The sequence below is a fragment of the Argiope bruennichi genome, chromosome 2 (assembly GCF_947563725.1).
Source record: "Argiope bruennichi chromosome 2, qqArgBrue1.1, whole genome shotgun sequence".
Lineage (NCBI taxonomy): Eukaryota > Metazoa > Arthropoda > Arachnida > Araneae > Araneidae > Argiope > Argiope bruennichi.
In genome coordinates, this window is record NC_079152.1 from 90,046,195 (window position 1) to 90,118,283 (window position 72,089).

Sequence of the window (72,089 nt, forward strand, 5' to 3'; positions counted from 1 at the left end):
AATCCAATTAAAAGTTTGAAATTCTTTTTCTTAGTGAATACCTATTGCTCAAGAAGAAACTTCATGGTAAATTTGGCAGTTTTAAATCCGGCATTCCACCTTGTAGAATGTTTATTTCATCATGCATGTTGCATGTCACAATTTGCAGATAATATCCAGCTAAGAAACTGATAGCAAGTATTATCATGATGAAGCATCTTTAGTGACATGAGATGCATCATAATATAAGGAACTTTTCTTTAAAACCTTCTTAGCGTTTTAAAGCAGTAAATATACAGGAAGAATTATCGTCATCAAAAAAGATTTTATTTCGAGATTTTGGAGAATCTCAACATTTTATATCTGACTGAAACCAACAGAATAAAATAAACTGAATTATGCTTGTCCTAGTGGAATTTAACATTAGATAGTTAGATCAAAATTGCAGATTAACATGTTTTTCAACGAAGTTCATCACCGGAAAAAGGCATTTCTCCAAAATATGTGATCTATTTTCTTCTTGTATTATGAAGGTATGCCATATATATGTGTTATGAAATACGCCATACATTTTTCAACAATGAATTTGAAAAATTCTTTTCTAAATAAAATAAACATTTCAAAAGAAAATAATATATATACATCTTTTGATATTATGTTTCAATACACGCAAAATGCAGCTGCAAGATCAATTAGTTTAATAATTAATTAAATTATTTCCATAAGTTTTAAGATAATATAAAATTTTCTTATTTAGATGTTACGACTGAAGGTATTTTAATTACAAAATCGAAAAAATTGCATCTTCAAATAAAAAAGACAATTTTAAATACATTCAGAGCATTTTATTCATGTTAATCGAGAATGAATTTATTTATACATGACTATCCTGTGATACAATAATTTCTTCATTACACATTTTAAGATACTTTTATAAGGAAAAATTTTTTGTCAAAAGATTTAAATTACTTTCTTTGCTCTTGCAAAGAAACGAATTTATCAAGATTATAAAATAGCAAAGACGGAATCGACAGATTTGGTTGAGATGTTCGTGTGTTAGGCATCTAGGAGTACTCGGGTGTAATCAAATTTCCTTTTTTCGTTAGCAAATAATTCTTTCTTTAAATGTAAGATGTTGGTTGCTACAAACTTTTGAACAAAAAAAAATTTTTTTATTGGCTTCAAATTTAAAAGATATACAGCGGATGCCGGATTAATGTGATCGCGGTTAATATTATTATTCGCTTAATATTATCAAAATCCCCAGTCCTGAATTGATGCATTGAAATGTACATAAAAGTATTATTTTAGTATAATCGTTGAATTTTATTATTGAAGTAGAAAAATGACAGATCCTTCACTTTCAGTCTGTGATTGATATTCGTGGAATTTTTTTGCACAATTTGTAAGAAAGATAAGAGATCATTTTCCTCTAGAATTGTCTGAACAAGAATTGCCTGGCAGTTAACTGTTGAAAGGGAAGCTTCACTGTAAGCTAATGAAAATTTTGTTTTCGGAACAATTTCCTCCGAAGTTTTTATGGGAACAAAACACGAAATATGAATTAATTTCTCAAGCGGCTGCTGGCGGCATACATCTATTTCATTTGCTCGTAAGAGTCTTGCTTTTCTTGTCTCCGCTTCAGCGATTGACTTATGCCAGTTTTTAAGCATTGCTAAGTCACGACTTTGAAGAAAATAATACCTTGCAAAAAATATACATACTAATATGAAACAAAAATTTTTAATGCATAAGTAGTTAATTTTAATGGGCTTACATTTTTAAAAGTTAATAACAATCAGAAGAACTGCGCAAAAATGAAGCTGATATCATAGAACTGATGAGATTATGACTTCTAAGATGGTATTAAAATGTTTCTTGTAAAATTATTTACTCAGAAGTTACTTTAGAAAATCAGTGAATTTTCTGTCAATTTCTAATTAATTGAATATTTAATTAGTTTTTGCATTTTGAAAGATTGGAAACATTTTTTTCTTTTGACTTAAAGAATAGCTCAAACTTTGGTTGAAATCAGCCCACTTCTTAGGAGGAGATGTTTAGCTTACGTGTACGTACACATACAGACATAGCAACATTTTTTTTTTTTAATATGAAGATGAGTCAACGGAACGCTACAGCAATAATTAAAAATTTCATGGCTCCTTATTTGTGAAATTTTGAAAATTAGTGATCTTTTTATGAGCAAAGCCAGACAATAAACATTGATGACTTAGTCAGAGACGAATATGTTGAAAAAAATACTTGAACAAATCCTGAAATTTCTTAAGCATTTGATATTTTGAAAGGGAGCATGCATCATTGTTCAACAAATTTTAAAAAACGATACAAATATAAAAATATATAAGTAAAAAGTTAAGAAATAATTGTCGATAAGTAACAATTATTCAAATTTTTTATTATTATTTTCGTTTTGAAATGGTTATATTAAATCCGTTTTAAAGCAATACAAGGGCTATTTTGGGAAGGACCTCGTAATTTTGAAGCGTGGTCAGAGGACGAGGACCACGCCTGAGCTGGCATCCCATCTCCAAACTTCCACACTACACCAGCTGGAGACGTTTGGCCCCGACGTATTTAACGTGCATCAGACCCTCTTACACAACGGCTCTACGGTGGAATCGGGTCTCGAATCTGAAACCCTCCGATTCAGATCGTTGTAATAAAAATATAGCTGATTTTCACCAATTCGGTTATTATCGGTCGATTAATATTGCCAAAATTCATATAACCCGAAGTGATTGCATTAAATGAAAGCTACTGTAACTTGTTTGACATGAATTTTTTTAATGATTTTTTTTATTTGCTTTAGAGTGAATATTTGAACCAATTCTATTCTATATAATTTTCAAAATTTTCATAGCTGTGTTATCTGTTTAGACTATTAAGATTTTGGTAAACTTTGCTTTTTAGGGCAGCCAAAAAATCCACCTGGAGTAGTCTCGCTCAAACTTTCTCGCATACTCTATAATAAACTTATCATGCCAGAGAACATCTTACATGGCATTGAAGTACAATAGTTACGAAATATTAAGTTTCGGCATAAATTTAGCATTTTTACTGAATATGCGTTACCCTTGGCAAGTTATTTGACGATTAAGACCATAAATAATTTTTTCGAAGATATAAGGAAAAGAACAGTTCTCTCTGCCCTTTCCTACTTTTATCTGCCATTTCTATCTTTAATTTGAAAGGGTTTACAACCATAAGGATGGAAATAGATAGAAAAATAATGTTACTGAAGATAGCTTTCCCAAGAAATCAGATAAGTTTAAGCTAAAAAGCAGTCGGAATTAAGAAAATATAACTTATACGCAATTGTAGCTGTAAAAAAAAAATAGTGAAATGAATGATTCACCTTATATGAATTACCATCCTACCTCTAATGAAAAGAGATTTTAAGGAATTGAAATTTAACTTCCGCTATTTCTATCCCATTCAGCTGAAGATTCCATCTACAAATTTTAACAATTTATACTACATATCCATCATCTATCGAATTCCAGTGAAGTTTACTCTAGTCAAAAGTATGAAGCATTACATTCAAGCATAATATTTATAGAGCATTACATTCACACATTGATAATGCATTTTTCCTTATAACATCTTTTAAAATCTAATTATCAAGTCAAAACAAAATTCATGAAAGTGTGAAACCGCGATTACGATGCGGAAATTAATCCACTATAAATAACAGAAGAAAGAAAATCCCTAAACATGCATTAGTAACTAAAATATATTATGAATATCATTCATTACGTTCATATTTACATAGAGTATTTAATCAGCACATCACGTGTTTACCATTTTTAACCAGATCTTCATATTTTTTTAAATTACTTTTTAAACTTTTTAGTACCTTTATCAAAGTTTTTGCGAAAGAACTCTTTATTGTTAAGTTACCACATTTTTCAAATCGGGAATAATTCAATTAACTACTATTTTTTCCGCAACTGCACAACTTTTGTACGATAATCATCGAAAGATTTTTTCAAAAAAAAGCCCAGTATTTGAAATCTCTAATTAATGCCATCCTAATGAGAGAAACAAATTGAACTCGATAGTTCGAGTTGAAGAAATGGAGATATAAAAAGCAAAAACCGTTGTATTCTTCAAGACCACCTTTAACAGTTCGCCATGCTTTTATCTATTCTTTGCACGCGATGCACATCGAAGACAAGAGAGAGCAAAACAGGAAACGCTACATCTAAATTTTTCTGAGAACATCGTCGTTTGACGGCCCACCCAAGTGTTTTATGTGTCGTATATTTTATATTTACAGATAAAAATCTTTCTCTTTCGAATGAAAATCATGTTCATGTTGTTTACTTCAGTTTCTCTCTGAACGGCACAAATTCTTATTTTTAAAGTTTTTTTTAAAAAAAAAAATCTTTGTAGTTTTTGTGTAAATTATAAAAAAACAAATAATACAAAAACATTGAAGTTTTATAATTAGTTTGGCTTCACATTTTTTAAAAGCTAAAAAATGATGAAAATGAAGAATAAATAAATTTTTAATAATAACTAATAAAAAATAAATCTTAAAAATAATAATAACATTATTTTATTAATAATTAATAAAATTCAGTTTAAAATGATTAAAAATTCAGTCATTTTCTATAAGTTTATAATATAATATATAAACAATTCAAAAACTCACCGATGAAAGTAAACATATAATGCCGCCGGCTTGTTATCTCATGAATTTCTCGTATACTTCTCGTTAATTTGGCCTGCGACGATGCAGAATCTTTTCAAAATATCCAGTTCTATTTAAGAAACAACAAGTTAGCAATTGGCGATAAATATACAGCCAGTATGTCTTACTTATAATATTTTTCATTGATTTTTATTCTTTTATCGATGAATTTCAAAGGCAAATTTTTATTATTTGCAACTGCAATCCAAACTATAACAGGATTATATTCTTAACGAGATTAATAATTAGGTTTAAAAATGAAATATAACCTTGAAGCTTGTTGAATCCATGACATCACTTTTGGCAATATTGCATAATTCAGAGCGAAATAGCTTCTCTTTGGAAAATATTATTCCGTCAACAATTTTGCTTCCATGTTCGTTCAGTAAGATTTTCGTATCTTTTTAACAAATGGTTAGAAATCAAACCTTGAATTTTACTTTTGAGATAGAGCTGAAAAAAACCGTCATTTTTGATGACTTGCATAATTCTATGGTTCACATTATTATTTGCTGCCACTTTATTACAGGTATTATTTATCAGCTCGGACGACTATATCTAGTTAGAGTTCTATAGCCATTAATATCCAATACTCTCTTTACTATTTTATTAATATAGTATTATTAAAACTAGGGCATTTTAGCTGCTTAAAGATTTTACTTGCAGAAAATCTGAGATCAAACCTTCTTTTATCATTATTCTTTTTACTTGCATCTTTAAAATGATTCTAAATATTTGTTTTCAACGAAAAAAGGTCGTCTGCACTTACAGAAAGTTGCCAATCGAAGAAATACAGAAAAAAAAATTAGTTGCACCAAAAAATTAAAATTACCTCTATTTTTTTTTTTTTGAAATGTTATAGCTTTGAGTGTCCAGTTTTTAAATAATTCTTTATGCGTTGAGTTTTTTCATAAAATGATATGAATTTAATATAAATGCTGGATTAATATCTCTTGCTTTTCAAGATTTAAATCCAGAAATATATAGAGGAATATAATGATCATATAAAGATCGCATTGTAAAACTAATTTATCAAACTTGTTGAATTCCGATTTTTCATGGTTATATACACATTAATGGATATATGGAGACATAATTAAACGTGTGATGAATTTTATCCCAAATTTGCTAAGCAACTTCAATTTTTGGTGATACTTCCATGTATCAAATTTCACCTTTTTGAATGCGTGTTAGCGTTTTCATGTTAACATTTCAGTTGGAGGATGGATTAAAAGACTTACAGGGGAAAAATTTGATCTCAAAATTTAAGATAATTGATAATTTGGATGTAAAGGTAGAAGTATTAAATTTCATCTATATTTTTTTCTCCCTCTCTCTATTGTAGAATTTATCATGTACTGAAACAGATAGACATAATTTCAAAAGTAGATTTTCAAAATGTAAGAGATGTAAAGCATGAGTTATCGACAATTTGAGGTAAAATTTTTTGGCGATCTCCATATACTTCTCCATTTGGTAAAGACAAGAGTACTGAGAAAACAGTATGGGGTTTTTAAGAAAGTTTTAGGGAACTTATTTATTTAGTTAGTGACATTTTTTCATAAAAATATCTTCGATTGAAATTTCTCTATTTTCAATCTTTTAAAAGAATTTTGTAGCTAAATGAAATTATGATATAAAATACATAATTTCAAAAAAAATTAATCTTAAAAAAACAGTATCTATTTGAGATTGCTAAATTTTTTTTTTATCTAATGTTTTCTTTAAACATTACTGTTGTATTGGAAAATTGGCTTATTATCCATTAGGCCAACGCTCTGTTTTTGAAATTACACAAGAGCTATTTTAAATATGGATAGATGATGAATAAGATACATGAACTTATGAACATAAGATAAGAACACACTATCCAAATTACCACTTTATATCAATCCCAGAGCATTTGACATTCCACAGGTTTGAGAAGAATCGAGTTTTAAAAGAGAAATTGTTCCCACAAGAAGAGCGTGACCTGGAAACTTCCATTCCAAATGTCATCCAATTAAAAACAAAAACAAGTCTTTTTGATTAAACACAAAACATAATTTAGTCCTAACAGCTAGAAATTCTATGAATTAAAATAGAGGATTTTAGCCTATCGACTTTTTCGAAATGGAATATTTTGTATTTAGCTTAGTAGCATGTAAAAAAAATCAAGTAAACATTGTGTCTTGTTTCAAACTTTGATACAGAAATATCAATCAGGATCAATCTTAATACTAATTTGATAATAAAATCCATTAAATCGATATCAATAAAACATAATATGTGGTTCTGATACCGATTTAATATTATTGAATTGTTGTTTATATAGACACTTAATTCGTTGGTAGATCTGGTCCAAAATTTTATACGATTCTACGATTTTAATAATTAATTCATGAATAAAATTTAATCTGTCTCCTATTAGATAATTGCACCTTAAAATTCTTTATTTACATTTATGGCAAAAGGACAAGTTCCCTGTAAACTGATTTCATCCACAATTTGAGAAATATTTACAATTTTTATGCAATTCTCCCTCCCCCATATTAGCTTTCTACTTTTTTTTTTTTTTTTTTTTTTTTTTAAGTTACAGTGTTCAAAGACAGGTAGACATTCATAGTTTCCCAAAAGAATTTTTCGGACACATGAAGTTCGGAAATGAGGAAATTCATTAAAATCGAAGTAAATTTTTTTGAAGATTAAAGGTATTTTTTGGTGTGTGTGTGTGTGTGTGTGCACGAAAAAAATAAAATTTCATTTTTAGACATTTATTTGTAATGGTAATACTTAGCTATCATAATTGAGGCTCTACAATTTTAAGATAACATGCATTAATTCAAAACAATCGTGTTTCTCACAATTAATGGATAACGCTTAGAATCCAATGAGGCTTTAACATTGTATATGAGGCTAGTTTCCTAAGAAGTGGAATATGTACGAACTGCACAAATTATTTTTAATGTAAATACAAACTATATAAACAACTAGCCGCCTTTGGCAACTAGCTTGTTCCCACGAAATACTGGCTTTCCTATAAGTTAAATTATTAATATGATATGCATTTTATTTAAAACTTCATCTTGTTTGATAAGTTTGAAAATCATAAAGTTAACGGAATTAACTTATTACAAAATACAGCATGTGCAAAATAAAATTCAATTACACTAAACATTATTCCATCTATGCAAATATAAAGTCAAATTATATTTAAAAAAAGTGTTTAAAAGAATGGGAGACGGAGAGAGCAATTTTAATTCATTTAAATTAAATTGTTGTTTGCCAGTAGCTCATATAAACACATACTTGTAAAAATGCTTGTCTTTCAGATTAATATCAGATAACCTTTATTATGATTTCACTGTGCTTCAAGTCACTTGATATAATGTTATAGGATAATTGTTACAAATATTTAAAAGTCATCACTATTATCTCTAGTTACATTAGGTTTTATTTTCTCACATACAAAGTATATTGGAACTGTCAAAAAGAAAAAAAAATCGTAATTTTGACAAATATCCATGTTTCAGACCATCATGAGTCAGAAAAAATACAATTTTGGAATCATGTCTATTTGTTTTAAAGCACAATAATTCAAAAGGCTTTGAAATAGAAGAATAGAATTTAGACGTTGTCTTTGCACCGGATTTATAAATTTATATCAAATTTTAGATAAAATTTATATTTAGGAAGTTCGTATGTCTGTCTAAGTTCAAACGAACATGGTAACTACAAAAGGCAATGCCATACGGATAAAATGCTATATCCAGTACAAATGCTTATCAAATTCTGAATTAAACCTGTCCAAGGGTTGACTGTCTGTTGGTCTGTCCATTCGCATGCATGTAAACGCGGTAATTCAGCCAAAGGGAAGGATTTCTCTGAAACTTAACCAATATTCTTTAATAAAGACCTTATTCGCTTAGTTTTAGTTTAGTTGTATTAACGTCCCGTTGTAAAGCAACACTAGAGCTATTTTGGGACGGACCTCGTCATTTTGTACCGCGGTCAGATGACGAGGGCGACACCTGAGCTGGCACCCCCCTCTCCACACCAGTGGAAGGACGTTTGGCGTGACGGATTTAACATGCAACAGACCCCCTTACACGACAGTTCTTCGGTGGAATCGGGTCTCGAACCTGAAACGAACCTACGGCTCACAAGCCGAGACCTTACCGCCAGGCCACCGCGACCTTGTTCGTATACCTCCCTCCTAAAATTGCGGTTTTGGAATAAGATAGAGCATATTTTGCACAGTACTGACAAATAACAGTTACGAATTATAGATTTTGGCATGAATCCAACTTTTTTATTGCATTTGTCGTGCCAATATGTATTCTGAATATTTTTTTTTTTGTTGACTAATGGAAATCAAAATTTGATATGGAGCTACAATTGTAGTCACAAGGTCACGTTCCGAATTTCATTGATTAAGGCATTCCATTTATGAATTATTGGATTTTCACGTATGCGGAAGTACAGGCTGATAGACTAAATCAAAATTTGATAAGAGTCCATATTTTAAACATTATATCTGTATACCAACGTTTATCGAACTAACTCTTTGCGTTTTGTGATTATAGAGTTCACTCAAGATGTGTGAACAGCCAGACAGATGGGATGATTCCTCATAATGGGTTTCGTTCAAAATTTTACAGAAGTTTATAAGTTTAGTCGTAAATCTAAAAGCCAAGTTTCATCCATCTAGCTCAAAATATTTACAACGTGTTTACAAATATAGGCGAACATGATTCCAGAACTGTGTTTTTCGAACTCCAAGGTAGTTTGAAACGTGGAGATTCGTAAACAAATTCGAATCTCGAGTTCGAATTTTTTCATGATTACAATATTTTTCCTGTATATCGTATACGAGAAAATAAAAACGAAACTTAATAAATGAAATTTGGTAGGCGATCTTGTTAGTAAAATTATAGTTATGTGTCTAATTTTACTTTTAATCGGTCGCGAAATGGCGATCAAAATGTTCAATCGGCTTTCTTCACTGTACTATGTTGTTGTTGTTTCTTATGGCACTTGCCACGGACAAGCCCGCTGTTCAAAGACAGCCTATTTAAACCTAAGGGTGAGCGCCTCTTGTTTTTAGCGTAGAGCCAACTAGGGCCAAGAGTACGACTTGACTACTCACGCATCACTCATTCACTGTCACAACCCCTTTTTACAGGAGGGCACACTCACACATCTCACAGATAGAACACGGAAGAACAACCACGCCCAAACCGGGACTCGAACCCGGGACGCCCAGATCACGGGGAAGACGCGCTACCCCTATGCCAGGACGCCGGTGCTATGCTATGAAGTATAAAATACTCATATGCGAGACTGAATATAATAATTTGAGCATTCGCGTCGTTCTTTACCTTGTCCAAGATCATCAACTTTTACACGGGAGGAAGACGGAGGAATAACACTTTTATTAGGGGGATGCGAGAAAGTTTCATGGAGACCTCACACGCTGAATTAGTTTCTCAAATTATTGCCACATTTTTCAGAATTTTTCTCTTTTTGCCTAGACACATTTCTCAGCGATTTTTATTAGGTGGGACGATTTATTTTCGAATTACAAACCTAAATTCTTACAGAATGTTTCTATAAAAATTTTAAAATGATACTCATTTGGAGGTATATGTTATTTGAACAACAAATGTTGAGATAATTTCACTTCAAAAAGCCAAATATCTGCAAATTTAGCCACTTGCGGTGGCAAGAAATTCACAGGTGCACTTACTAAAATCATGCCTCTAACTCGCAGCGAGGCCGCAGAAAGTATTCGATATCTTTTAGAAATCAGAATAATATTTATATTTTCTAAATGAATTAATTTTCTACCTATGACTATGCTCCTGTAAACTGTTTTAGATAAACATTCTCAGTTGACAAGTCACGAACATGATTTCTACTTCTATGACACTTGCCTGCTGATTGGTGTGTGTAGCACGTCGTTGGCGATTTTGTAACAGCAGCATTTCGACGTGTTTGGCACGTATTTCCAACGCAAGTGGTTAAATATAATTATTATTCAGCTCCTGTGTTTAATTAAGAAAGAAAAAGAAAGAGATAAAGAGGGAGGGAATAAATAATATTTAAATATTTATTTATAATAAAGATGAATGTGCATCTGTGTTTCCTATGTGTTAGTGTTCTGCAGGATAGATCATTTAAGCTTGAGCTGTTCACACTTGGCACATACATACTTTGGAGATTGGAATGCGTCATTCGGAGTGATTTTTTGTTAAACTTTAATTAACTGAAAATTAAGCTACATTTTCGCGTGTTTCCACCTAACATCGGAAAATATTACAGTATAAAAGGGATTTTCGCCTCATCTTAAAGTTTTTAAAAAACTGTCTTTTCGATGAAACCAATGTTTTAAATTACATATATATATTACTTTCTTGTATGCGTAGTATAGCGAAAGCAGTGGTGAGGATGTCATGTCCGCGTTACCACGGAAAGGGGGTGCAGTAGCTTCTGAGGGTAAAGACCCCTGAGCATCCGGGGGCAGAAATCTGACTTCTAGCTTATATGAAGATGAGACACACACATTCGCTTGCACAACCCCTTTTTACAGGGGGGCACATTCACATAACACAAATGAAGAACAACTATGCCCGAACCGGGATTCGAACCCGGGACGCCCAGATCACGGGGAAGATGCGCTACCCTTATGCCAGGACGGCGGCCGCAAAAGTATTGTAAACTTCAAAAAAAAAAAAAAAAAAAAAAAAAAATGAATCTTGATTTTGACGAATCTCCATGTTTTAGGCTTCCCTTTTCAAAAAACATATTTTTTGAAAACTTCCGTCTGTTCCGTCTGAAACAAAGATAACGTACAAACTCTTTTAGCTAGATAATTGAAATTTGGTATACGGTATTTATAAAAAGTGTGTAGATTTCGATCAAATTTTGAACAAAACTTATTCAAAGAAAATCTGTCTGTCCGGCTGTTCGAATATGTATTAACACGATAACTACAAAATGAAAAGAGTGAGATTGATAAAATTCAGTACACAGATTTAACATCTATAGTTAGAAACCTATCAAATTTTGATTCAAATTTAACAAGAAGCTGATCGTCTATCGGTTTGCACCTTTATACGCATGTGAACACGATAACTCAAAAGCACAATGATTAAAGTATATCAAATTTGGTTTGGTATTTTTCCAATATAAGTGCAGTTTTCAATCAAATTTTTGCTTCAATCGGTGGGGGGAAAAGGCGCGTAATACGCAAATTCAATTTTCAGATATTATCAACAGCATGCCAGAGATTAATCATCCAAAACTCGGCAAAGATCATATAATTGTTTCAGTTAAACTGCTAAATTCACGCTATACGTTAATATTTTGTAAATATTGCACGCCAATGCTATGCAAGGCGTTCTCTAGGTTAACATCTTTATTTGAGAGTATGCAAGAAAGTTTTGGGCAAACCACTCCTATTGTTTTAAAAAAAATATTTTAAACGTATTTTCCAACAAATTAATTTTTACAAAATGCAAATAATATTTAACTTGTATGAGCATGTTATGCATCGATGGACAAAAATTAGCTCTTATCATAATATTGCCATTACATCGAGAAACGGTTAAAGAAAGATTGAGGTTCTAACTTCAAACTAAACATAGGAAAATGCAAATTTCATTTGTTGCATGCCTTATTTTACATTTCATTTGTTGCCAGTTGCATTCATTTCATGCCTATATGAAATGAATTAAATATGACATGTGATATTTTCTTTAAAAAAATGCAAAAAAAAATTATATAAACTTTTGAAATATCTCTATTATTAATTCAATAATTCAGTTTTATTCAAGGCAAGCATACTTTTTAGTATATACAGAACATCCTCACTAATCAGTGTGTTGCACCCAGTTTCTAAAATATTATAAATAGATATATACATCTAATAAAAATTATCTAAATGTACAAAAATTATAACTTATGTACTGATTATATAATAATTTACGTACTGATGAATTATGCATTTAAAATTTTCATACAGATCCTCTGAATAGGGAGTCATATTTAATAAAATATTCTTTGGATATAATATTCTAAGAAAGAATAATATTAATAGTTTCTAGAAAGATCAATGTGAGCAAAAAGTACCCTATTAGTCATACTTTGTAAAAAAATTTTGAGACACTAATATTTTAAATAAAAAGAAAAAATCTACTCTGTTGTGATTAAAATTGAGTGAGCTATGAAAATTTTAATATTACTGCTTTATGAAAATGCGCGATTTTGGATGACTGCATTAACCGTCTCAAAAATGATTAGACAATCAGAGTCCGGAGTTTCCCCAAAATTAATTAGTCAAAAAATTACGAAATGTTTGATTGTTCTAAAATAGTAATATCCAAAACTTCATAACTTGGTCAGATTTGGTCGCAGAAGATATATTTGCTTTTCTGATTTAAAAGTTGTAATATCAAGAATATTCCGCAGAATATGATTCCATAGGACCAAAGGACTGTATAAAATGTAAACTTCATAAATTTTTAATGTGCATCCATTGGCTGAAACAAAATAAAATATTATTTTCGTCATTTAAATCGTTTTGAAAATAAAATTAAAAACTTAATTTTATGATAAAGCAGAGAAACTTTTACTGATAATTCTTTGAGATATTATATAAATTATAAAAACATATTCTGTAGTTATTCATAAAACTTCAATGCTGAGCAATTTTATTTTTTGCATTCATAAATTAAAAAAATTTACATAATTAACATAACATTATAAATTGGTATAACAAACATAATTAATTATTGTTTGGTTTTAGCAAAAAAAGGTTTTTGAATTAATTGAATTTTTATGACTTCCGCTTCAATTTCAAGTAAAAATTTTACGGCAATTGACAGGAAATACGAGATACACAATACAATGAACAGAATATCATAAGGGTTCCATATCAGTAGGAATTATTTTGCTGAAGAAGCTATTAAGAAACCAAGTTGCATAAAATATTTAACTGAAAATTTTAGTGAGCATTAATCTTGGCAAACCAGCTGATTGCCACAGGTAACTATCAATTAAATAAGATGACATTTTTGTAAAATTAGTCATATGAAAGCGATATATGTTTACATAATAAATATCAAATGAAACGTATCAATTTAATTTTCGAATCTATTATGTATTTTGTAGTAAGAAAAGCACAAGACAGTTAATGTGTGTGCTATTAAATGGCACACACGTTTAAGTATATATAGTAAACGTGCGGACCATTATTAGGATGTTAAGTGGACTAAATAACCAATAATTTTCAAATACATAAAAAATGGTGGTATTTTTATTTTATATCATGTTGGTTTCATTAAATTCAAACTCCTGAAATCGATAAAAATAAAAAAATTGCATATGTTATTGAACTGTTATTAATAATGTATATATATGGTATTAAGAAAAAGAAAATGTTTCATTCTTCCACGAAAGCAAAATTCTTTTTTCTTCTCATTGTAAACATTCGTCGTCGTACATCCATCGTCGCCAGATACGCTCCGCATACATTAGTGATACTAATCTTCTCCTCTCCTAGCACTTTATAACGTGTTAACTAACTTTTTCACTTCAAGACTAGATAAGACATAAAAACAACTTTCACGAAATTTTCTTATCGGCACTACGGACAGCAAAATGTTTTTAATGAACCAATACCGCCTTATCACTCTACTTCCTCTTTAATCTATAGCGGCTGACCTCACTTCCTCAGGCAGGTTCATCAAAGCAATACGAAACTCCACAGCGGAAGAGTGTGCCTGATAAGGCAGCACCATCCAACTGAAAAACAATTAGGACGTGCTGATTGCACCCGGTTGACCCTGAGAGAGCAGAGACATGCGTTCTGTGGCTTGATTCCACTTGGGTGGCAAAGGGGACCACCCACGCCTTCGAGCTGCCAAGCGCCTAATTGCACATTGCAATGCCCCAAAGAGAATGGACTGGGGCACAGATGATGATTTCAGTTATTAGTCCCAAATGAGGGGTGGATGAAGCAAAAGTAGCAAAAAGGAGGATAGTAGGGGTTGGTTCTTTCTTTTTCTCTTTTTTTTTTCAAGTCATTTTAGCCTCGTGCCTTTCACACCCGTCAGCATGCCCACCCGGGTCGGAGGAAGACGTCGGAAACAATCACGGGTGGTGGCAGCATTGCTGCAGGAAACATGCCAGGAATTCATTAGAGAACACACGGTGTGATGATAGCTCAGCTAGAGAAATCATCTGTGGTTTATTATTTGACGATGGAGGTAAGAAGATGGGGAAATCATCTGCTAATGAGGTATGCTGAGATTTCATTGGATATATATCTGACGTGTCTGGCTTTTCATTTAATTGGAAAACATAATTGTTTGATGAACTCAGCAGCCATTCGTTGTAAATATGATTTTTTGTTGTACAATTACTATTTTTTTTTTACAACAACTAAAAATTAATAGAATCTGATTTTTGATAAATATTAAAAAACACTCTTAGTGCACGAAAATATATATAGTTATTTTATTAAAAATCAGGATGTGAAAAGAAAATTATCAAGAATGATTTCCCCGAAGCTTCTTCGCAAGCTCTCTAATGAAGAACTCCATTTCTTCACGTAAAACAATGGAACTTGAAAAGACCATAAATATCTTGAATGGTGGTGTTAGCGAACAATGGTGGCAAAATATAAATCCCTGATATGCATCAACCATTTTTATTGAATCTAGCGTGCAAGATATGATGATTAACATCTCGCAGCTAATACAAAGCTATGGAAGATCGATCTTTGGATGGATTTAGAATTTTTATTGAATATAGCGTGCATATTTAACGATTTCTTTTCCTTGGAGTTTAATCGCTGCCATATAGTTAATACACAAATATGGAAATTTGATTATGTACTTTGGTTGCTTTTTTCCCCGGTCGATTGAAGCCAAACTTTTACATAGAACTACAATCAGAGTCATTACATCACAAAATAAATTTCGTTTATTTAAATCACTGCATTTTTCAAATATGACTTTACATGTGTGAGTATTATAGAATATGATTAGGGCATTTTTAGCAACTTTGGTATATTTTATTCACCGGTAGGTCTATCGTAATGATATAAGTTCTGCTACATAGTCATACAGGAAACATCTTGCTTTGAAAAACTGGAGCGACATTTCCAAATAGGGAAATTTTACATTGAAAAATCGCAAAATATTTAATCAGAGCATTATACTGACAATTTCTATTGCTTCGAAAAACAGGAAAGAGAGCACTGTTCAGAATGCAAGAGTACAATTTGGTGTTTCATGGTTCCAAAAATACTCGCTATTAATCGAAGTTTTAGATTATGGTGTCGGTATAAAAATTAAAACACCTTCTAGAACTGAAGTGGGTATTTGCGTATCATAGTTAATAAGAATGTGCTTATATTTTTATTTCCCTTTATTAATAAAGAAATCATACCGAACTTTTTTTCCAGTTTCTTTGATCTATAACATCTCGTTCACACTCATTGCTTGCATAGATCATACGAATGAACTAATACTCCTCTTTCTTTTATCGTTTCATTTTGATATCCTCATTAGTTGCTATCAACTCTTATAATATAAATATAATTTTTAAAATCAATCGACTATTCGTCGAATAGTTGCTAATGAAATGACGAATTTCTGGAAGTTGAAACTCTCGGGATGTTGATTTGACATAAAATGTTTCAGAATAATAAATGTGGTATTTTTCACCTGAAATTGATTCGAAATTGCACTCATTCCCACCATTTGGTAGCTTCTCAGTTGGGTACTAATATTTTAGTGTTCACTCATGAATTAATCACAAATCAAAGGAAGACAAATAATAAATGCATTCTCAATGGGTCACTTATCTATCATAAAAGTAACAGATAGGTGTATTAATATAATATAAAAATAACAGATAGAACATGAATATAAATTATTTAATATTTAATTACATTATTAACTATTAATTAATTTTTATTCTTTCTTAATCATGAGTAATTTATCCTTGAAATTAATCATGAGTATCATATGGCTAAACAAATAAAAACCTCTAAATTTCTGAATAAAAAAATTTAATATAAGAAATTAAATACTTTTTATTTTATTTTGTCGAAAGGAATAAAAATTATCTCTTTGTTGTAATTCATTTCTGGAAAACTTTGTCAAAGATCGTTTGCGTTTGCAAATGTGAGCAGATATCATCAGTAAATATAAGGTGACCAGCAGAGCCAGGTTATCCAAAATAATCCTGAATTACTCTGGATTAAAATGTAAACTGGAATTGCCCAGAATTTCAGCTAAATATTCGAAATTTTTGTAAAACAATTTATGAATGGAAATCTCTAACCAAAAATAAATAGATCATATGTTATAAATAGATCTGATTTTATAAAAAAACTAATTAAAATAAAAGTGGCACTTTCTCTCCTATACCAAGATTCCTCAAACTACAATACTACCACAAATGGTAGGTTATGTTATTTTAGTAGTAAAGTTTAAATACAAAAGGACAATAAATGTTCTAAATGAATGTAAAATGGCGCATTTTTTTTAATCATTTGTTTCCATTTTTATTTCACAGAAATATATAGTATATAACATGTTTTAAATGGCACTCCTTTAAAATGATATGTTAAAATGTTATGTGTTAAAGTGTTATATTTTATATTTAAATTTATATTTAATATGATATGAGTCCGGTGATTTCTTTAGTTCTTATCAAAACGAATAATAGAATTTTCATAGAATGAAGGCCAATGAATCATAGTTTCACTGTGTTTCATCGTCTTCCTTGTCTTGCGCACTTCCTTATCTTGTAATGATTATATTTAAGCGCTTGAAATAATAATAAACCACTGCATATCGAGATTAATTACAATAAAACAGTCATATTCATCTCACTTTTTTTTCATCGGTAATAAATCTCACTATTTGCTATCATGTATTATTACCCATTATTTAATATATTAAACAGGATATCCTTTATAATCATAGTTTAATAACTAATTTTTACATCTTTAGAAATAGATGCATAATTCCAATTGGGAAAAAGCTTTAAATGACGGGAAGAAATATCTTTTATAGTGCTCAGTGGAACACCGTTTTATGACCCCCATGTGTATAACCATATAAATGTGTTGCTGAAAAAAATTTGAGAGTTTAAATCTGTATACAGTCCCACAGGCCTACAAATCAAATTCGGCAAAATATTCTTGACACCCTAACATTAATTTTTTTTAAAAAACTTCCGTTTCTTTACGATTATAGCTGCCCAAATTATTAAACTCTGAATACGAGATTAGATGATTTTAAATCATTTCAGCGGCTACCTCGAAAAAGATCCGTTGATCAATGATAGGGGCTCAAAGATTGCAGACTCTGATTGTTTAACATAATGAAATCTAAAATTTCATATTTCATTCAGTTTTAGTGACTGACTTATTATTTTGATTAAAATGTCAATAAATCCCAGTTTTTACTGTATTGAGCAATAACATTCAGTGTGCAGAATCTATTTGTCAGTTGAAAGGAAAATGAAATAAAAATCAACATCTTGGAGTTCTTCAATGGCATTATAGTAAGCAATTGCAAAGTTGCAAATACCGCTTTCAATACCCGCACCTAAAATCTGCATGGCATATGCCTGCGAACATATTTTCAAAAAAACTCTTCTTACTTTTTTTCTATCACAAACATATTTTCTGGATTTCCCTCATTTATAAACTGGGCTATCGGTAAAGTCATTTTAAGTCTATTAAATTCAAATCGAGATCTCGTATTATCGAGATATAATTGTAATCGAGAGTAGTAATGTGTACCTATAGTAAAATGATTATGCTGAATTCACTGACACAATTACAGCGAATAAATATTTAATTTTTAATAAAAATATGTAAATGTATAAAAAGGTTAAAGGACTGGGAAATTGTATGAAAAATTAGGCTTCAAAATTCCTTCAGATGTACATTTATGGCTTCAAATAAGATAAAATGACATTTAAATGTCTTCATATAATTTAAAGAATTTTTTTTTTTTTTTTTTTTTTTTTTTTTTTTTTTTGAAATCGTAAGCCTATTTCTAAGGATTTAAAACTTAGATGTAGCATCAATATTATTGCAGCCACTTTATGTAGTATACTTATATTTTGTAAAACTGTTAAGAGTTTTATATATAAATATCATTCACTGAACAACTCTTAGAAGCCATATAATAGGTCAATTTACCGGTCTAGTTATAGTTACCAATGGAGATAGGCAATGGAAATAGCAAATAGAATATATATATATATATATATATATATATATATATATATATATATATATATATATATATAAACATATAAAAGTAGTATATATGTATATAAAAGTAGTAGCAAAATATTTTATTTATGTTTTTTAATTCTTTTCATTTTTAAAAAAATTTTTATAACAAGCTCTTTTATTATCGCAGATTTTTTTAAAATTAATTTGTTATTTTTTAATTGAGACCATTTCTCTCTACTCAGTGTCTCAGATATTATACTGAGGATTTTAAAATTTTTTAAATCTATTCACTTTCAAAAACATCATTTCTTTATGAGAGTTTTTAAAATTTTATATATTTTTAACAGTATAAATTATATATATAAATATATTTTAATATTCATTATTATAAACTACATACATTTTTATTGTTATATAATACGAATATAAAACCTTGTCTAAGATTTGTATGAATTTTATAGGTATTATAATATAAAATTTTAATAAAGCAGTTCCCGATAGAATGTTGCGTGTTTCTGAACTTTTTCACCGCCATAAAAATTCTTAATGAATATCATTAAACTTTACTTCTTGATATTTTGCATGCGTTATTAATACAGGGAGTAACTGGAAGATGCTTGACAGAAAATTTGATAAGCGTTGAATATTACAACTGCAGCCGTAAGGCAAGATGTGGGACTTCAATCCGCTACTTACTTCCATATTAATTGTCATTAAAAACGAATCACAATCAGAACTATTCTCAGAAAGCGACGTATATAATAGTACATTGTATCCAAATCAAGCACATTTAGCATTATTGAACAGAGAAATCTTTCTTCATTGATAATCGTTATCTTATGCATTTCTTCCTCATCCATATATTAAAATGTATTTTATTCAAGAAAGATTGCAGAGAGGTGTCGTTGAATTGCTCCGGCTTTGAGCAATCACTCAAAAACGTATAAGGGGTTGTCACAGGTAATGATTAAGAAAAAGAGAGCCCAATTGGAATTAAATAACATTTGAGAATCAGTCTCTGAGACATGGAAATGTGTCTGATGTCTAGGACTCATGCCCTTGAGCTCCTGGGCTGTTATCTTCGGGACGAATATTAAATATCTTTCACAATTTTGACACTCAACAATCATATTTTCATCTTTTTATGGTTCATTCGAATGTTATCAGCGACGGCGAGTTTGTTTACGAGGATTCTGTTTTTCGAGTTATTTGGGACCACCGGGATATCTGCGCTGATGAAGTTATTAAGGCGTAATAGTTTGTTAACAGATGAGATTTTTAACCTCACTGTGGCACAAATAAAGAATGCCAAAGAAATTCTATTTTTTTAATTCTTCTTGTTTTGTTTAGGTTATAATAACCATGAGTCAATGCTCCCTCTTTTATATATATATATATATATATATATAGGAGTTTGTAGCTTTTTATTATAGAATCGGTGCTTTCATATTAAGCATGATTTCCGGATAATATAACTAATTATTCTAGGCAACTAAATCTAGGTTCATCAGAGGGATTTTGAAACTAAATAAATGAAATTGTATAAAATATATCTTATCTAATAATAATCTTATTTGCAATTAAGAATTTATTAATCCATAACCACTGATACTCGAATAAGAACCGAAAGAACAATTTCTCAAATAAGTAGAGAAAGTACAATAACTGCCAACAGATACTATTATGAAATTTTGATGTTTTCAGATTTCTTTGACTCTAAAAAAGCATTTTTAAACGATTTTTTTCTTTTATTTGACTATAAATACGTGAACGCTCTATAACTAAAAAATACAACGTTAGACAGATGAAAATTTGCATGCAGGTCAAACTTGTGTGTGTGTTTTTTCCCACGAAATTATGAACATCTTTAATAAAACAAATGAATTCATGTGCACCTAGCAATTTCGAAGAGGATATTTCAGAATCCAATAAAAAGTAAGAGGGAGAGGAATGCTGGAAAGTGCATATTGATTTAAACTTTTTCCTTTGAAATAAATACTAAATTTAACCAGACAATAATTATTATTACTAAGTATTTATATCTATACTTATATAAAGCTCAATGTGTGTGTGTGCGTGTGTGTGTTGGCGCTCTACAGGCCAGACCGTTCGACCTACAGCTACCAAATTTGGCACATGCATACCTTGGAGGTCAGGAATGTGAATCTGGGGTCCCTTTTCTTAATTTTTAATTAGAATTTTAATTATTAATTAAAAACTAATTTTCTCCGCAAAAAAATCTTCATTTCCCCACCGCCAAATGGGTAAGGCTTCAGTTTTTTTCCCCCACTCTAAAGAGGCTAGGCTTAAGAAATTTTTGGCAGATTATTTCAAAGGATTCTGTTTATTTTCTTAATGTTTGATGCCTTTAAAATTAAACATTGTTAATTAACGATCTTTCAGATTGATTCTGAAGTACTTTTGAATTAAAATAAAACAGAATAAAGGAAATTAAAAATTTCTGATCTGCGTAGCGTTACTCCAACTAGAGTAGAAAATTCACGCATTTGCGTTACCATAATTGGCGTTGAAAATTCACGCATGCACATTGTGTTCTAATTGTTGAGAACTATTTTCAACGGATACAGAGCTGGTTTTGAAGGCTTAATATGTTTTTGACCGATTATTTCAAACGATTCTGTTTATTTTTTTAGTGTTTGATGCATTTAAAACTAAACATTGTTAATAAATCGATCTGTTCATGATGAATCTGAGAAAATTTTGTTGAAAACTTCTTGAGATACTATATAAATTAAGAAAAATATTCTTTAGTGTCCATAAGGTTTAAATACTCAGCGACTCTGTTTTCAGTACTCATATTTAAAAAAAATGCTTCGTCGAAGCAAGAAAAATATTATTATATTTATTGCAGTTTAATGATTTCCACTTTAATTTAAAGCATAAATTCTACGAGAGCTAACAGAAAATTAGAGAGATATGTATTACGTTATGGCTGAAGGCCTTTATAATATTATGAGTGAATTATATGACTATTAAAATTTGAAGTTTTAAAATATATTGATGAAGAAACTATTAAAATGAAAATTCCATAAAATATTTAACTATTAAAATTTTAATGTGCATTAAGATTCGCGAACCGGCTGGTCGCCAAAGGTGGTTAGTATGTAATAAAAGAATACTCTGCTGTGTGAGACCGGCATGATGTTCTCTATGTAGAATAAAATATTTGAAAAAAAACAAAAACAGTGGCAGATCTTTTAACAATAATTTTTTTTAACTGATAAGCACCGAATATAACTGTCTGAGCGGTATGGCGATTTCCCTTTGAGTATATGTTGTGAAAAAACACTATACTCTGTATTGATACAAGTATACATAACTTACTTATATACTTACATTTTACTTCGATACAAAATATACCTGATCAATACGAAATGAATATATTTTGAATTTTAATTTATGCGTTAATAGTTAATGACCCTCCAAGATACTACATAGGACGTTGCATGAACAAACACAGGATATTCCTGAAGAATGCTGTTGAAATTTTGTCCTAGTACTAATCGCGGGCAGAATCAGTAAATTATCCATCCGATTTGGCGGCAATCTTTTTATTAGCTGATATCATTTGCTTTTGATTTGTCGCCTCTTCAAAGTCCAATGTCAAATTTTGAGCGAAACAGCTCTTTTCATATGGAACAGGAAGAAGTGATCCATGTTCACAGAATACTTGTCCCTGAACAATAAAACTTTTAAGCCTTGAACCAAAGTGACGCTGTTCAATCATAAAGTGTGTCACAGCCATGATACTGGTTAGTTGACAGATATGTTTCAAACAAGTCCTCAAATTAAAATTCAACGCCAAAGATCTTGTTAATTTCTCAAATTATAAATGGATTGGTCTAATTAATGAATATGTCAAATTAAAAATGGATTGGTAAATATGTCTAACATTTGACTACCAGCTGGCTGTTCAGGATTAATGGTCGTTAAAATTTTCTTTTAATACTTTTTGTAACTTTTTCTGAATGGTTTCTTCAACTAAATATTTTCAAATTTCAAATTTGGTAAATAATTCATGCTATTTCAGAAATCTTAAGTTGTTCTGTTCATTTTGCTATGCATTTCCCATATTTTCTCCGCCATCTTCCCAAAAATTTCCAAAAATAAAATGGATACTCTCTGCTTTTCTAGCCTTTTAACAATATAATCTAATTTTTAACTTGAAACATTGTTAAATTTAGAATTTTTTTGTGATGTTCATAGTATTCTAAAAGTAAATTTATATCTTTTACAGATTCTTATTAAAATTAATTATCACTTTCTTTCCTAAAATTTGATTTGTAAATAATAATTTGTTCTAAGAACAGAAGTTCAATTTCATAATTTTACATGTTTAATTGAATTTTATATTAATATCCACAACAATTCGGACTGTAAAACAAAAACAAAAAAATATTCTACATTTATTAGTAACTTTTATCAATAAGTATTCTTCCAGAATTCTTATGTTTTTTTATAATCACTCTTATCGTTTTTGTATTATTTTATAATATTCGCACAGAATGCTTACGTATCATCGTACCCTTGTTCGAAAATATGTTAAAAATAATTTTTTAATTAATTAAAAAATAGAAAAAAATATACGGTAAAAAATTGGTATTATTGAAAAGTTAACTTTTATTTTTTTTGTATTTTAAGATAATGTAAAAATTATTTTTCGGCTGCAATATTTTCAGTAGTTATAGAGGAAAAACGCCAAAATTTTGCTTTATTTTTAATTAACCAAAATTTAGCAAAAAAAAAAAAAAAAAAAGCTGCTGAAAAGACACAAAATACAAATTTGTAACGCATTTTATTCGAACGTATCAAACATTCGGTAACAAGGACCTTATCGATGTAGAGGAAACTGTTCGATATGGTTCAGATATAAAGATCCAAAATCTGCATTCTGTAGACAGCTTGTTCAACTGCGGATCAATTGGTGGTTTGAGATGCTTCTCCCACTCAGAGTGATACTGTCTTTCAAATCTTTTACGTTTACCAGACGTCCTCTTAAAACAAGATTTTTTTAAGTATCCCCACAGCCAAAAATCCCAGGGATTAAGATCTGGAGAACGAGATAACCAGGAAACGCACGACAAATTACTCTATCATTGTCGAAAAAACTGCTATACACAGAGTCCAATGTGTGGAGGCCCTCCATCTTGCAAAAAGGTAATTGAATCAAGATGATGTATTGGCGCTATTGCACTTGGAGTACAACAAAATTTTCGAGCATATTTTAATACCTCCTGGCCGTCATGGTGCATTGAGCATAGCCTCTTCGAAAAAGAAAGGTCCAAGAGTAACTGTGGCTGGGAATCCACAGCAGACTGTAATTTTTGGTGAGTGAAGTGGAATCTCTTGGAAGATACGAGAGTTTTCTTTGTCCCGAAGACGATTGTTCCACTTAAATGGAAATGTGCTTTATCGTTCCATAGAATCTGCCATGGCCACGATGTATCCACTTCAACATCAGCCAGAAATTTAATGCAAATGTCAGTCGCTTCCCAGGTCAATGGGCAGCAACTGCTGAGTGTAACAAATTTTGTACAGGTAAAAATGAACCATTTTTTTTTTTTTTCAGTATGTTCCACACTGAACATCCAACTTGAATCGAAACAAATAAGTGCCGTGGCACTGCAAATGCACTACTACAGCTGGAAACGTTATTCATTGATTTTTGAACAATAGTGGTGGCAACATCTTCAACGTCATCTGAAAGAGTCAATTTGTTTTGGGGGTGGGGATTTGATATGTTCGTCTCTTGGCAATGCTTTTTCGTTGCCACCTCTGTTGAAAAAAGGAAAAATTTTCATGATCTTAATATGGAAACTTTGACCTGGCTTAACAATTTTCGCAATAAGTTTCCCCCGTAATGGGGAGTTAACTTATAAAGACATTGTACAAATTGTGGATAATGTAGTTTGAGTAATGCAATGAGAACGGACGAGTTTATCATCTTATTTTCCTAAATATAAAGCAGTACAGTGCACATTCTTTATACTTATTTTTAAATAACCTTTTATGAACAAAGAACTGAAAAGTATGCAATTCAGAAAACAAATAGTAGTAAATGAAAAATGTGAGTAAAAAGTCTTAAAAAAATCATGTGAGGGAATGAACAGGAAAACTTGTACAATTTAAATAATCTCGACTTAAGTTTGTTTCGCTCATTACGTGATTTGAATATGAATTACCACATTGAAAGTTTTTCTTATTAATTTTAATTAATTTAAATTTAAAACAGTGAAACTTATGTCTACTAGACATTTCAAAAAAAGGATTTTAAACCCGTTTTATGAAGTAACTTCATTTCCGGGTCATTATGTAACAATTTTATTCGTAACATGCGCATGAATGAGACATGAATTATGCAGTAATTACATGGCATACTTTTATCTGAGGAACAAAGAAAAATTTTGGAGCAGCTAAAATGGTGTGAAGCATCTTATCTTACTCAGTTTAAAATACTTCCTGATTTCTATAACAGTAATGAAAGCTGAACAATAAAAATAATAGAAAAAAAGGAATATAAAAACATTGTAAAAGATACATCAATTCTGAAATTCGAAGTTGGAGCATTGGTATAATATATGTTTTCTCTTTTGGTAGAAGTGAGAAATGAAATCATAATGAAAATTTTTAGTCTAATAAATCTATGGATTCGATTTTTTTATCATGAGCATTCAATGATATTATACTATTTGATTAAATCAATGCAATTGCAAGATATTCAGGTGTTGTTCTTTTTTCAAAATTCTTTTTTTTTTTAAATATTTTTTTTAGATTTATGAATACATTTGTAAATTCTAGTATTTGGATACTTAATATAGATTCAAATAATAAATGTATTCAGAAATTCCAGAATTTGAGTACTTAATATAAATTCAGATAATGGATATATTCAGAAATTCTAGTTATTTGGTGTGAATATGATTTTTTTTAAAGAAAATGTTTTTATTAAGAGACATTTATTTTTTTCTATTCGGTTACGACAACCTACCATTTCTTAAATCAACCATGAAAAATACAGGACATCAAAATAATAATAAGAAAAGATACTTCCTATTCGATATCCAGCATTGCCTGCCTCATTTTTTCAGATTAAGTTTTTCTATGGTAAATGGAATAGATGATAATCAATAAGTGCTGAGTGACGTCAGTATGGTGATTAATCATCAATTCCTATTTAAGTTCCTCCAATTTTAGATCCCTAACTGATAGTAACATGTTTTTAACTATTATTCTAATGAAATAATACTCCTCAGTCCTTGCAAATTTATGTCAGTCCTTTTACAGAGTTGTCATGTCAGTTTTTAGCAATAATTCGAAGATATAAGCATTGAATATTTTAGCAGACAGCAAACATAATGACATGTATCAAAAATTTCATAAAATTTTTGGAGCTTGATTTTTAGAATCCCTTAATGAATGCCTTAAAAAAGGCGACAAGTTTTAGGAAAATACAAGACTGTATCTCTATCATGAGCCGAAATCTAGAGATTCTTCTGGAATTTTCCATGTGATGTCCCTCCCTCTTGTGAGACTTTGTTACATGAGGCGTCTACACTAAAACTAAGATGTTTCCGGAGTTGACATCGTAGAACGAGCAGAATTATAGTTTTTGAGTGGTATTCGTAATTGTCTAAGTAGTGGATTCTATTTGATTTTGTTGTTAGTATCTACAAGTACTGTTTTCTATGTTCATTTTGGTTATATTTTCGTTACTTGAGCTCCATTATTTTTGGAATAAACTCACGTTTTCCATTATCCAGCTTGTTGCCTTCCTTTCCCCGATGCCTAACGTAGATTTTTTCGTAACAATATAGTATGCCAGACATATGCAAATAGAACCAGTTTGGATATAATGCTGTTAAAATTTGAAGGCAAAATTTAGTAAAGTTAATGCGCCTGAATTTAGTAAATATTTGTCAGATAAGTTTGAAAATACTCCAAAATTTGCATATGACAGTATTTTCATGTTTAGAAGTAAGTGGCTGTGCTTATTATTCACATAGTATGTATATTTATTTACTCATAGAAAATGAAATAGGTTTTATTGTAAGATTTAAAGTTAAAAAAAGATTAAGATTCAAAATTATTCCATTTTTATTAATTTTGAAATTAATTAAAGCGGACAAGACATCACAAGATGTAGGAAAGATGGTAGCTTAGTAGAAATACCAAGCAAGAAAGAAATCTATATTTTTATCTCGCTCCTAGATTTAAAAAGAAAGTGTCGTCGAAATAAACTAAATTTCTATAAAAATTTATTCTTTTTCCGGTCTTTATAAAATAGTCGTATTTATTTCCAAGTGTCAACAATTCTGTAAAGTTCATATTTTGACGCAGCGACATTAACTCGATAAACCTCCAAAAGATTTCCAAAGTACGATTTTTCTGTGTTTCTATTCCTTGACATACGTATTGAACTGCTTCCTCAACATAGACCATAATGGCATATCTTCTCTATATAATGGCATACAGAAAAATGCCCAATGTGCTTTCATTGCTATCTTCTAGTGGAGTAACAAAGGGAAAGCAAGGAAGAGTAGAGTTGCCTCGGGCGTCATTATTAGAGATTATCCAATTTTTTTTTCGCCCTCTTAACCAAATATGATAAAATTAGGTTTACACTCAGCCAGTTATATGATTCCATTAAGTCAGGCACGCGCTGAGAGAGTGGACAATAGCAAGTTCTTTGTCTCGATGTGACAAGTACTTGCTTCTGTACAGTTCTACGCATGCGTAATCTTACTGGATGAGTAGTAGCTGGCTGATTGTAAAACCACCTTAAGAGGGCGAAAAAAGGATGACTAGTCACAATTTAAAAATTATAATTTCTAAACCACAAATGACTATTAGAGAGTAAAAAACACAGATTATCAAGTATATCATATGCTATTGCTACGTACTGTTATCCTTTGTCACACTGAAGCAACAAACGATGGTTAGTACTTATTTTATTATATTCAGCATCCACCCTTCAAAAAGGGATTTAGTATAAAACGTTTGCACCATGCAGCAGTTATGCATATTCTTAAAAAAAGTGCTGCATGAATTGTTTGAATCTTCTTTGAATAAAAATATGTCAAGAGAGAGTGGCGCGAATAAAAAAAATAATAGTGAAAGAAAGAAACAAGGGCCGGCGTCCTGGCATTGGAGTATCTTGTCTTCCCCGTGACCTGGGTTCGAGTCCCGGCTGTGCCATGGTTGTTCTTCATCTGTTCTATCTGTGAGATGTGTGAATGTGCCCCCTTGTAAAAAGGGGCTGTGCAAGCGAATGTGATGCGTGAGTCACATTCATATATACTAAGACATACTCTTGGCCCTAATTGGTACTACTAAAACAAGAGACGCTCCCTTTGCTTAAAATCGCTGACTTCGTCAGCGAGCTTGTCCATGGCAAGTGCCATTATAAACAACAACAGAAACAAGGGGCAACTCTTTATAATGACTGTGATGAAAATTTCAAGCATACTAATTGATAGAAAATAAATGTATATCCAAAGTTCTTCAATTCATCATCCATTAGAGTCAATAAATTTATAAAAATATCCCTCTTTAATAAACAAATATTCCCATGAAATTCAATGGTAATTTTGTGCATTTTAGCTTGAATGTTCGTCTTTTTTTGTTATAATTAATTAAAGAAATATTATATTACACAAATACCAGTCTTGGTAAGAATTATTTTCAATTAGTATTTAAGTCACATCCTGAAAAAAGAATATTAGCTATTTTATTAATTTCTGGTCTTCAAATAGATCTATCTTTGACGGGAACTTTTAATATGTAATTTTGACATTACAATATTTGTTAAATGCATTATTATTATTTAATATTTGTTAAATACATGTATATGTAATGCTCTAGTCAATTTAATCTTGTGAATCTGATTATTGGAATAGCTTTGATAGGACTTGGAATGGTAAAAGATATATTGTAAGACAACAGATTTTGTAGATGCCTGTCCTGATGAAAGACAGGATGAAAATGAAAGAAAATTGGCACTTTCACTTCTCCATAATTCTTTTATTCTTGAAGATAAAAAGATAATTTATCGCCTTTTCATCAAAAAAATTTAAATTGAGACAATTTAGCAAATCAAATTTGTATTAAAAGCTGTTCGATCGCTAGAAATTAGAATCAGAAATTTGATTTCCATTCTTAACATAGACTTCTTTTTATAAGCCTTAAACATATGGTAGATACCTCGTCGAAGAACTCTCATCAGTTGTATTCTTTTTTTTTTTTTTTTCAGCATTTTTCTCTGATAGTCCCAGCTTTTTCTAAATTAAGGAAGAAAATGGTATGCATGTGTATATTCTTTAAATGTCAACAATAGTAGAATCAATGCTCGCCTTCAGGCTTGTTTTAATCCGTGTTATAAGCACATTTTAGAAATTACAATCATGGCCTACATAATATATGCCTTAAAATCCACCAACTACTCATACGATTGTTGCATTTTAAACAGTCAAACTCAGCAAACTTCTGCATTAATGAAAGCAAAAGCAACATATAATTCTTTCCTCCAATGACCCATTTCGTAGGTTTTCTTTTGCAGTAGCATGAAAGTCTTCATGTAACACGATTTTTTAAAAGCTTATTTTATGAATAAAATAAATCTTAAAGTAGAACAGATACACTCACAAAAAAAAGAAAGAAAATGAACGCATTAAATACAATGAAATGTGTACAATTCCCCAGAACGCGAACATTGTGATGTGTGTTTGGAACTAAAATGCTCACATTCAATTATCACTGAGGATTCAGCATACGAGTCAAAAACTGATAATTAATTTCATAATTCTTCATAATTCATTGTATCCATTACTTCTTTAAATTTTTTTACAGTAAAATTCAACATTATTTCTGAGCATAGGTCCCTTATTTAAGAAGTCATTAATGATGGTTTGTCTCTTTATACGTCTACTAAGTAAGTAATATTTATATCGTTTTATTAAGCTTCTTGGATTAAATGAAGGACTTTGTTAGTTTGAAGGCAAATTTAAATCTGTTTGAATAAAAAAATATTAGTTACTGCATCTTCATAAAATCTGAAATAACATTTTTTTTTCAATACAGATAAAATAGTATGAAAAGAAAGTAAACCACTTAAATCATATTGAAATTATGGTTAATTCACTCTTTATAAAATTTATTCTTCTTCTTGTAAAAGAGGTACTCATGGCATCGATTTATTTAAAATTTTAAAATAATATATATGTATATATATATATATATATATATATATATATATATATATATATATATATATATATATATATATATATATATATATATAATTTTATGTACTTAATACTATATAATATTACATTTAACTATTATTTATTGATATATATGTATATATTAAATTTATTATTTATTATTATATTTTATAAATATATATTTATTTAATATATATTAAAATCATGCATTAGAATATTGCAGTTAATTACAATTTTGGACTCTTATGCCCTTTTTATATTTAAATTTTACCATATGTAAGAAATTCGATTGAATGCATCTGTTTTTTACTTCCTTAAATATAAAATATGAAAAGAGAAAGTTTAGTGAAATTCAAGAAAAAGTAGTAGATATCAAATTGAAGAATTAAAGAGTTGCCAGATTAAAAAATTGCCTGTTAATAAAAGTTCATTAAAAACACAGGCATCTTAATAGCCTATACTTGTTGCACAAAATATTATAAAATGTGCCAAGCGGAAATGTGTACAATATATAACAAATACTACAAAATATAATTAATTTTGGATCTTTAAAAATATTATTTATTTATATCTATATCTACATATACATATTTATACACTGTGTAAAGAAAGCAGAACATAAAGTAGAAAAATAGTTTTTCGTAAATTATGCTGTGTATTTTTGTCGTCATATTCTTTTGTAGATTTTGTTTAATATCATTTTCTTTAATTTCAAGTAAAAGTAAAACATCTACCACTAAAGTTAATTTAACAAAGAATTCGTATATATAATTTCCACTGTATAAAAGAAGTAGAAGAACATCTTCTAATTTTTTTTATTTGGTTGATTATGCACAAGTAAAAGAATAACTATGAACTTCTCTTTAACTGATTTTGTCAAGAAAAACTTATTTTTATTAAAAATTGCTCTATTTTTATTTTTATAATATCTAGAAGATTACCTTTGATTGGTTTTCAAAAAGACCAAATTTTTGCACATAAAAGTGATGGTAAACATGTTAGAGATATTGCTCACATCCTATACGTCAGTCCCAATATAGTTACTAATCAGAAATCCAGATAGAAATGGAAAGAAAAAGAATAAGGTCTTAAAAACATTGACGCCTCACAATGAAAGAAAAGACTTCACGATGAAGATTAACAATTTAAAAAGAGTAGTGCAAGTGCTGTCAAGGTTCGAAATCAAGGAGGACTGACTCATGTGGTAAGGCAATCAGTTTACAACTACGTAAAAATTCATTTTCAAAAAGCGGAAAGATAATCTAAAAGGGAGCATATATTGTTAGCCGGAACACATTGCATGATATTTAAAGTGTAGGTCTGCATCAAATTCTAAACCAGTTCCATCGAAATATTGACCTACTGCGGATCTGTTTATTCGCAAACATATAAACACAAAAACTCAAAAAAGTAAGGACTTAGATGAGTTAAATCCGTTGAAAGGAACAAGAAAGAACTGGGATGGCTGATACAAACCCGTGCTGGTAAAGGCTTAGCTGGCTGGGCAAAGTGTTTTTTTCTTAAGGCAATATGGATGTGATCTACAATTAGGGATCTGTGTCAAATTATGATTTCAATCAGTCTCAAAGATGCAATTAAATATCTTGACGATCTTCCTTCATGTTAAAAGGCAGAAGTCGCTCATCTTGCCAATTTTTCTCCATGTTAAGAAGCAGGAGTCGTTTGTGTACGGAATTCTGAAAGTAAAAATCAGAGCACTTGAGGCATTCACAGCTTTGCTTAAGGCTCACAATTTTTATCTAGAGAGGAGGAGGGAATAAAGTAAAGTATGTGAGGAAGTTTCTGGAAGATCATTCCCTCAAGTTGAAATTATATTACTCTATCTATTATAATTGAATCAAAAAGATAGAGATCTAGAAGGATACAATTTTCTATACTGTGTTAACAGTCGTTCGCGACCATCACACACCAATGAATTCGTTCAACGTTATCTTAATTATTTTAGCCTATTCGCTTAGACCAGTAGTTCACATGCCGATTTATATCCAACCCCCTCAGTGAATGTCTTACTTGAATATACCACAATCTCACCCCCTAATGTCCACCGGCATTCACTGAGTGCCCATTCTAAATGGCTTTGCAGATTAGACATATAAAATCAACCAAACTTCAAAAATATTGTACTGCTCATCAAACCTCAAAAAAAATTGTAGTGCTCATAAGCACTATTAACTACTAATAGTGCTTTTGTTTTTGTTTATTTATTACAACCAATACTTTACTTATTGTGGAGGCGGCGGGTTTCCCGATCCAGAGAATTAACTTCTGCTCATCTCCGGTTGACAATTGCATTCCACTTCCTTCTTGCCCATATGCTCTGGACTAGCTTAATGCGGGAAGATACGTGGACATTTGTGGATGGGATTTTGAAACACCACTTGTTTGTTGTGCGAGTTATATTGCGCCTGGCTACGGGTATTCGTCATTTGCAGGAGGAAGTGCGGCAGGAAGGACTGATCCCGTAAGTCCACCAGGTATGTATGTGGGATAGCTACTTCTCTAAATTTGTATATGTAATAATGAAAGCAAGTCAACTCTCAGAACACATAAGGGACAAAAATAAATACATAAATGAAACGCCACCGAAAAAATAAAGATAGCAAAGTCTCAATATTTCGAATTTTGGAAAATGTGGAAATAAATAAAATAAAAAAATCAAATAACTTTCAATTAATTTTTTTTTAAATAAAACAACATACGATTGAGCAACTAAAAAAAAAATATGAAACGATTTTTTACCAAAAATCTGAGGATCAAAATAAAAATTGAGAAATCATTGAATTTCAGATTTTTGATTAAAAAAAATATGTTTACTAGCTTCAAATAGCAAATAGAAATAGGCATATATAATAGCAATAGCATATTCCATTCCGGCCGTCTAATTAATTATATCACAGTTGTATATTAATTAAAAATGGAAATGATATAAATGCCCAAATATCAACTTATTTCTTGCATATAAAGATCTATGTTACACACACACACACGACATTATTTAAGCAGATGTTTCTTTGATTCCTCTTCTTTTTTTATTATTATTTAATTTGCTTATTCCCTGTATTCTGAAATGCATACCAACCAAGATTTAAAATTTCTAAAACTACCGGTTATTCTGATTCCATTTAAAATTGAATAACGTTATTTTAGCTTTGACAAATCCAGTATTATTTTTCTTTCATTTGTTTACCTCTTCCATTTTGCTAACATTACTTTGAATTTCATTTTTTTTTCTTTTGTCCTGTGGCTATTTTAAGCCAAATTTTGCGCAGTAGCTTCTGAGGGTAAAGACCCCTGAGCACCCGAGGGCAGAAGTCTGACTTCTAGCTCAAATGAAGATAGCACACACACACTCGCTTGCCCAACTCCTTTTTACATGGGGGCTCATTCACACACCTCACAGAGAGAACATAAGGAAGGGAACAACCATGCCCGAACCAGGACTCGAACCCGGAACGCCTAGATCAGAGGGAAAACGCGCTACCCTTAGGCCAAGACGTCGGTTTGAATTTCGTTAACGTGTGTGATTTAGAAGAAAAAGCATGGTGAAGAGTATATCCAAAAAAATATTTTCTTGCAGTTTCCCTTATCTTCAGAGTGAATCTCACTAGGGGCATCTCAGATAAGGTGATTGGTTTTCAATGGAAACATAGCAATCTTGAGTAGCTGAATTATTCGCCGCCGATAATGGGAAGTACCTCGCATGTAGAGGGTTGTACCATGGTGTGGTAAAGGTTTTCAGAACTTAAGTATAGTTCCACACTTCACTGTTGTCAAGTCGTCAGGATCCTTTAACCCAGAACCTTCAGATAGGGAGGATATAACTCCAATGTTGTTATCTTCAAACAGAGTTTCAAAGGACACCTCAGATGGGGGAGGATGCTCACGAAGGCCAGATGGTACGACAAAAATGAGGATATCAATCGTGCACTGAGAACCCCACCCCCATATACACAATAACTCTTAATTCAATATATGTAAAAACTAGCAAGTAAATTCTACAGGGATAACACTATAACATCAAAAGTCACAAAATATGATCTAGGCAACTGCAAAAGACCCCGAAACCTCGGCTTGTCTGGTCTAACCTTCCACTGGTTATATTTCTTCTCTCTGTTTGAATGGGTTTATTTCTGGACTGTTTCTTGTTTTGTTCCCTGTTTCATACTGGTACATGCTAATTTGGATATTTTGCCAACTTACTCTCTCCCTTAGAAGCCCCTGGCTCTATATAGGGCTGCGGTGGCCTGGTGGTAATGTCTCGGCTTCGGAACCGGAGGGTTACAGGTTCGTGTCCCGATTCCACCGAAGAACCGTCGTGTAAGAGGGTATGTTGGGCGTTAAATTCGTCATGACCAAACGTCCTCCCGCTGGTGTGGCGTGGTGTGGAGAGGGGGTGCCAGCTCAGGTGTCGTCCTTGTCATCTGACAGAGGTTCAAAATTACGAGGTCCGTCACAAAATAGCCCTAGTGTTGCTTTAAACGGGACGTTAATGTAACTAAACTAAACTAAACCAAACCTGGCTCAATGCACGCTTCCATCTTGGACTTCTTGTTCCCGTTACCACCTCTCTTACTGCTTACCTCTTGTTCTTCATGACCATGACCCTGTATTAACTAAAAAGTGAACGCTCATCATCCCAAGTCTGAAATTTGTCAGATGTATTGTTTGTCAACGGATTCTAAAACCCTCCGCGCTTTTGCGCATGCGTTAGGATGGGTTTAATTCCCCATAATAGGGCTGGGATGAAAGATAAAAAGAGGGTATGTTTACATTTAAAAATAAAATAAACTCGGATTACTCGCAGACTGAATTAAAATAATACGGTCAGAAACTAAACGATATTCACGTACACGTGAACAAAAAAGTATCTAATATGGCGAAAATCAATGCCAAAATATGATGAAGAATTCTGGAAATGCACTCATCCTTCCGTGTCTCTCCCCTTAATGAGATAGAATCGTCGAAAAATGGCCGTCTCCGAAAACTGAAACGAACAGTATAAGAGGTGAGACCTGCAGCTTCAGTGAACCATACTGTCTCCATGAAGTATCAGATGAAGAGATTAGAAATTTCCGTTGTGGTGGTTGGTTCTTGCTTTCATGGCTCATAAAATGATAATGCGGAGTAGAATTACTCTCATTTCGGGGATTGGTTTTTACTTTTATATGAGAAGTAAATTCATGAGCCGCACTGTAATGCAGGTTGTAATATGCTGGCCTCAATGTCTGTGTTGATTTTCTTGACGACTCGATTATTCAATTCACCCCGGATGATATGGTAAGACTGGAGTGACTCCTTTGCAGTTATCTTTAAATGAAACCATACGGGGCATCACCTCAGATTTGGGGCTGAGAAATCCCCGTAACGGTGGTGAAATTTCACTGTCCGGATAATGGACCACCCTGGGCACAGCAAGCATGATGCTGTTCTCTGGTCCTTTAATCGATTATAAGTCGTATATTTGTATGAGACGTAGGTACGTTAGTTGCTCGTAATGGCGACTATTTTTCGTGAAACATAAGAAACGAAATATTTATAATGGCGACTCGGTTATTCAATGCATCCCAGGTGACAAAGCTGGGCAAGATATATCATTGCGATTAATTCAAAAAGAATCCTTGGGAGTTAAAAAAAAAAAAAAAAACCATTTTCGAAAAGAAGATTAAAAGATGCAGGATTTTGTTGGCATACTTTTTGCTTCTCTTGGGGTTGTATTAATACTGGCTTATTATGCATACATATATAATGCGTAATATTGGCTTGATTAATGCATACCCATAATGCGTCTGACAGTGGAACATACCTCCTTAGCGGCGTTCCTACGACCTGTCCAGACGGCAGACGAGGCACGCGTTCCCCCTTCGAACCCTCTTGTGGTTTTCTGGGGTGCTTTGATGTTTGTCCAGTTTACCGACAAATTGTCGGTAAACTAAACAGGCATCAAAGCACCACAGAAAACCTCAAGAGGGGGACGCGTAGCCCATCTGAAGATTCTCCGGTCGTAGGAACGCCGCTTCAGATTGGACCGCTCTTAATGGGGACTCTTTTCCTTAGATCGCAATATCCATATTATTTTCCTTTCGGTCCTCGATAAGTCAAACGAACTAGGCATGCATAGCGACAAATGAACATAGGCACTAATGAATTTTATATTCGCAAATGATAGCATCTCATTATCTTTGATACAATCTAACAAGCCAGCGTCCAGACCTAGGGGTAGCGAGTCTTCCCCGTCATCTGGGCGCCCCAGGTTCGAGTTCTGGTTCGGGCATGATTGTTCTTTACTCTCTGTTCTATCTGTGAAGTGTGTGAAAGAGCACCCCCTGTGAAAAGGGGTTGTGCAAGCGAGTGTTGACTGTCATCTTCATATGAGTAAAGCGGCGTTCCTACGACCTGTCCAGACGGCAGATGAGGCACACGTTCCCCCTTCTAACCCTCTTGTGATTTTCTGGGGTGCTTTGATGTTTGTCCAGTTTACCGACAAATTGTCGGTAAACTAAACAGGCATCAAAGCACCACAGAAAACCGCAAGAGGAGCTCAAGGGGGAGACGCGTGGCTCATCTGAAGATTCTCCGGTCGTAGGAACGCCGCTTTAGAAGTCGGACTTCTGCCCTCGAGTGCTCTGGGGCGTTTACGCTCAGAAGCTAAGGCAGAAAACTCGACTTAAAATCGATGACTTCGTCAGCGGGTTTGTCTATAACAAGTATCATAAGTAACAACAACAGTCTAACAAAAAATGGCAATTTTATAATCCTATGACTAATTTTTATTCAAGCTTAGTTTTATTCGAATATCGCTAAATCAGTCAATTCAGACATATTTAAGCTTGTTTCAATTATTAGAAGCCAAACCACAAGTTGGGATTTCGAATCTGGTAATGAAGTAGAACAAAAAGGTTGGGTTAGCTTTTACAGACGTCTGCGGACGATTATATATATTGATGATGAAAGTGTGAAGATTCGACTTACTTTTCAATACTGAGAAAGATTAAATTTAAAATATGGCTCTAATCGAATTTTTTGAAATTCTTACATTTAAAGCCTTGTTTCAAAACTATGCAATAGTGAAAAATTTTCTTTCTTCCTTCTTTCTATTGCTGCTCATTCTTATAATATAATCGGAATTATAAAATCATTCTTGTAATTTGAAAATTGCTTTCTTATTGTAATAAGTTGATTTATTTTATTTATCATGTGACAATCTGATGCTGTTTTGAAAATGAGGCTTATGATGCTAACAAAAATTAACCGATGTCGGAAAAAATAGGTCAAATATAGGTACTGACTCATTGAAAAATATAAAACGTGTAACTTACTTACTAATTTTGAAAATAATTAAATGCACGTTGAGTAAAATTTAACAGCTTGAAGAAAACTAGTTAAATCTATACTTATATAAAGCTCAATGTGTGTGTGTTGGCGCTCTACAGGCCAGACCGTTTGACCTAAGCTACCAAATTTGGTACATGTATACCTTGGAGGTCGGGAATGTGCACCTGGGGTCCCTTTTATTGAATTTTTAATTAGAATTTTAATTATTAATTAAAAACTAACTTTCCCGAAAAAAAATCTTCTCATTTTCCCTACCGCCAAATCAGTAAGGCTTCAGTTTTTTTCCCCCACACTAATGAGGCTAGGCTTAACATTTTTCGGCCGATTATTTCAAACGATTCTGTTTATTTTCTTAATATTTGATACATTTAAAATTAAATATTGTTAATTAATCGATCTTTCAGATTCATTCTGAAGAACTTTTGAATTAAAATAAAACAGATGAAAGGAAATTAAAAATTTCTAATCTGCAAAGCGTTACCCCAACTGGCGTAGAAAAATTCACGCATTTGCGTTACCATAACTGACGTTGAAAATTTATGCATGCGCATTGTGTTCTGATTGTTGACAAATATTTTCAACGGATGCGGACTTGATTTAAATTATTTTTAGGTTAGTTGTATGCTTTTGTAATTAAATTGTATTTATATTAACACAGAATAAAGAAAATTAAAAATGTCTAATCTGCATAGCGTTACCCCAACTGGCGTAGAAAAATTCGCGCATTTGCGTTACCGTAAGTGGCGAAGAAAATTCACGCATGCGCATTCTGATTGTTGCCATGACAACCGTTATCAACGGATGATTTAAATTATTTTTAGGTTAGTTGCATGCTTTTGTAAGTAAATTGTATTTATGTTAGTTATATATTTTTTAAATATGCTTATAGTTTTAAGTACATCGTTTTTTAAGTAGTTTTTTAAATCTGTTTTCGATCGATTATTTTAAACGATTCTGTTTATTTTCTTAGTATTTGATGCATTTAAAACTAAACATTGTTAATAAATCGATCTGTTCATGATGAATCTGAGAAAATTTTGTTGAAAACTTCTTGAGATATTATATAAATTAAGAAATATATTCTTTAGTGCCCATAAAGTTTAAATACTCAGCGACTCTATTTTCAGTATTCATATTTTAAAAAATGCTTTGTTTCAGTAAAAAAAAGATGTTCTTATATCAATTGCACTTTAATAATTTTCACTTTAAATTAAAGTGGAATTCTACGGGAGCTAACAGAAAATTAGGGAGATACATATTACGTTATGGCTGAAGGCCTTTATAATATTATGAGTTAATTATATGACTATCAAAATTTGAAGCTTTAAAATATTTTGATGAAGAAGCTATTAAAATAGGAGTTGCATAAAATATTTAATTATTAAAATTTTAACGAGCATTAAGATTGGCGAACCATCTGGACTCCAAAGGCGGCTAGTAAATAAATAAAGGAACATTATTTACTTATATAACTGTTATTTACTAACAGCGTTATATAAAAATTATCTACTCTAGAAAATTCCTTAAACTGCAAGTGATGTAATTCTCTTCGTCGTATTTTTTATCTTTATGATTGAAATGAGATTTCGAGAGTTTCTTTTTGTTCTATATTTGTTTTACTTTGACAATAAAGCAGATTGTTCTGTTAGACTGTGTTTTCTTCTTGGCAATTTTGTGAAAATGCCGGGATACAAATCCCTGTTTGGGCTTGAAATTAGAATTAAGAAGTTAGAGAACACAATAACGGAGAAAGTTTCCACACGATAACTCAAAATTTGCCATAGTTTAGTTTAGCCAACGTCCCGTTTTAAAACAACACTAGGGATAATTTGGGGTGGATCTCGTAATTTTGAACCGCAGTCAGATGGCGAGTTGGCACTCCACTCACCAAACTTTACACCACACCAGCGAGGGGACGTTTGGTCCCGAAGGGTTTAACATGCACCATTCCCGTTTATACGACACCTCTTCAGTGGAATCGGGTGTCGAACTTGATACCCTCCGGCTCTGAAGTTGAGATCTTACCATCATGTCACGGCGACCCCAAAATTTGTTCTAGTAGATTTCAATTTATTTTTATTTATTGATTGATTGATTGATCCAGAAAATTTTTGTATTGAGTACCTCTGAATTATATATTTGTGTATAGTGTGAAACATATTCCGTAATGCTCGCAAAGGTTCAACGCTTTATAAAATTATTTTCAATCTGTAGTTTCAGTAAAAAAAAGTCATCAGATTAGGTGAAGTTTAATCAGTTTTTATTTCAAATTAAAACTAAAATTTTAAGTGAAACAATAAATAATTAGAGAGGTACATAGTATAATGAATAAAATTATATTTAAAAAAAAGTGCAACTTACATGTCTATCAAAATTTTAAATTTAAAAATATCTTTCTGAAAAGTCATTAAGATCGAATTATGCGTAAAAGATTCAATTGTCATTGAAACTATCTATTCCTGTTAAACTATCCCCAAAGGCAGGTATAAATTATAAAGATAGCTTTCTCGTGAGGAAAATGTCTTGTATTGATCTTTGTCTAATTTCTTATTTATATTACATTATCCAATCACAATGTTTACCCCCAGGCTGCGGTGTAAGAAGATTACAACCAAGCCTCTATTACGGTTTCTATGCTTCCGGATATGAGACTGCCGCTTTCGGATATGCTGGCATAGGCAGAACCGCTTATGCTGGAGGCAGAACTGTTGTTGAGAAATGGCCCTGGATGGTAAGCAATTATATTGATGTTTATTAATATATTAAATTTATTTATACTCAAGCCAATGCTAATAATATGACAGTCACGGATTACTCGCAATATATATGAATCTAAGTGCTTATTTTATTATTTCCTATAGGCAGCAATATTTTACGGAAGTGCAATAAAACAACTTTGTGGAGGAACTGTCATAGACGCCCGGCACGTTGTCACAGCTGCCCATTGTTTTAGAGGACGCAGGTTTTAAATCTCTTTATTTCTTATATATTTTTAATATGAAAAGACTTTTAAATAGGCTTACCTTTTGAAAAACAGGAGATGTAGCCGCGAGCATTAAGTACAGAATGCAAAGCCATACGACGGATCATTTGATCTACGGTTTATAGTTTAATTTAGTTTAGTTACATTAATTTCCCATTTGAAAGCAACACTAGGGCTATTTTGGCTTGGACCTCATAATTTTGAACCTCGATCAGATGACGAGGACGACATCTGAGCTGGCCTTTCCCTTTCCAAACTTCGATACCATACCAGCGGGTGGATTCAATGTGCACCAGATCCGCTTATACGACTCTTCTTCAGTGGAACTGGGTCTCGAACCTAGAAATTCTCAGGTTCCGAAGCCGAGACCTTGCCACCAGGCCACCACCGCCCCTCTGGTTTGTATCTTTAACATGCAGTTCCTTCTCAAAAAATGGGTACTCGCAACGAAAAGTTAAAAAAAATAATTTAATTAACTTTTAAGTTAATTAAAAATTAATCGAAATTTAAGGCATTCTTTAATTTCGGAGTAAAACATTGTAAAAAAAAGTTTTTAAACTGCTTTAAAATAAATGATAGTCAATTTTATTTCCGTGCATTTTTTCGAAAAATTTAATTCTATTTTTCTGAAATCAATTTTAAGCAAGAAAGGAATTTTAATTACCTATACCATTGATTCATATGAAAAAATTTCGGAAAATTTTTCTGTATCTTTTCCTATCATAGTTCTATTATCAATTCTACCATGGCCATTTATATATATATGTGTGTGTGTGTGTGTGTAATGATATCTCTTAATTTAAATCATAATTAATTTCATAAGTTTTTCTTAAATTAGCCCCTGTTGACTTCATTCTAATATGATCTCTTATTTCCTGATCCAATTCATACTTTTTTTTTATTATTTAATTATTTCTAACGTGCGCTTACCAAAATTACTGACTCCGTCTTTCCCACACCAGGAAAAAAGGGACAAAAATTCTTACTACCTGCACATCTTTTTAAAAAAGTACCTAAAATTCCTCTGCCAAAATCGTAGAAATCAGGATTTTATTATCAGAATTTCATAGTAAAATTACTGCAAGGAAAAATTTCGGTCACTCTGCTCTTGCATTACGATGTAAACAGACATTTTACTATCGCTTCTCTCTTGTTCTACAAATCATGACTCCCGTGATGATATGAAGTTAAATTTCAAAAGACTTCTTTTCAGGCAGGCATTTGCAAAATTTTGTAACACAGAGGGATCAATCAAGTCCTTTGAAGAGCTTTAGATTCAAAGCGGAGTCTTGTATATCCAGAGAAATAATGTATACCTATAATAAAGTGGTTATGCTGAGTTTATAAAGACTAGTAACAGAGCCCTTGAGGAGAAGTAAGTTTAATTTCATAAAAAAATAAAAGCGATTGCAGAAGATATTTATTTAATGGGAAAGACCTTTTTAATTATTATCGAGTTCTTTTAGAATAATAACTGGCATTAAATATCTAAATGAAAAAAGTTAAGATTCTATAAATTTTGATTAATTCTTGAAATTTTAACACATATAAGAAAATATCAATTGAAAAATGATTTGTTTTTATCTCATTTTCGAGCCTTCTTTAACCACTTTACTTATCTTGCTTCATACTAAAACCAAAATAATTTCTCGTAAGCCTGAGAAAAAATGCCTGAAGTCCGATTTCCATTTTTTTTTGTCTCTCTCTCTCTCTTTTAGATTGACTTATAAGATGTAAATCCCCAAAAATTCGTGTTAATATATAACAAAATTCAAGTGCTGTATTCATTATTAAATGCATTCAATTTCCCTTTCCAGTCTTGATAGCAGCTGGTATACAGTACTAATTGGCGAAGTTTATGTAGGATCACAAGAAATTAGGTACCAGATAGAAGAAATCAGAATACATGAAAACTACCAGGCCATTTATAATTACGATGATATTGCTGTAATACGTTTGGCCCAAAACGTGCCAAATATTGTTGCAGCCTGCTTACCAGAAGACGATTTACTGATAGACGGAGACAACTGCACCGGTTTAGGTTGGGGACTTACGAGTTATGGTAAGTTCTGCTCAAATATATAGGGTGTTCATTAATTATTGTTGGGGTTTCCGTACCTCATAACTTTCAAATAAAAAATATTACACAAAAACCGATTACGTATTCGTAAATTATAACTCAAAGAATTTTACGTGGCAGCAATGCGATCTTAGCGCATTTGCCGTCTGGGTAATTATGACGTCATAAATAAAAATGGCGACCGTGCAAGAAAAAGCAATGTGTGTATTGTGGTTTTTCGAAACTAAATCAGTCATAACTACTCAACGTCGCTTCAGGACCACGTACAAGAAAGATCCTCCTTCGGATAATTCTATCAGACGCTGGTTAACACAATTTCAGGAAACTGGTAGCGTTCTACACCGAAAGGGAGCGGGAAGACCGAGCACATACGACGATATGGAACGTTCTCCATAACCGCCTTCCACTGAATGCCTACAAAGTGCAAATTGTGCAAGCTTTACATTTTAATATCATTAATAAAATTCTTTGAGTTGTAATTTACGAATATGTAATCGGTTTTTGCGTAATATTTTTTATTCGAAAGTTATGAGGTACGGAAACCCCGACAATAATTAATGAACACCCTATATTAACATCAAAGAACTTTTCTGAATTTGAGTAGTTCAAACATCTGATATAACTATAATAACGATGAAGAAGTTTGATTGAGAGAAAATCTTGATGAAGACAGTTCCATTTTCTTCAAAATATGTAATTTAATATTTAAGTGTATGAGTCATGTCTTTCAACATTTGTAAATAAACAAACTGGAGAGAAATTTGAAGATATGTTAGATGCTCATCCGATACACCAATCTGACTATCAAACTACACTCCGGCTCAAAAAATAAGCAACAAACACGAAAAGGTAAGATACACATTTCAAAATGGTGAATAAAAACACACATTTTACAATATGATACAGAAGCTGCATTGCCGATTGCAAACGGATAACCAAAATTTGCATAAAACGCAATCCCGCAGTGACATCGTAACACCTTAAAAAGGAGCTTAACGGGTATATACTTCTGTTCGCAAGTAGGGATGACGAATATTTTCAGAGCGGTTATTACGTAACCAATATCAAAAAGTCACAAATACAAGTGATCAATACTTTTCAAAGAGGGGTGTGATTCAAATCCTTGATACGATCTTACTGATGATGTTTCGATTACAGGTTTTGGATCACGATAGAAACTAACAATCGATACGATATCACTGAAATTTGCCAGAGCGGTGCCTTCACTGGAAAGTTACAATCGATACGATCTGTCCAATGGAAGCTCTCGAAAGAAATCTGTGATTGGATTGAAAAGTGAACGGACCGGTTATTGGAGTTATCGTATCGTATCATTGAATTGCATATCACTGAAATTTATCGGAGCGGTGATTTCACCGTAAAGTGCGAGGCTTCACTGGAAAGTGCGAAGTCACCGCTCCACTTTACGGGAGTGCCCGATATTCGTATTTGATGATGCACTATTCCATACAGATCATTTTTAATTGCTCGTGACATGATTGACTTTGATTACATGTACTACTCTGTTTACTGCTGGCGCCATCTATTGGTAGAATATAGGACTAAAGTAAACATTTTAAAGAAATGACATATATTTTTAACTCATCTTTTCCAGAAAATGGTTCACTCTAATAAATAAATTAAATAAATGGTTTTGAGAAAAAAAATAAAATTTAAGAAGTAAGCTGAAACAGATAAATTAATTCAATCACACGTTAATTAAATTAGTAAGTTAAGTATTAATTACAATTAATAAATTTTATATTTAATATTAATTAATATGATTGAAATAACAGATATTTGGAACGCATATTTAAAAATAACAATAGCAATATTATTTGTTATTCAAAAAATCGTGGATTATGCATCTCTATTCGCAAGCAGCAATAATTCCACGAAATTCGAGATAACCAAAGGGAAGGCATGAGTAATAGAAACCATGACGCATTGGAGGGCTGTCGGTATGTGTAAAACACTCTGCTGTTACCAGAGAGCTGAATGTTCATTACAGGGCCATCCATAGACTGTGGAGCGATTATTAAAGGAATCAAAACTCTAATTGTAGACATGGGTCTGGACGTCGGAGAATCGCCATTTCGTCAGGCGATTTCTACCTGTTGCAACGTGTCAGACGCCGGAAGACAGTAACAGCACAATAACAACATACACCGCCAAACTATGTACTATGTAGTAGTGCAGACCGCATGAAGGCTGGCTGTCTGTATGACGACCTGTGGTTTGAGTGTCTTTGTCCACAGCGCACATCAGAGCATGGTTGCCTTTGACCAGTGAACATCGCAGTTGAACATGAGATTAATGAAGCCACGTACTTTTTCGGATGAGTCTCTATTTAACATCCAGAACGATTCCCGAAGTGCAAGGATATGACGAAAATCAGGGACACTCTATTGGCTCTCTTTTTGATCAGAAGTGTATATACGTAGGGACATTATGAAACATTACTTGGAAATTATTCAGATGCCTATAGCATATCTAGTTTAGAAGAAAAAGTGTTCTCTTCAATTTTATATTCAACTTTAAATAATTTTATAATAGCTCACACAATGAATTACTGTGATTCCAATCGTCAATAGTTTGGAAAATAACAAAGATTGCATTTAGTCACTTCTTCCTTGACAGCAAGAAAGAATTGCTCCCTAACTATATCAGAATTAATTTATATAATTGCAATATAATTAGATAAATCCTGTATAATCAATTTGCCAAATATACAGGATCTAATTAAATTATCGTTCCTGTGGTAGTTGCATAGAAATTGACGTTAAAGTCCAAAGGGCAATCACCTTCACCAGTTATGTTTCAATTTCTCTCTTAGGAAATGCGTCTCTTCATCTAATAGAAGGTCATTCGATCCCAAAGAACTAGCATACAGCCAGCAGGAGCAAGAGCAATTTAATCATCTGGCAACTTCTCAGCCCCAGATTCAAGGTGCCTTCCTTCCTCAGGATCCTTCTTTGGCAATAAAAATTCAACAAGAAAAAAAAAACATTAGCCGAATGTTTAGAGCTTTCATTTAGCTTTTTTTACAATCGTCCTTCTTTTTATAAGTTTGCATGATTCTGGTGCAACCCATTCAATACAAATGCAAAGAATTTAAAACGGAAACTGGAACTAAAAAAGACAAATATAGCACTCTAACAAAATTTACCTGCTGCTATAATTTAATTGTTACCTTTCAACTCTTCCATCCCAGTAAATACAGAAATGGTGTTGGGGTTGCCTATTCCCTAACGATGACGGAACGTGCCTGCCATGGGAAGAATTGTATCATACTTACAAATAAAGGCGATATTCCTTAAGACTCAGCCTTTGTCTTCGCCAGTGTCCCCATGGTGTTCCGGTTTATCCAAACGCCTTCTGGTGGTATGGAATAGCCTTTTGGTAGTTACCCTCAATACTAATCTTTAATTCTATCTTATTTAATTTGCTGGTAACTAAAGGAAACTGCACGTTCAGAAGTATTAATCAATTAACCGTATTCTCATAAACAATTTTTTGATAAACAGAAAATTTGAAGCTGAGATAAACTGTAAAGTAATGCTTTGATTATCGATAATATATAAAAAAAATATCAATTAATTGACTTATTTTTAAATAGTCACACGGCTATTATCAACAAAGAGTCGAAAATCAGGTAATAAATTTGAATGCATAATGATCCTTGATTATTATAATATACTTCCGGTAAACTGTGTAATTCAAGGTACAAAAAATTCCTCAAAACGAAGACCGTTGGGATGATTTTAGAGTTACTAAAAAATGGGATGTATTATACAAATGGATAGTAGATACCTTCTAAAGAAAAACAAAATGTTTAAATTTTAATTAATTAAAAATTAATCGACATTTTAAAGCCTTTTCTTAATAACTTCGGATTATTATTGCCGATAAACCATTTGTGCACTAATTTAAAATTTAAAAAACATTAGCTGTTTGTGATTTTATATTTATATCCACGTCGACTTTTCCATAATTTTAATGCCTTTTTTTCAATTATTTTAACTTTTATGCAACAGATGAAGTAATAGATGTTTTCTATTCACTCGCAATTTAAATAATTAATTAATGCATTTAATTGGAGTCAGCTTTTACAGTAGTGCCTATTAATTGAAAGTAGGGCCGGCGTCCTGGCATAGGGGTAGCGCGTCTTCCCTAAAACAAGAAACGTTCCCTTGGCTTAAAATCGCTGACTTCGTCAGCAAGTTTGTCCATGGCAAGTGCCATTATAAACAACAACAACAATTGAAAATAGGGCTATAACAGTAGTACAAAGCTATCTTACCTAAATATGAAATTTGCTTGCGTTTGTTCCATTCTGAAAGGAAATAATGAAAGGACATTGATACAATTTTATAAAATTATAAATACGATTTAGAAAACGACGATGACAGTTTTATAAAAATACAGATGATAAAATAAATAAGCTATTTAACAGAATAGTATTATCATGCTACAAAATCTCGGATTAAAAGTTCTCAATTCCTTTTTTTTTTTTTTTTTTTTTTTTGGAGCCGTGATTGGACTTTTTCAAGCTATGCATTTATAAATGTCCATGCTATTACATTCACTTTTAAGAGTGGCATAAATGATAATGAATCAATACTTTAACATTTCAGATGGCCGGAGCGCCAGATGGTTGCAAGAAGTCGAATTGCCGGTAGTCGCAACCGATGTGTGCGATGATATATATGCATCATTACCAAGGGGCCGATTTCCTCAAGGCATCACGGAAAATATGATTTGCGCAGGAGGCTCTCTGGGTAGAGACATAGGTGCTTGTCAGGTAATTCGTTATTAGATAAAATAATTCATTCAATTATTATGATTATTTCCCAAGCCAGCCCAGCATACTCCAAGGCTGCAAAGCTTGAGACGAGACGGTGAGAAGTAAGTACATACTGCTCAATTTCTGTTCAGAGTTGCTTTATCGTTCCGCTTAAAACCTCGTTCTAAAGAAAATGCATCATTTAATAATTTGCATGGTAAGTTATATAAATGAGAAAAAAATAAAATCAGATTCTGAATTATTCAAATTATACACATATCACAAACCGTAAGACATCTACAATCACTCTTTCAGTAAAGATTGAAACACATAATTTATATCACTTTTTACTTTCTCGTATGCGTAGTATACAGAAAGTACAGTGTTCATCAAAAAAAATTCGAACTCCAGAATTTGACGAATCTCTTTGGAATATTATGCTTTGTAGGGTATTCAGAAATCAATTCATTATTCAGTATACAAAACAGTCCACAGTCGTCTATAACGTTGGATGGAGTTTAGAAATATTCCTTCCCTTTTTATCTGCAACATCATCAGATACGGAAATAACAACTTCTGTTGTTGCATCAAGCAATTCAGCAAGACTTTTTCCACTTGAAATAACAGTTTCTGCTGTTGCATCAAGCAATTCAGCAAGAGTTTTTCCACTTGAAATAACAACTTCTGCTGTTGCATCAAGCAATTCAGCAAGAGTTTTTCCACTTGAAATAACAGTTTCTGCTGTTGCATCAAGCAATTCAGCAAGAGTTTTTCCACTTGAAATAACAACTTCTGCTGTTGCATCAAGCAATTCAGCAAGACTTTTTCCACTTGAAATAACAGTTTCTGCTGTTGCATCAAGCAATTCAGCAAGAGTTTTTCCACTTGAAATAACAACTTCTGCTGTTGCATCAAGCAATTCAGCAAGAGTTTTTCCACTTGAAATAACAGCTTCTGCTGTTGCATCAAGCAATTCAGCAAGAGTTTTTCCACTTGAAATAACAACTTCTGCTGTTGCATCAAGCAATTCAGCAAGAGTTTTTCCACTTGAAATAACAGCTTCTGCTGTTGCATCAAGCAATTCAGCAAGAGGTTTTCCACTTGAAATAACAACTTCTGCTGTTGCATGAAGCAATTCAGAAAGAGTTTTTTCACTTGAAATAACAACTTCTGTTGTTGCATCAAGCAATTCAGCAATAGTTTTTCCACTTGAAATAACAACTTCTGCTGTTGCATCAAGCAATTCAGCAAGAGTTTTTCCACTTCCCCTTCCTCTTCTTTGTTAATTTCAAAGTGACTGATTTATCAATATGCGAATAAACATAAATAATGTTTATGTTGATTGATTATATTCGCTCTTTACGGACCAAATTGAAGCTTTTTATTAATATTTTCTTCCAATATATTTTTTTAATTTATATTCGGCATTGTAGTTTTCTGTTAGTTATCTAGTTTTAGTTCATTGGTTGATCATTGAAATTAGATAAGTATTTGTTTCAATCTGATTTCAATGATTAATTTTGGTTTGAGTGTTTGTAAACATTATGAATAGAGAAGACCCCCATTGCAAGGGAACAAAACTTCTAAAATTATTATATAGTTACATCTAGAGTGTCATGTAAATAATAATGCTTTATTTGTTTACTCATAAAGCACTCTGTCAATGTGCATGAGATTTTCTACTGCTCTTTCCAAATTTCCTAATAAATACTAAAAGGAAGACCAAGGGAGATTTGAGAGAAAATTTCGTAAAATAATTATTTTTTTTAATAAATAATTATATTTTTAATTATTAAAAAACTAGATTTCCTTTATGCATGCTGAGCATTGCACCAACAAACATGATTTTTATTTTTTAAATTATTAACAATATATTTAAATCAAACAACCAAATCATTGACGTTTTATATTTCTTTAAAAAAATGTTAACAATTTATTGGGAAAAAATTAACGCTTTGTGATGTTTAAAAATCCTTTCGGATAATCTGTGCCCCTTTGGAAAAACAACAAAATATCAGAACTCTTTGGTGCAATAGACTTTCGAAATTTAATTGAAAATAATGTTGTAGACAACAGGAGAGCTTCGGAATAAATAATATTTAGTAATAACTGTAAGGAATATTTTATTTAAAATATGCATATATATGATGTTTCGAACTTTGGTCACAAATACTGGAGTATAAACAATACTTTAGCGAAATTCTGTGTTAATTCATTGAAATCACTAATTAGTAATAATTACTCATTAAAAAAACATGAAAATGCAATCCCAAGCAACGCTTGTTTATCAGCAAATCTATACTTATAATAAAGCTCAATGTGTGTGTGTGTGTGTTGGCGCTCTACAGGCCAGGTCATTTGACATACAGCTATCAAATTTGGTACATGTATACCTTAGAGGTCGGGAATGTGCACCTGGGGCCCCTTTTTTTGAAATTTTAATTAGAATTTTAATTATTAATTAAAAACTAACTTTCCCGCCAAAAAAATCTTCCATTTTCCCCACCGCCAACTTTTTCGCCAAAAAAAATCTTCCATTTTCCCCACCGCCAAACGAGTAAGGATTTAGTTTTTTTTTCTCCCAACAGTAATGAGTCTAGGGTTAACATTTTTCGGCGGATTATTTCAAACGATTCTGTTTATTTTCTTCATGTTTTATGCATTTAAAATTAAATATTGTTAATTAATCCATGTTTCAGATTCATTCTGTAGTACTTTTGAATTAAAATAACACAGAATAAAGAAAATTAAAAATGTCTAATCTGCATAGCGTTACCCCAACTGGCGTAGAAAAATTCGCGCATTTGCGTTACCGTAAGTGGCGAAGAAAATTCACGCATGCGCATTCTGATTGTTGCCATGACAACCGTTATCAACAGATGATTTAAATTATTTTTAGGTTAGTTGCATGCTTTTGTAAGTAAATTGTATTTATGTTAGTTATATATTTTTTAAATATGCTTATAGTTTTAAGTACATCGTTTTTTAAGTAGTTTTTTAAATCTGTTTTCGACCGATTATTTTAAACGATTCATTTTATTTTCTTAAAGTTTGATGCATTTAAAATTAAACATTGTTAATGAATCGATCCGTTCATGATGAATCTGAGAAAATTTTGTTGACAAATTCTTGAGATATTACATAACTTAAGAAAGATATTTTTTAGTGCCCATAAAGTTTAAACGCTCAGTGACTCTATTATCAGTAATCATATTATTAAAAAAAATGCTTTGTTTCAGTAAAAAATATTATTATACTAATTGCAGTTTAGTCATTTCCATTTTAATTTTAAGCATAAATTCTACCGGAACTAACAGAAAATTAGAGAGATACATATTATGTTTTGGCTGAAGGACTTTATATTATTAAGAGTGAATTACATGACTATCAAAATTTGAAACTTTAAAATATTTGATGAAGCTATTAAAGTAGGAATTACATAAAATATTTAATTATTAAAATTTTAACGAGCATTAAGATTGGCGAACCGGCTGGTCGCCAAAGGCGGCTAGTATATTATAAATTTAGAGAACATCGATTTAAATGTGACAAACTATAATGATGCCATAAACATAAATGAAGCTAAAAATAAATAGTAATCGCTATCGAATAAATTGAATAATATTTCAAAGCTAATAAGAGATACTAATAAGAGAGAAAAAATGTGTTCTGATGTAAGCCTAGAATATTTGAAATAATAGAAAAGCATAACGATAGAAATAAACTGAAAAAGAAATTAGATGAATCAGACTGTACATTTATCATGCGTTCAGGTACTCCTTTCCAATATTTTTCTCATGGACAAAAGAAATTCGTGTTTAGAATTTCTGGGTATTCTATGCTCTCTGAGCATGCATATAAGCATATTTTGTTTAGTTTTATGTTATTGAATATCATAACTCTTTTAATAAAATTTCAGATACCTTATTTAAAATTTCTTTATATTTTTATGCTGTTAAAAATATTTTATCATATTTGAAAAATTCTGTCTTTTATGAAATAACGAAACTAAATTCTAAATAACGCGAGCAAATCATTTAATCATCATATTCTTGTCTTTCTCAAATACTGATATTAAAATTCCTTATTTAATAAGTTTAAACATGCCGACTCTTTTAAGATAGAATAGTGTTAAACTCATGACTCATAACGTGTACTTGTGTGGTCCGACATGACAATATATAAACACTCTTAAGCCAACCCAAATACCTTCAAAAGCATATGGTTGAATTAAATTATTATAATGTCGCAGCAGAATAGGCGGGAACTATGGTTGATTCCTAATGGTCATCACCGGTCTCGGTACAACATTTCCGATAGAAGTAACGTTCCGTCATTGGCAGGAGATGATTCGACCCCACACGATACTATAACCCCTAGGCTGGTGGATCAACTACTATGTCAGAAGTTTCTTATTCCCATTTTTTAAGGTACTTCCAGTGGGTCATGTAATTATATAACAAAATTTTTAATTAAAAATTAATAACTTAATTTTTACGATATTTAATTATTACTAATCAGTCACTTCAGTTCCACAATTTTACGAAATTCTTAATAATAGCTTATGTGTGATTGCTGTCCATGGCACATGGGTGCGCTCTTTCACGTAAAGAATATTTGGCCCTGCAACAAATATTTTAAGAGCCAATCAAAAAATATTTACTATGCCATTTATATTCTATTGCTATTACAAAGGGTTTGAATTTTACAAATATTCTTCAGACGAATTTTGCTTAACTTAATAGTTTAAAATGCTATAATTTTTAATTTATCATCATAATTTGTATCCAGCAAATGAATTCTTTTATTTCCAGGGTGACTCTGGAGGCCCTCTGCTTCGAAACATAGGAGGACTTTGGACTCTGGTGGGCATAGTTTCATTTGGCCTTCGTTGTGGAGAGGCAGGCTATCCTAGTATCTATACTAGGATCTCTGCATATTTGCCATGGATAATACAGTACATATCGGATGCCGGAAATGTAGTGAATTATATCCAAAAATAAAAAATTATACATAATGAACAAGTGAAAATTATTGAATTGTACTACTAAACTAATGAAATTAATATTGGCTATTTAAATTTGTGAAAAAATACATTATATTAACCCTTTGTAAGTCTATGCACGTATTCTTATAAGTACAAACAATAATCTATTTTTATTTCTGCGAAGTATAGATAAAGTCAATACTTTATCTATACTTCGTATAGACTTACGTCCAAAAATTCAAACGAATCTCCAAGTTTTAGACCTCCCTGAGCCCAGAAAATAAATTTTTGGAAAATGTCCGTCCGTCTGTCGGTCTGTAACAAAGATATGGCAATCTGTGTGCCCAGTTGTCCGAATATTCGTTAATACGATGACTATAAAAGGAAGAGAGCTAGATAGATAAAATTTGGTACACATATATAATGTAGATACTCAGTAACTTTCGAGCGAAATCCAACAATAGGTTGACCATCTGTAAGCCTGTCCTTTCAGAAACACAAAAACGGAATGATTTAAATAATCAAATTTGGTATGGGATTTTATGACTACAATTTTGTATCAAATGTTTGTTTCAATAAATTAGGAAAAACGCTTTTAAACACATTTCTAGTACTATTAACCGTCTAAAACTCACCATGGATCACACGATAAATTCAATAAAAATGCTCAATTGACGCCAAAGTCAATATTTCGTAACTATTATATGCCAGTTCTATGCAAGGCCTTCTCTAGGATAACACCTTTATTACAGAGTATGCGAGAATGTTTTGGGAAGACCACTTCCTCTGGTTTCCTTTGAATAAACTAAAAAAATCTTATGATGAAAGCGATATCTTTAAGTAAAACTATATAAACTCACTAAAAAAGGAAGTCCGCGTAGAAATACATAGTGTTGCGAAATTTTCGGGGTTCGTTTGGATAGTGGAAGTTATATGGTGTGGCGAACACTCAATCAGCAGGCGGCAGTAGAAAATGAAACAATGACGTTTATTTACACGAAGACACACAGGACAGCACAAAGACGACAACTATATACAGCACAGAAGGCGATTATCTGAAGCCGAGACGTGCAGCATACAACAAGACTCTACTGCAGACAGTAGCGCACAGCTTAGTTCAGCACTAGCTTGACTCCGTCGCTGCTCCGCTTATCTCTGGAAGGCCACTCTTCACCGTCGATCCCGACTACTCTTCTCTGTCGCTTCCGACTACTCTCTCCGATCTGGTTCACGACGACCCGGCAGCTGCAGGCTGCTCCTTTTATAGGTCTCAGGAGGCGGGACTAGAAGCCTCTCAACCAATCAGGAACGTCTCGAGGCTTATCGGTTCCTACTGGACGGCTCGGGAAAATTCTCGATGTTTCGGGTATAATCTATTTTGGCGCCAAAGTAGCCAAATTCATCGCCAAGTCGCCAAATGGTTGACAAGTTTGTCGCCAAGCTCTGGGACCTCCTATGGAACCCACTATGCTGGGAAGCCGCATCACAGATTCGTAACAATAGCAAATATTCAGGATTAAAAAAAGAAAAAGCATGTTATGATGAGAAGCTTAGTTTCATTTTTATTCCTTATATATTTCATAATATGTTAATAACAATTTCAGAAATATGGTACACATTGCAATTTTTAAAAATTACGTACAAATATGATAAAAAGATATCCAAAAGTTAAAACTGAATTTTCTTGTAGATGCTTATTAAATGTAAATAATTGAACTATTGCATTTTCAGAGATTTTGAAAAGTAAATTGAGTTAAGATAATGGATCTGAAAAAAAAAGATTACACCTTAGGAAAGGAGTATTATTTTATAATTACGAGATAAAGACAAAACTCCTCAGAAAATTGTCAAGATTATAAGATGAACTCCTTCCTCTACACAGAGAATTATGAAAACTACAATTCAAACGTCGCTATCTCTAAACCATGTAAAGGGCATGGACATCCAATCAAGTTGATTAACCGTGAATGCATCTTTAAATTCGAATGTTTAAATCCTATTATTACTTCATCTTAAATTGCAAATTAAAGAAATCTTAATTGCTTCATCCTAAATCTTAAATTAAAGAGAGATTTGAATACAAGTTTCGAAAAGATATCGCAAAGATAATTTTGAAAATATATGATTATCGTGGCCGTGTAGCTCGTAGAAACTCTCATTTGTTGCCTGCTAAATAGGAAAACTGTTTAGATTTTGCGACTGAATATGCTGATAAACCTCCGCAGTTTTGGGGAAAGTTTTCTTTTCTCTGACGAGAGTAAGTTTTGTATCATTGGCATCAAATGGGGTAAGTAGGCTGTTACGGCAATAACGAAATACGATTTTTGAGGAGTAGAATCTTGTGCCGTGCAATTAAGCACGGTAAAGGAGGAGTCCTGGTTTGGGAAATGTCGCAAACAGTGATTAAGTCGTTTAAATTTTACAGATTCGGCATTAAATCATATAAAGTATATAAATATTTTTAAAGAAAATTTGAAATAGAAAGCTCAGCAATTTAATCTTGAAAAGGACTTTTGATTTATGGTAATAATCCTGTATAATAATAAGAATAATTATCCTGCAAATCAACACTACATCCTGCAGGATAATATTCCTTGGAACATTCCCCGTTTACTAATAAGACATTTACAGCCAGCTGTGTCTTCGCTGTTAATGACTAAACTCCTCGAGATAGCCAGATGGTGGATCTTTTCACCTTGGTGGTCTCGCATCTGTTCATTAGCGACTATAGTGAAAGGCCACATGTGGAATTCCTCGTCCAAGAGGTATTGATAGTACCTTTAAAGAGAAAGGGGTGTCCAAACATCTGGATGCTAGATGTTTCTCTTTGTGAAAAGACCTTCCCACGACCTACTGGCGCCGCTGAAAAAGCATATTGTTGAACCCCAATTGGCCGAAAGAGAGCTCAAATGACCAATGTAAATTAAGAGGCGGAGATTGTCGCCGAAATAAAGCGCGGAGATTTTATTATTATTATTATTATTATTATTTAGGAAGAGAGAAGAAACGAATTGCAGGAGACGGTTGGACTACGTCCACGAGTTCAGAGTCTGAGAAACTACCCCTGGAGTGATCATGTTGACGTGATGGAGAACTGAGTTTCAAGAAAAACCTTCGACTTTGACTGTTGTATCCCCTACTACAGGTGTAAGTAACTATTTATTTAACCAAGATTAGGACAAGTTGTTCTTTGTATATATAGGGCTGTAAAATAAAGAATTGTCTGGAAATTCTGCTTCGTTATTTCATCAGTCTAGATCAGGATATTACATCCTACATAAATCAATACCGTATCCTGCAGGATAATAATCCTGTATAAATCAACATTACTTACAATGTCAAGTCCTGGCTGTAGTACAATATTAAGAATGAGTTGCATTCTCAATATTTTCTGGACTTAAACCTTATCAAACATTTATGGGACTAATCAGAATGCAGAATTCAACAACATGGCATAACTTCGAAAGACATGTTAAAAAAAATTATCACAGAATGGGAAAACACTTCTTTTGAAGAGCCATTCAAATTTGTCCAATTTATGTCCAAATTATAGATTGAGCTCTTTAGATGTGACGACTTTCCAACTAGTAACTAAGGTTTAATTTACAGTTCAAGGTAATAAATTTTTGAAAGCTTATACTTCTGAAATTGTTATTAAAATATAATAAATTATCTAAGGAAAATAGTAAATAAAAATAAAATTCTATTACCATTATGATATGCTTTCTTTATTCTTGAGTATTTGCTATGTGTTTGTGCTCAGATTGTTTTTGCCAAGTGTAGCTTGCTATATATAATTTCAATTCAGTCCAATTAATTGTCATTGTGATATTATTTTATTACTAACAACCTTAACCCACTGGGATAGCTACAGATGTGAAATTGAACTATTTTGAAATAAGAGCATTGAACGTTGAAAGTAACCTTGAACGTTATTTAACATAATTCTCTGGTTAGTTTCCCTTGGTAACACATAATACTGTAAATATAAACAAAGAAAAGCAATATCTTGCAATAACGCCAAATCCTTTACTAACAAATCAGATTATAATTTCCATGATTAGTCTGATTTATACCTGAACTGATTTAGCTTTACTTATAAGACAAGCTTTACACTAGGTCACCCGATTCTCAAATCTTCTATTACCTTATCTAAGGAGTTCATAAGTGTCTGCATATTTTGTCCTGCACTTTCCTTCAAATCTGCAATAGCTCAGTGTCCCTCAGCTCTTAAAAAGTTTCACTTTAATGGTCTGGTAACAGTTCTTTTGTCTCGGCATTGAGATATTTGTTCTATATTCACTTAGTTAAAAGCAATTTTTTAAAAATCATTCACTAATTTAAACCGAATCTAATGAGTTCATTCGGAACATGTAGAGTTTAATCGTCAGAAAAAAAGAACGAGTTGCAGTATTTGCAAAGACGAAATTTAAAAAAAAAAAAAAAAAAAAAAAAAAAAACATGTTCATAATTCCAAACCCACTGTAGTTCCTTACCTTTTGGATAGATTCGTTTTAATGCTCTCTCTGTAATCTTTTTGATTTCAGCTCGAAGGACATTTTATCAGTCATTTATTTTCTATTAGCGGATTTTTAGAGAGATTCGTTGTTAGTTGCTGATATCACGAAAAGTAAATAAACTTCATGTAGTTCAAAGGTCAGAAATCGGAGCCGAGAATGTCATATTATTTGCATCAAAGACAGAAAGTACTCGAATCGGACACTCAATTATCCCTGATTTTCTGAAACGTAACGGACCACCACTCTTGCCTTATGTTTCCTTTCTTTTCTAATAATGTCGTTTTTTCTGAAGCGTCCTTCAATGCACTTTAATTGCATTAAGAATTTTTATTTACAGTCTCTATGACAGCCCTGAAGAGTTCAGAATAGTTGTTACCCCCCCCCCCCCCCCCCGAAGCTGAACTTAGTTAACAGTTAGAATGGTGAACATTTCACAAAAGATTTTATGTTCTAAAAATGAATATCTCATAAAACAAATGTAAGAATTGACGCTAGGGTTTGTAGAACTATATCCTACCACCATCTGTAACGAGGACCGGATTATCGCATGATCAAAGTAAACAACTTCCTAAGGGCTCCATCACTTTGGAGAGGTACCTCAATTTTTTTTATATATATATATATTCTCAGGGTAATGTCATTTTGTACTTTCATTTAATTTATATAGACCGTAAAGTAATTAAGTTTGCAAATTTTATGTTATATTGCTTTTAATTCTAAAAAAAAATATATCTCGTTTTCTAATTTGCAGAATATTAAGTACTATTATTAAATAGCATTTAGATGGATTTAGAATATTTTTTGTAATTTTGTTGTCTCTGAGATCCCTATATCATCCCTCTTGAAGGTGATTCCGAATTTAATGTTTTGTTATTTTAGTTTAAAAATTTGTGATGTTGTTGAGGAGGAGCTGTTTTTATAATGATTACAATGAAATTGGCAGAAAATATACGAGTTTGATGGTAAGAAAAAAAGGAAAATAGAGAATCCGGGTCCTGCATAGCCTGAGAGCCTAAAATGATGGTCCTCACAACAATGCTATTTCATAAGAAAACGCATGGCATATTTTTAAAACTTCTCCCTCCTTTTTTTATTCATTGGCTCTTTGATTCTTCTTTTTAAAAAATCATGATATCGGGGACATGTCTTATTCTACTTGATCTAGCATATCTGGTCGATTTCCGGAGTGAAAGATTCATGATAAAAAAGTGTGGAAACGCCATCCCAGTTATAGAAGTTCAACACTTTCTGTTGCTGAAAGTAACAGTCTGTTTATGTGCATGTGAGCACGACAATTCAAAAATGCTGATAATGAAAATTGCTGTTATAATTTAATTACCAGAATGGGAGGTAAGTATCCAAATTTGGAATTAAATTCATCATTGGTTTGCATATCTATTCGCAAAAGACCTTCCCCCATCCTGCCGAAGCATCTGGGAAATCTGAGTGATCAAGCCACCACGACAATAAATCAGGCACTCAGATGAACTCAAAATGGGCCTCATGATGATGCAGCCCATACATCCATACCAAGAAAGATGAATGACTCGACAGTGGCATGGGAGCAACTCAATCCCACACCATTGCTAAGTGGTCTGTCTATCTGATCGTGTATTTTTGAACACAATAATTCCAGAATGCAACAAGTTGATAAATGTATTTTCGTGTGTGATATATGATTTTCACATCAGCAGTGTAAACCTGTGTAAATTTTGGAGTAATTTTATCAAAAGGTAGATCATCTGTCTTTGAGTATGCCACTACAATAATCTAAAATCGCCAGGAAATAGATAAATTAAATTTGACACTACATTGGAAGGTCTATATCAAATTTTGGATCCATTCACTTAAAAAGAAGAGTTAATATTAAAAAATGCATATTCTTATCTCTTTACTTTAACTACAACACATAGCACGTAATCAGCCATATAACAAAAATGTACTCATTTTCTGTGAAAACGTATTAAGACCATGTTTAAGACTAATTAGTAGATATTATAAAATACTCGTAAATACCCCTGTAATATTCACTTAAACTATTTGTGGCAATCATTATTTTTTACAAAAGAAAAATGCTTGCATTTCGATATTTAACATGAACTTTTAATACGAAATATGCATAATGCCTATTCATATCCTTGTATCATTTGACCTTTTTTACTTACAACGATCTAAATTTTTATTCTGCTCACATCTTCACCTTTTATTCATATAATCTCAATAAAAATAACTAAGAGTAAAACCTTATCTCGAATGAATCCCATCTTATTTCATCTAAATGATAGAAGTCGATTTGCATCGTGAAAGCTATGAATTGTCAAAATGTTGTGATACAGTCGCCAACGCAGGATGTGCATCATTATCATCCGTCATTGTCAAGGCATGTTGCGATGGTAAAGTGAAGGGAAATTCACTGAATGATTTCAATTACTTCAGTTTGATCATTATGATATTGGATGAATGAATGATGATTGATGGATAATGAAAAAGTCAGAGATATGATCATATGATCTGCAGACGGATTCAAAGATTCAAAATCAGTCGTAAAACATGACGGAAACGAATGTTTGCGTTTCCGCATAAGGTTAGGTCCCTAATTACACGGTGAGTTTTTTTGAGGCAGACTTTGAAAAAAACTGGATACATTGTTGCAGGTGATTAAGTGATAAACGAGTTTTAATAGAGGAGATTACCATAGGTTGGACAACACTTCATCTTAATTCATCAGATGGCTGTCGTTTCGGAAATTATTGCCACATGAAATTGTAATGGCATTGGCCCTCAGCTACATGAAGATCTTGCAGATACAGCTGAATAAGTCTGAGTTCTAATCACGCTCTTCGAGGTAATGCACTGCAAAGAAACAATTCTTCTGGATCATGCACGCAAATCATAAGGAACTCGCGAAAGAAAGACATTTTTTCAATCATGCGTGAGTAGGATGTTATTTTGGGAACAAAAAATAATAAATAAAAATAAAATGAAATATACGAACGCAAATTTTAAGTTATCATGTGAGAACATTATTATTTTTTAAGCCATTATTTGTCTTAATTAATTTAAGTCATTGACCAGTTTAAACCGGTTTGAAACAATCACGAAACTTCTCTCTCGGTCTCTCTCTCTCTCTCTCTCTCTCTCTCTCTCTCTCTCTCTATATATATATATATATATATATATATATATATATATATATATATATATATATATATATATATATATATATATATATATATATATAATTTTTTTAACTTTTATTTTCAATTCTTCTAGCTGGCAAACAAAGTTTTGGAGCTCGGTCGATTTTGAGATGAAATAACAGCTATGATGTTATAGTTCTACGTCAACCTTTTAAAAACGCATCTTCTGTCAAAGAAGCATACGTAATAATACAACAATACTGGTAAAAGCAGGCCAAAATTTTAATAACGCATCTGCTTTCCAAGAAGCATATATAATAATAATGCAATACTGGTAAAAGCAGGTAAAAAAATACATGCGATTAAAAGATGATGATGAAAATTGCCCTATATGCTTTATTCTACGCGATTTCGAGCTTCCATATTCATTGTCTATGTGATTTCGAGCTTCAAAACCCCCTAACCAAAGCAGCATCATGTTCTCACATGATAAAAGATTCGATACAAATATAAAGACCATGTTCATCGAAAACAATCGACTATGGGAAATGGCTTTAATCGGGATAGTAGAAAACATAAAATATCAGAAAACCTTCCAAATTCAAAATCCTTGAGATTAGACTCTGAAAAACCACAATTTATTGTAATTTCGAATCATATTATTAAAAATATTTCAGCAGCAAAATTATAATAGAAATTTCAATTTACTTTGTTCAATATACTCAATATTTAATTCAATTCATTAATTCATTGTGTGTGACTAAAATTGGTTTAAAAATCTAAAATGACGATAATAAATTTCGATTTTTAAAATTTGAATCTTTTTTTTTTTTCCCCTTGAAATTTGGGATAACAGATTTCATTTCCCCACCCCACTTCTCCTTTCTTTTCTTTTCTTTTTTTTTTTTTTTTCTTTCCTTTTTAGATCCTTGAAAAATTATTTTTAAACTTAAATAATTTTTTTTACAATACTGACAAAATATATTAAAATGGAGCTTGGCTACTTCAAAGCTGACAGACGATAATAATAAATCGATTAATCCAAAAATCCCATTATGAAAAACTATTCTAAACTAAATTTAAGATGTAAATAGAGCGAGTGGCAATTTTTAAGCTAAAAATTCAGTAAAGAGTAAAGATTTTTCTCTACAAATAATGAAGAGGAATATATAAGCGTGTATGTCATTGTGATGACTATTTGACCTAGAATTACTGAATAAACTGGAATAGTGGGAATGTGGCCGACAAAGCAATCAAAAACCAAGCAAGATTTTTTTTTTTTTCAATTAGAATTTACGAAAATATTTCAGTTCAGAAATTATTTTTACGTGGTTTTAAAACTGAAAAAAAAAAAAAAAAAAAAAAAAAACTTTTCATTTGGCAAATGTTTTTTTTAAACAAATTTTTGATTCAAAAAATAAATTAATTAAAAATTGTGCCTTGTTGTATCCTATGTTTAAGCTATTTTTGCGGAAAAATAAAATAATATGACCCCAATTGAATTAATGTTTTAAAAAAAAACAGGAGAAAATTATCGTTCCGGTCAACAAATCAAAGAATCATCCAAACTAAACTCCATCAGAATATGCTGCTTAACTGTTAGACTTACAGATATTTAATTCTTTACAGAAGTTATTTCTATTTTTCTCCTATTTCCACAAAGGCCCTAGATTATGTGTAAAATCGATATGTTAAACAAGTAAAATAATAGCTGATTTCATTTTATTGCCCCGAAGCACGATTTTTCAGTAAAATATTTCAGCTTTTCTTAAGCAGTCTGTTAACTGCTAGAACTTCAAACAGTAATGCTTGATAGCAAGTTTGATAGCAAACGATTATTTTATTAAACGGTTTATTCAAAACAATTTCATATTTATTTTTCAGATTTTTTTCTTTATTCTGATGATTTTTTCTGAAGTGCAATTTCACCTTATCAATATGAATAATTTATTTTTTTAACCATTTCGTATGAGTAAAATTTGAATATTCGTCTCACCAAAGAGAATATACTTTTTATTTTTCGTACCTGAAAAAAGACCAGATGGTCATAAATTTATTTCTTTTTCTTTGAATGCAAGTTTGATACTCGCATGAACGCTTGAGTAGGAATCAAATCAAAAATGCACCTGCGTATATGGATAGGAGAGAATTTCCTTTCCTCATTTGTTTTTAAACAACTTTGGTGGTCCATGTTCGAAACAGTATCGTACGAAGGTCTTTTGCTTCCTTTATTTTTTTTCCCCCATCTGCCCTCACAAAAACAGCACATGAAGTAAATCAGGGAGGTCTTCTATTTTTTTTATTGCTTTTTTTTTTCACTACCGCTTTAGCACGGGACAATTTTATTACCATTCGGAATCTAGGCACAAATTAGAATTACTGGCGTTCTACGAGATGAATTCCTCCCTCTCCCCAATATGCGTTTCCATACAATGGTTCTTGATGTAAGTTTAGAACCTTAAGTAGAACACGAATATTTATATCTATTCTTATTGTTCTATTCTATCTATTCTTATTGCCCCAACATTTCCATTATTCTATGATTTCTAAAGATTTTGTTTCAGCACCGTCAAGCTGTTCTAAACTAATACGAAAAATTTTCTTTTTAAAAAAAAGATAATTTAGTTTATGAAGTCGAAAGTTAATCACGTTTCATTTTAAGTCTTCCTATTGTCTGTCAAGAGAAGAATAAGTTGTCCACAATTTGTCTTGAAAGCATGTAATTAGCAAAATTTGTGGCTTTCATTTTGAAAAGTAGATGAGGAGTAACTCTGCAAGCTAAGGTGTGGAATAGCTCATCCATTTCCATTTCTGTTGTAATGTAAGTCTGTAATTTCACTTTTTAAAAAATGGCATCATATTCTGAAGCCCTTTTTCCTAAAATTATATTTCCAAATTTTCAAGATAATTTCTCAGTATTTCAGTATAATATATTATATTAAGATCTTAAAATTTGATATTTCTCACTTAAAAAAACTTCTGAATTTCAATGAAAAATTTGTCAAAATTAAAAATTTTCATGAGATTTTTTTTATATCAATTATAGCAAAAATAAATCCTTAGAACAATGAAATAGTCAATAGAAATATAAAAATAGGTTTTGGTTAAATTTGTTTAATATTTCTCTTTAAAGCTTCATTTGACTAGAATACACCTCACCCATTAACCTCATCACAAACTTTTCCCACCAGACAATTCTTAATACTTTTCAGATTTCAAAGGCATCGTTTTGCACTCTAAAATTCCAATAAAGTTAAGACTCATATTAACAGATTTCTCTAATTGACGTAATTTGACTATTAATTTATAACTTTCTGAATGTAAATGTTTGTGCTCAAATGCCATGTGAACAGATATTCAAGTAAGCATTTAATATATCATAGTATTTAGTGTATCTTTTAATTGAATTTCCAATACTCTAACCTCAAAATCATGATAATCAACACTCCCTCCCCGCTAGCCCCTTTCGGTCATCAGAAAGCAAGTACTTCCACTGTCCGCGTGGCCTAACGGATAAGGCGTCTGACTTCGAATCAGAAGATTGCAGGTTCGAATCCTGTCGCGGACGATTTAATTCTTTTTCTTGCTTCTAGTCCTCTTTTATTGAAAGATTTTTTTTTTTTTTTTTTTTTAATTCTGCAAGTGTGAATAGAAAATATGTAAGGATATTTAATCTTTTTCCATCGTTCCATGAACAGTTTAGAGAAAATGTTCGTATTCTAATCAATGAATCATTGAATAGAAACCTACAGTTTGTAATAAATCAGTGTAATATTCTGTTCGTTTCAGTATTCTGAGGTGACCACTTTTTGACGATTTTATCTCTTTAAGGGGAGAGATGCGGAGGAATGAGCGCATTTCCGAAATTCTTCGTCATTCTTTGACCTTGATTTTTGTCCTATTAGATACTTTTTTTTTTTTTTCATTTGCATGGCATGTCGTTTCTGATCGCATTCAGTCTGCGAGTAATTCGAGTTTATTTTATTGTTAAATGTAAATCTCCCCTCCTTTCATCTTTCCTCTCACTCCTATTTTGACGAATTAAACACATCCTAACGCATGCGCAAAAGCGCGGAATCCATTGTCAAACAATAATAACGCATGCTTCAAAAGAAATATTACATATTCTTGCTTCTTGTATAATATTACAGTAAAACTTTATCAAATAGGTTTAAAGGAAATGCTCGTATTCTAATCAATGAATCATTGAATAGAAATCTACAGTTTGTAATAAATCAATGTAATATAATAACACATGCATAAAAAAAAAGATTCTTGTATAATATTACAGTAAAATTTTATCAAAATGTTCAAAGGAAATGTTTGTATTCTAATGAATGAATCATTGAATAGAAACTTACAGTTTGTAATAAATCAGTGTAATATAATAACACATGCTTCAAAAGAAAGATTATTGTATAATATTACAGTAAAACTTTAGCAAATAGGTCAAGGTAGCATTCTAAAATGATATATCAACTATCAGAAGGTACTTCAAAATGCAATAAATTACCTACTTCAACTAATTATTTGTATATTTTTCAATGAGATTTCATAACGATTTTCGTATATTAACATGTTTATGATTTCAAATAACATAAATATAATTTAAGTTTAAAATCTTTCTTTCTTCTTTTCTTTTTCAATTTTTTATTATATAATGACTTTTTTTTAGCACCATATTTCTCCCTTTTTGAATTTCTCTACATCACTGTATAGAAAAATGCAATTTTCATTATTGGCAGTACAGTGATATTTTAGATAATTTTAAGAGACAAATAAAAATCATTATTTTTATTTCCTTAGTAACTGTAACTGGATAAACACTCCTCGATAAAACATTTTTTAAATTTAGAAATAATCCACAGAAAATTTAAATTTAAAAATATATCGAAAAAATTAAGTAAAACATTCATGTTATAACGAAATAATAATAATAATATTTTAAAGAATCCTTGCCATAAAATATATTAATTTGAAGTTTCATAAAATATTTAAATTCAATTGAACTTGTCAGTAAAATGATTTTAGTTTTTAAATTTTGAATATGTGTTTTAAAAGAATATTCTAAAATCATAAGTAGCTGTTTACTAATACTTGATGCTTATTTTTATATAAACAAAACTTATTGCTTGTTAGATGATAATAATGAAGACAAGTTCTGATTCAATAATTCTATAAAAGAAATATCTTTCCCACAATTATTGAAAGACGTGGGCCAATCGCGAAGGAGATAAAACAACATCCGTTTTTTTCTTCCCAGAATATTCGTGAGTAATTGGCGCGAAACGCTTTTACCACCTCTTCAATTTCCTGTCGAACTGTAGATCTCGTGGGGGGTCTGCTAACCAGGTGAGATGCCCAGCCACACACGATTGCAGAAATCCCCGGAATAACAACTCGCTCACTCGTAAACATGGCAATTAATGACCGCCATTTCCTTCTCCGACACCTCCGCTCCAATGAAATCCCGCTACCCCATTGTCTGCTGTTCCCCTCTGGGTGCATTTTGCATAATCAAGGTGATGTTTGGATCTTAAGAAATTTTGTCAATGTAAGCCTATGTTTCATAATGAATGTGCCCTTCTTATGACTGCCGGATCAGAATGATGTTTGCCAAATTTGCTTTGAAAAAATGCCAAAGACAGCCAAATTTGCGCAATTTCGCAGAAACATTGACTTTTTGAATATTCTTAAATTTATCTAAAAAGATTTCAATAAGCTATTTTACACAGAATAAAGTAAGAGTCAAAAACAAAATTTCTGATAACAATATAAGTTTATGTTTAAAATGAATGTGTTCTTCCTTTCAAAAGCTGCCTGGTCAAAATGACAATAATAATGCTAAATTTTTTTAAAAACCTTTTAAAACAAGCCAAATTTAGATTATTTGATGGAAGCATTGGTTTCTCTGTTATCTTTAAGTTAATTTCTGTAAAAAGAATGCAGTAAGCTAGTTTATAAAAAATTGAAATTTTCTCGAAAATAAAAATTTTTATGCAGATATGTTTTTCAAAGAAAATTCAACTCGTATTTAAGCATCAACAAAAATTAGAAACTCATTTTAATTTATATTATTTACTTAAAATGTATAACAATTTTATTACAATCAAATTTACCTTCATTTACTATTAACCTTTTATTATTATTAACAATAATGTATTTTTTAAAATTTTCTATGCTAACTAGTAACGAGAAATTTTTCGTTTGTTAAGTTTCTTGCGAATTTCAAGAATTTTTTATCGATAAACAAAAAAGTCAAATAAATGGAAATTAATTTATCTAACATATCATATTACGGTTAAATTCACCTAAACCAATGGCAAAATTCATATAAAGACCAGCGGGAGTGGTCTCTTAGAAACTTTCTCGCATACTCTCTAATAAATGTACGTGTATATTATTAACTGCAATGCCATTAGCGAACACTAGTTACGAAAGTAGCGGAAAGCAATTTTAGCCACTACAAAACCGATTAAAATTAAAGTTTAACACAGAACTATAAATGTAGTCACAAAATCATATACTGAATTTCATCAACTTAAATTTTTAAATGATCGTGTTTATATGCTTGTGAGAAAAAAAGGCCGACAGGCATCCTACTCTTGACGAATTTAGTTCCAAATTTGATGCAAATTTACATTTTAGCTATTAACTCTGTACTCCAAATTTATGTATGTCTGTTATATCCAAATATCTGTTGATGTAAAGATTCTCTTAAAATCGAAGAAAATTCTGGTTTTGGAAACTGAGGATAGGAAAGAGCGTGCTCCAAATTTTGTATGATACAGCGTGCCTCTATAGGATTTTCTCTGTTACCTGAAAAGTCTGGAATGGTCTATTGGACTCTTCGATAAAAGTGATTATTAGTATAAACACAAAATAGTACATTCTTTCCACATCAATTCCAAAATAGTATTTCTTTCTTTGTCTTGACAGCCGAGTCCTGATAGGAGAAAAATGCTATATCTCTTTTATTTATTTATTTTTATGAATATGTGCTTCTACAAACCCATCGGTTATATATTCTTTGAAAAAAGTGTCATCTTAAAATTTTTTTAAGAAGGTGACAATAATACTCAATTGACAAAAGTTTAAATTTCGCTTAGTTGCCGAAGAAGGGTTACTGCAATAAAAAGTTCTAGTTATCAATAAATCTTTGTAGCGTCCCACAATAATTTAAAAATGGAAATTTTGAAATTTTCTTTGTATTTTAATCATAATATAAAAAATGATTACGGATTTCTATTAAAAATTTGATCCATATTATTTAATTATCTCACTAAGATAAGTAGCTAATATAATTTTGAATTAAGTACCTAAGAATTTCATGTATTACTAATTGAGGTAAAGGTTGCATTTGCATTTATAATAGGTCAGCGTACTATGGAATATGCCCACAAATAAGGCACTCCGAAGACATTATAGTTATTAAAACTGTTTGAAATGTAAAAAACAAATATTTTGCCTTTACAAGATATATGGTAGACAATAAATTAAAAGCCTCCCCCCCCATTCCCCCCGTTTTATTGACTTATTGTAGGGTTTATTTTTCATAATCATTTTTGGCGCATCGTTAATTTACTTCGTTCAAGATTTCTTAGCTGAAACCAATATGACACGTATACAGCAAAAAAATAATAAAGTTTAGTTTAATAACTGGTCATTTGGCCAATTTCAGTGAAAACAGATATTAAGTGTCAGTGAGTGTAAAGTTAAAGAAATGGTAACAAAATTTGGTTCTTTCAAGCAATTCTATCAAGATAACATTGAATTTAAACATATTAAGCAGATCTTTCAAGCAGAGTTTTGACATGATATGCCAATGAGATATTCATTGCTAATACAATTTAATATTAAGCATTAAAATTAATAAAAAATGCGATAATTGAAAATTGAGCAAGTAACTAACTGTACTTCTTAATTGATTAATTCTGTCACATTCCGATATCACATATTGTCACTACCACCTTTGTTGGAAGAAAATGATCAGTTATTCCTATTATGTTTTAAAACTTTTACATTGAACTCTGAATAATTCAGATGAATTAAACGACACTCATCTGGAAAGGGTATCTTGATTTTTGTATCGAAGTTCCAATCCATTCCTAAATAGCCAAATAGAAATTTTCAAATAAAATAAAAAATGAATGGATGTAAATGAGTGGTGAAAACTTATTTAATAAAATTTAGGAAAGAATGAACTTCGTAAAATGCTTAATTATTGAGAAATTTTCAATATATTAATTAATCGCACTCATTTCAGGAAGTTTTGATGAGAGATTTGGGATTTTTGAGTTGCCTCTATCAGTTCCACAGACTAATGAATAAGGTAACAAAAACACAGCACTACATCTTCATTTACCGATGTTTAAAAGTAAGTCCAATGGCCCCAGGAACACATTGCGAGTCATCTAAAAAACACCATTTTAATTAAAACGGAGCATTCGATTATAGTTACCTGCATTCACCTGTTTTTCTTCGACATTCACGCTTGAATAATAATTCTTGATAGAGACATAAACGTACACCCTGATGAGTAATGACCTGTAATACAGACATTACCGGGGCCTCCAGCCCATTTCTTACCACTGAAAGAGCATGCCCTGTTATTGTCACCCCGGTAATCGGCAGTTGTTAGAATAAAAAACACCGAATGACTTTTGATTATACTCTGCAAATCGCGGGCTCTTAGCCAAGCAGGTGGCATTTTTTCCACAAATAACAGAACACGTGGTTAGGAGGCCAAACAAAGGGATCCCGGCTCTGAAAAAACATAACATCTCTGTTAGGGAATGAATAGAATATCGTCTGGAGGAAACAGTCGGTTTTTGTTTTATTTTTCTTTGACCCTAAATGGTGTTCTGTTTGACGATTTAAACAAGTATATTTTTTTTTCATTCTGGTATTGTTTTCGTCACTGATGATTTTAAAAACCAAAAGATAAATAATTTATTGAACAATGAAACTTAGTAAATTCGAAATAAATTCATAAATTATTTATTCGAATTCGTTAATAATCGAATTCTTCTCTGATATCACGATCTTTTTCTATTAACAGAGTGTTAAAATACCATCTATCATTCGTAATTGAAACCAAAACTGAAATTGAAAAAAAGAAAAAAAAAAAAGAAAACAAATTCTTGCGTTGTTTTTATGAATTAAATATAAATACTTTATGTCCGCTATGACTATAAAAATAACAACTATTAAGTGTCCATATTTCGCTCAAATAAGTAAGAGAATAGAGTTGTTTACTAATGCTTTAATAGTGTTGTTTACTAATGCTTTAATAGTGTTGTTTACTAATGCTTTAATAGTGTTGTTTTATTTTTCTCTATTTATTTCGCGAATCTTTATTTTCTGCTTACTTTCTATATTCCTTCGATTATTTTGGATAAAATAACAATAAAATATATATTCATAAATACAAGGAATAGTTATTAAATTCAAATAAAAAAAATATTTTTAATGACATATTCCTCAAAATAGCGTTTTTTCGAGATTTTAATGTCTAAAAAGCTCTGAACGTCTTAATTTTTTAGGAAGTTGCATAAAATTTTAAACAAGGTTATCTGTTGAACATAAAAATAAATTCACTTATCCATTTTATCTTCTAGATAGTTAGAAGTTATTTTTAGCTCAGATAAACACAAAATTCTACTAGAAATTCTGCACATACCCATAAATTTAAAATCAACTTCCAAAATAATAATTCGTTCTGTTCCAAATGGGTTTTCAATACAAAATAAAGTGAAAAAAATTAAAAATCAGAACAAATGTGGCTTTTAAACTTTTGATAAATCTTTTTTCAGACTGATTAATTTATATTGGCTATTTTAAAGACAGAATTTTACACACAATAAATGCTGGCAAGTAGAATTTTTAAGAGGCTAATATAATCGAATCTATATTTGAAAGTCTAATTCATAGACTTCATTCATGCCTTTTATAAAGAAAACTTGTTGAATACAGATTTGCAATTTAAGTTATAAAAGCAAAGTGATAAAAGAATGAAAACTAAAACTAATCCACTTTAACGATTTTAACATACATACAGTGGCTCAAAAAATTGAGAGTACACCTTACTTTTACTTGATAAATCTGGCTTTCAATATAAATAACACATTACCGGGAAGTGCAAACATGTTTTTATTTTTATACATAAAAAATGGTTTAATTTAGAGAAAAAATAAAGAAAAATCAACGAAAAACTTCAAAATTGAAAAGTTTCAGAAGCATTTTAAATAAACATACGTAGAATTTTGCCTCAAAAAAATTGAGAATACACCAATGAAATTTTTGCAATATCACGCATAAAAACAAAGTGTCACTATTAAGTTGCATGTCTTTTGGCTCTTAAAATGGCCCCTAAACGTGATGGTACCATTCGACATATTTTTGGTGGTATTTGAAGATATTTTACCCCATTCTTCTTGCACCACTTGTTTTAAATGAGTTTTGTTTCTAATTTTGTGTTTTCAGACCACTGCTTCGAGTGTGGTCCACAGATATTCAATAGTATTGATGTCGGGGTACTGTGGTGGTGTGTGTAACTGCTGTTTACAAGGAAAAAGACATCATATTTTGACGTTACGTGCATTCTGTTTGGGGTCATTGTCCTGCTGGAAAATGGAATTTCCATCTAAATCCAAATTTTTAGCACTTTCCTTTAGATTGCTGCGACTATATGGTTCATCCAACTTGTTTCAGAAACTTTTCAAATCATAGGCAGAAGTGTAAGTGCTGAAACTGTGCTAAATACCATTAGACAAGCTGGATATAAAAGTCGCATTGTTAGATAGAAACCGTTCATCAGCTTGTAAATCCAGAAAAAGCATTTGAAGTTTGCAAAAACTCATCAATTGAAGACCAATAACCTTTGGAAGAAATCTATATTTAGTAATGAAAGAAACCTCAACATTTTTGGCAGTGACAACCATCTTACTGTTTGGAGAAAGCCTAATACTGCTTTGTATCCAAAAAATGTACGTCCTACAGTTAAACATGATGGTGACTCTGTGATGATTTGAGGTTACATGGCTTCATCCGGGGTAGGAAATTTAATTTTTATAGATGGCATTATAAATGATACGGTTTACTTGGATATACTTCGCAGCAATCTAAAGAAAAGTGCTAAAAATTTGGGTTTAGATGGAAATTTCATTTTTCAGTAAGACAACGACCCCAAACAGAATACACGTAACTTCAAAATATGGTGTCTTTTTCATTGTAAATAGCAGTTACACACACCACCACAGTACCCCGACATCAATGCCATTGAATATTCGTGGGCCGTACTCGAAAAAGTGGTTCAAAAACACAAAATTAGAAACAAAACCCATTTAAAACAAGTGGTGCAAGAAGAATGGGGTAAAATATCTTCAGATACCACCAAAAATTGGTCAAATCGGTACCATGACGTTTAGGGGCCATTTTAAGAACCAAAAGACATGCAACTTAATAGTGACACTTTGTTTCTATGCGTGATATTGCAAAAATTTCAGTGGTGTATTCTCAATTTTTTGAGGCAAAATTTTAAGTATGTTTATTTAAAATGCTTCTGAAACTTTTCGATTTAGAAGTTTTTCGTTGATTTTTCTTTATTTTTACTCTAAATTAAACCATTTGTTATGTGTAAAAATGAAAACATGTTTGCACTTCCCGGTAATAAGTTATTTACATTGAAAGTCGGATTTGTCAAGTAAAAGTAAGGTGTACTCTCAATTTTTTGAGCCACTGTATATCCTTAACTTTAAAAAATTCAAAATTCTCAAGTATCGTACTATAAAGAGAAAATTACATTGCTAATTATATAAAGCAGGTCATAAAAATTTTTATACGTTCGTAAAGACTGAATTATTTCAATTGTAATATTTTCTTGAAATCTCCCATCTTACTGTATTAAATGCTGTTGAAATTTTTTTGTGAAGATTTTTTTAATGATTTTTTAATTCCATCTTCATTTTTCAATATACTGCTTTCATTACTTTTCGTTACATTCAGCAATATTCCATCTTTGTAGGATATTCAGCATAATAACTTAATTATCT

At 31.5% G+C, this 72,089-nt stretch overlaps 1 protein-coding gene and 1 non-coding gene across 2 annotated transcripts; both read left to right on the forward strand.

The window, feature by feature from the left end:
- Nucleotides 1–14,940: 14,940 nt before the first annotated feature.
- Nucleotides 14,941–52,392, forward strand: LOC129962255 (serine protease 29-like). Its single transcript, XM_056075998.1, has 7 exons — nucleotides 14,941–14,946; nucleotides 32,535–32,682; nucleotides 40,129–40,271; nucleotides 40,402–40,502; nucleotides 42,341–42,585; nucleotides 47,241–47,407; nucleotides 52,204–52,392. Exons 1-7 carry the CDS (start codon nucleotides 14,941–14,943, stop codon nucleotides 52,390–52,392), a joined length of 999 nt encoding a protein of 332 aa, XP_055931973.1.
- Nucleotides 52,393–63,531: 11,139 nt separating this feature from the next.
- Trnar-ucg (transfer RNA arginine (anticodon UCG)) lies at nucleotides 63,532–63,604 on the forward strand. Its single transcript has one exon. It is a non-coding gene; the product is annotated as a tRNA-Arg (tRNA).
- Nucleotides 63,605–72,089: the final 8,485 nt, after the last annotated feature.

What these genes read in the sequence shown, in the direction of transcription:
- LOC129962255 (XM_056075998.1), top strand. An exon ending in TGATCCCGTAAGTCCACCAG is followed by an intron (nt 32,683 to 40,128) that starts GTATGTATGTGG and finishes GTTTACCCCCAG; the next exon opens with GCTGCGGTGTAAGAAGATTA. An exon ending in CATTGTTTTAGAGGACGCAG is followed by an intron (nt 40,503 to 42,340) that starts GTTTTAAATCTC and finishes TTCCCTTTCCAG; the next exon opens with TCTTGATAGCAGCTGGTATA.